This window comes from Dermacentor silvarum, chromosome 6, assembly GCF_013339745.2.
Source record: "Dermacentor silvarum isolate Dsil-2018 chromosome 6, BIME_Dsil_1.4, whole genome shotgun sequence".
NCBI classification, from domain to species: Eukaryota; Metazoa; Arthropoda; class Arachnida; order Ixodida; family Ixodidae; genus Dermacentor; species Dermacentor silvarum.
Genome location: NC_051159.1, coordinates 26,030,536 through 26,102,624, shown reverse-complemented (window position 1 = coordinate 26,102,624; position 72,089 = coordinate 26,030,536). Strand labels below are relative to the sequence as shown.

Genomic DNA, 72,089 nt, shown 5'->3' with positions numbered 1-72,089 from the left:
AGCAAGTCGCGAACACGCTTGCCCCGCGCTGAAAGCATTAATTACATTGATTTAGGTAAGGAATACAATGGGATCCTTTGGTTTGAGGCGACTATGGTATTTCTGGACTTTTACATTCTGTTCAAACAGCGCAAAATACGACAGAAGAAGAGAAGGGAAGTACGCAGGAGTAGCACTGCTAGCTTCCAGCTGCGCCGGGGCAACAGGTTTTTCAGAGTCTAGACGCGCGAGGAAAACTCGCTGCACGTTACATGCACACCACTAGAAAGTCCGAGCCCCGTCCGGGCCCGCGCCAAATACCCGAGCCCGGCCCGGGTCAAAAAGCGCATGCCGTGCCTGAGCCTAAAACCCCTATATATAAAAAGTAGCGTCACGCTTTGAAAAATGCCGCCGCCTCCTCGCACACCCTGTCCGAGGCCGACGCCGCGTCGGTATTGGCCTAATGTTATCGCGTGGACCGTCGCGCCGCCAGGCGCTGGCTGCGTTTGTTTACGATCACGCTCCATCGCCATTTTCGCCCGAGAAGCGTCTACCGACTGCGAGGAGCACAACGATAGCGGCGAACACAGTCGGCGATCGTCGAATCTGATCAGCGGCGAAAGATAAGCAAGTTCACGTGTTTCAAGCGGTATAGGCGGCGCAACGGTCGAAAAAGGAGCGCGGAAGAGAGGAGAAACCAGGAGGAGGGAAGGCGGAGGAGGAGATTGTCGCTACTTTTTATATATAGGGGCTTTACCTGAGCCCGGCCCGAGCCCGTGAAAAAACTGCCCTACCCAAACCGGCACGGCCCGCAGGCCGTGCCGGGCCCGGGCTTTCGGGTAAGCCCGAGCCCGAGCCCGTGCAGTGCACTACCCAGTTATACTATGGGTGTGTTCCAATACTCGCCTTAGACGGCTAAATAGACAGCTAACTGGACGGCGGCCATCTTAAGTCTCGTTCCAATTCTCACGAAGATGTCAAAGTAGACAGCATCGCGAAGACAACATCGAAGTCAAGAACGATGCAGGCTACTTTCCTGTCTAAACAAGATGGCGACTGAGCAGGGCGCTTAGACACTCGACAGGAAGGTTGTCTGCGCACACAAAAACGTAGACACGCTTTTCTATACCCTTAATGTAAGTCACATCATGTTTTTCATAGGTTAGCAGGCGAAAATACTTAAAATACAGAACTAATGTGTGCTTTTCTCAATGTTGTTTTTGTCGCCGCGAGGTGGCGTCACGTCGCAGAAGCGTCTTCCAGACGGCTCTAAACGCGTTCCATTACTTGTTCTCGAAGCTGTCTTGGCTGTCCTCGTAGACGTCAAAGTAGACTGTCTAAGATGATGGAAAGAATTGGAACACAGCCAATGTTTCACTGGGAACCGTCTCGCTTAACATACACTTGTGGCGCTGGTTGTAATTAATTCAGGTTGTATCAAGTTATCCGCACAACCTTATCTGCACAGTTTGACTATGACCAGGACGGGTATGACGGCAATCGGAGGACGATGGTAAAATGACTAGAATGGCATGACGACACCAGACAAAATTGTGTACACCTGTCAGATTCCAGACTCAGTCGCTCACATAATTACATTTGTCCCTTGTACGCGCCAGAATGACAGAAACTTGTCCTTTCCGTCACACACGCCGATAAGAGGCCGCTATCAGTCGAATTTTCCTTGGGTTCACTATGTAAACAGTGCCGCCGTGATTACAACTGCACCTATAGTAGTCTTTGTACAAGCCAGTGGGCTGGACGCATGATGTTAGAGATGCTGGGACGTTGTTGTTATTGTCGTTGCTCTCAGACATGGCTCGTACCCACGAGGGGGATTGGCCACACTGGATGGATTGACACGTACACCTAACAACATTCCAAAGGGGTAAAGGCAAACATTCAGAACTAAGCATTCGGCAACTATATGATAGCACAAATTTTCAGGGGACTATAAACAAACATAGGAAAAAAATAAAATAAAATAGTGTCCCACGGTCGGTACCCTAGCGGCGTTACCTTCTGGACGCTTCAATGTACTTGTGCAGATAAGTAATCATCGAGCCATGGCTTGATCCTAATTGAAAGGCACGAAAGGACAAAATGTTTGGTGTTGCGAGATATAAACCCATATTACCAGTTTGAAATATGAGGAACATTGTGTGGAGGGAGGAGAAGCGCCGGCAAGAAAGAAAGAAATGTCCAATAGTTTCTTGTTAATTACAAAAAGAACAGAGGTTAGTTATCGACGGGATGTATGAAGCTAAAATTTTAGGCGAGCAATTCCACTGCGGAAGCTTGATAACGTCACCTCGCATTGGCGAGAAAGGCATTTGCTTGTGTCCCACCGAAGATTTGGATGTCGAAAATCATCCTCGGAAAGTAGGGATGATTGTTTACAATTTAGCCATAAATACACTTAAATCAATCCCCTGTTATAAAAAAGAAATGAGGAAGAACGTGCGGACTTGAATTATGCGCTACTTCTTTTTCTATCATCATTCAATAGAAATTTATTTACACCTACCTTTTCGCCAGTGTACAGTACTAAGCCCGAGCAAGCTATAGTTTAAGCCGATATATTTCTGCCATGATGAAAATAATTTTTTGCTTGCTCTCTCTTCAATATCCTTCTGCCTAAAAATATCAATCGACAGTCAACACTGTGACGTGACTGATTAAACTTCTGACGGTGTGCATCCGCATAAACTGTTTGCATTGCGAACGCGGTGTACTGCATAGATATATACATTAGATGGCGCAAAATTTGTGACCTGTGCGGTGTACAAAAACATTTATTCTTGTCACCACTTCAATAGGATGAAAATCAAGCCAGCTGTACGCATCTCATTTTGCTCTCTAGTGTTCATTTATCCGTTTCATGATAGCTTCGTTCCTATTCGATCATAACAGGTGTGCTGGATCTTCATATTTTTTAAATGTTTGAAATAGGTTTTTCGCTAGCGATCATGATGATAAAATGTATTTATTGAAGGAGAGAAAAGCAGGCTAGTGCCAGCTAAAAAAAAAAAACGGATTGAGCTCATCTTGGTGCACGTGACGTAACACCACGCGCAGGTTGTGAGAAGACGAAGCAGAAGAAGAGCATCAACCGCCGGCGTTGGAACTAATATTGGAGATCCCCATCAGTTGGCAAGTAAACCGCCATTTATGTCCTTTTTGGTATAGTTTCTGATCGCATTTAGTGTGTTTTATCACAGCAGACGACCACGGTCGTTTAGGAGAACGTAAACGAGGTCAAGCCCTCGCATGCTACGGTAATTCACCAGGAGCAGAATTCTTGCGCCATGAACCATCCAGACATGTAAACATTGCTGGAGCTAGTTTAGTGGTACGATTACAGATTCCAACTCACAAAGCGGTGCACTCACTTTAGCGAGCTGTTTCAAACACTGCTTTTATATGAGTGGGCCGTAATGAACTTCACTACCTTTAGCCATTGAACGTGCAGTCTGCTTCATAAAAATGATATGCATCGCTTCCTGACTATGATGCACAGAACTAAAAAAAGGTGGTTTATTCTTCGCGAATGAGACCAAGGATATAATGGATAGAGTCTTGTTGAGAAAGCGCGACAAACTTTTTTAGCCAACGACAATTTCCAGTAAATAAAAGCAATGAGCTAACTTTTTACTTGTTCATTTATTTTTCAAGATGCCAATTAGAGGATTGGAGATAATCGCAATAGACGTAAAAATGAGATGTTTGCCGCCACGTAAGCATTGCACGTTTACGTTCTGCGGCAAATACGGAAAGCTCGTTTAACGTTCGCAAATCTCATTCGGAAAGCACTGTGTTCATTCGTTACTGGGCCAAACCGCGGCGATTGTACCACGCGTGTTCGTTCCACGACGCGCGAACAGTTCCCGGCCATTACAGAGCATCACAATATTAAGGAAATGTGGTGCCTAGAACGGCGAGCGCAATGTGAACAGGTCGCTTTCTCATTGAGACTATTTGACGGAGCGGCCAATCCGCCGTGATGGCGTGGTGGCTTCGGTGTTGCACTGCTAAACTCGAGGGCACGGATCAAATCCCAGAGAAGACTGGCCCCGTTTCGATGAGGGCACAATGCAAACGCGCCCGTGTACCATGCATTGGGTGCACGTTAAATAATCCCAGGCGGTGAAAATTAACCTGGCGTCCCGCACAATGGCATGCTTCATAATCACATCGTGGTTTTCAGATGTAAAACCGCATAATTTATATTCATTTTGATGGCTCTGCTATTTTGTTTGGGTGAGTGTGCAATTACACAGTATATTTCATATTTCGCGGGCTTTCTCTGTGTGCCGGAATTTTATTTTTATTTTTAATTATGGGGTTTTACGTCCCCAAACCACGATCTGATTGTGAGGCACGCCGTAGTGGTGGACCCTGGAATAGTTTCGGCCACCTGGGATTCTTTAACGTGCTCCAAAATCTAAGTACAAAGGTGTTCTCGCACTTCGCCCCCAGCAAAAAAATTACACAGCTGACGTGTACTTTGCTGGCAAGCCCTCCGTCTGGCGTGTCTTACACGATTCTCTAAAACCGCCTAATTGACATCTTGACAATTGTAAACGGAATTCAAGATAGAAGGTAATTACTTTAAATAAATCATTGTAAGTCAAGGAGTCAAAAGATTACTCGCGATTTCCGAATAATGCTCTAGACAAAATGTATTTGGTATTATTCGCGCAGTATAATCCAGGCTTTTTAAAAATCGGTGTATGATAGCTGGGACACTGCAGAGTTCTTTGTTTAAATGCACTTAAGTTATAGATGTGCATTAGTTCAGTACTCCATTGTTCTTCACAGCAGAAAGTACTAACTTATGAGGCTGCACTGATGGCGCCAGCGCTGGGGCGAAAGCTCATGTCAAATATTTTGTGGCAGGTCTCTGTTTGAAAGAGAGTTGCTTCCTATTTCCAGACGATACACTGTTTCACAAGTCTATCATGATAAATTTCCACTTATTGTATGCATACCACTCGTTTAGACATTGCAAGTCTCAAGTAGTTAGGTAAGCTAGCGCTTTGGCTAAACTGGCGACACTAGTAACTCATTTTACCGCAACCCCCCCCCCCCCCCCCTTGACTTTACCGCATAGGACAAGTGAACTATCGAAGTATGCTTTACACACAATGGAGCAGAAATCCTAAAATCCCTGTTGCCTTCAACACAAAATAAACTGCCATTAAAATACTTCAGAATTTCACTCAAGAGCATCCGCAATGAACTTGAATTATTATTCAAGTTTATATATTCAATTGATGATCAAACTTGTCGTTATTTTTATGCTGCCTATACATATAACTTATGTTCGTGATTACAACGTGCGATAACTTTTTTTATGTACGCAAGTTCAGTTTTACTATTCCTTGCGTCTTGTCCGCGCTGTAACTTGTATCGTTGTTGTACACAGCCTGTTATGATCACTGTATGCAACGCAATGGACATGAACATGTCTAGAGAATTCTCGCTCAAGAGCTCCACTCCTGTCGTGTTTCGCGCCGGCAAAATGAAGATAGGTGTTACCAGCTCGCCGCTGCTTGCCTCTGGAGGCGCCGACATGAGCAAGCCGTTGCTGGAAGCTGTTGCTGAAGCCGTAGCTGGAAGGGCACAGGGCAGAAGAATTGATCGCCGACTTCTGCGAATGTGCATTATTGTGCTAGAATGCTAAATCATTACAGGAAATTCGACATTGATATTGCAAACATCATTTTCACACAACTAGCCTTGTTATCAAACGCGAAGCATTTCTTGGCGAACATTTGCAACTTAGACAGTATATATCTAGCCGCCTACGTCTTGGTGCTCTCATGGTCGTTTCGTTAACTTGGTATTTCGCAAAATTGGCATAGTACGACAAGAGCGTATGACGAACATAAACGATAGGTCATGACATGAATATCATGACATGTGTGTCATGTAGGTCACGAAAAAGCTGCGTATACGTGTTGGTGCTCTCATGGCCGTCTCGTTAACTTGATAGGTACCAAAATTGGCATAGTATGGCAACAGTGCATGACAAACATAAATGATAGGTCATGACAGACATAAATGTCATGACTCGAGTGTCATGTAGGTCATGAAACAGCTGCCTACGTCTTGGTGCTCTCATGGCCTGTTTCATAAACTTGGTAGGTACCAAAATTGGCATTGTAGGACAACAGTGCATGACGAACATAAATCATAGGTCATGACATGAGTCTCATGTAGGTCATGAAACAGCCACCTAAAATGATAATGACCCAGCGAAAAAACATTAACACTCAAAAACCACTGAAATGGATTCTGACGAGGGTATTAAGTGAAGGTAAAGGCTAAAGGTTGATGGTCGAAGTCATAGTCATGAGCACTACTAAGACTTTTGCCTTACGGTCTCTTCATCATCATCATCATCATCATATCAGCCTATATTTTATGTCCACTGCAGGACGAAGGCCTCTCCCTGCGATCTCCAATTACCCCTGTCTTGCGCTAGCGTATTCCAACTTGCGCCTGCAAATTTCCTAACTTCATCATCCCATCTGGTTTTCTGCCGACCTCGACTGCGCTTCCCTTCTCTTGCTATCCATTATGTAACCCTAATAGTCCACCGGTTATCCATCCTACGCATTACATGGCCTGCCCAGCTCCATTTCTTCCGCTTAATGTCAACTAGAATATCGGCTATCCCCGTTTGTTCTCTGATCCACACCGCTCTCTTCCTGTCTCTTAACGTTAGTCCTAAGATTTTTCGTTCTATCGCTCTTTGTGTGGTCCTTAACTTGTTCTCGAACTTCTTTGTTAACCTCCAAGTTTCTGCCCCATATATTATCACCGGTAGAATGCAATGATTGTACACTTTTCTTTTCAACGACAGTGGTAAGCTCCCAGTCAGGATTTGGTAATGCCTGCCGTATGCACTCCAACCCAATTTTATTCTTCTGTAAATTTCTTTCTCGTGATCAGGGTCCCCTGTGAGTAATTGACCTAGATAAACGTACTCCTTTACAGACTCTAGAGGCTGACTGGCGATCCTTAATTCTTGTTCCCTTGCCAGGCTATTGAACATTATCTTTGTCTTCTGCATATTCATCCTCAACCCAATTCTTACACTTTCTCGATTAAGGTCCTCAATCATTCGTTGTAATTCGTCTCCATTGTTGCTGAATAGGACAATGGCATCTTCAAACCGAAGGTCGCTGAGATATTCGCCGTTGATCCTCACTCCTAAGCCTTCCCAGTCTAAGAGCTTCAATACTTCTAAGCATGCAGTGAATAGCATTGGAGAGATTGTGTCTCCTTGCCTGACCCCTTTCTTGATAGGTACATTTCTACTTTTCTTGTGGAGAACCAAGATAGCTGTGGAATCCATGTAGATGTTTGCTAAGATATTCACGTATGGTCTCTTAGGCCTAGCTAGAGGGACTCCTAAGGAACTCAAGACATAAATGCCATGAAATTCGTGTCACGTAGGTCATGAAACAGCCACCTACGTCTTGGTGCTCTAATGGTCGTTTCGTTAGCATTGTTAGGCTCCCCGCACACTGCTTCGCATAACACCGATTCCCACAGGGCGTGGGATCTGCCGGCTTTTTTACTTATTTAATAAAACAAGTAGCACGAGTGAAATGTATGTTATCATTGGTATTCCCAATATACGAAATATTCTCGCCGATGTTGTTTCCTCATGAGCTTGTATCCTAGGTTCGCGGTTGTTAATTTTTAACAAGGAAGCTGTTTAACCTATGCGTTCGCCGTCAGGTGTAACGCCGAAATGTGGGTCGATCCTGGTGGTAGTGCAGAAAGGGTCCAAGCGCAGTCCCACATACCCTTGCGAACTAGTGAAGCTCGAAGATGATCTTCGAGTGTACGCCGCAAAACCTCCGCCTGGTGATGACGTAACCATGTGCCGACTAGCAACGCTTCGCCCCAGCAGCGCCGACCGCGCCGAGGCTCGCCACAGCTGCGTGAGCCGTGATATCACCGCTTTGCCTTAGCATTGCCGAGCCATGACGTCACCGCGCCGTGCCGAGTGGTTGCCGTGGCTGCGCAGACGCGGAGCAAAGCTGTAAGGCCACTGAGCCGACCCACGGGATACATATCTCCTCGTCGCCGCCGCGGCGACACAAAAGCCCCGCCGTCGCCGCGCCGAGCATATCGCCGCGATGATGGAGCGGCCGAAGAAGAGCGTCACTCCCGAAGAAGAGGAAGCGCGGCGCGAAAGCCGCCGCGCCGCTACTCGAGAGTGAGTGAGACGACTTCGGTCCGATCCAGAGTATCGCGTCACCGAAGTGGTCGCGAAACATCGGCGATTCGCAGAAGATCCGGAGTTACCAGCCCGCGAAACTGAGCAAAAGCGTTTGAGCATCCAGAAGCGTCCAGGTACTTCAATGACCGAGTGTTAATTATTCCTTGGGCAATCGATGATTCCGGGGTGATCTTGCGCAAAACGTGGCCGAGTCTCGAAGCAAATCCTCGCAAATACTTGGCCGAACCGAGATAAAGATTGGTGGGGCACCAGCTTCGCTGTTTGCCTAGTCTTCGCACCACTAGTGTGAAGCTAGAGCACTGCACGGGCCGAGTTTTTCAGCCCGGGCCCGGCCCGGGCCCGATTTTACATCGGGCTGCCCGCCCGAGCCCGACCAAAAGTTTTATGGCGAGACCCGGGCCCGGCGTGGGCCCGGAAATATTCTACGTTACCCGCGCGGCCCGGCCCGGCCCGCCACCCCTTCACCTTAGGCCCGAGCCCGGCCCGAGCCCGGCTCGAAACCGGCCCGAACCCGGCCCGAGACGGAAAAAGATCAGCGAGTGGCATTTAAAAAAATAAAATAAAGATGAGAATGAAAGCGATTTATTCTTAAGGCATAAATACATGTCATAGGCAATTATGAACACCATTTGAGCGGTGTGAACGCAAATACCAGCGTGGGAAGTAGTACGAATGACCCTGCCGAGCAGTATTGCCCGCAGTTTCCAACGGCGCGACTTTGATGCGGCCCAAACCACTTCTATCGCCACGCCGCCACATTATTTTTCCACGTCGGGAGCCTCAATGCAAAGCATGCGCCGTCCACAGCTGCTCGTCCCACTCGACCGTATTTCAGTACACTATAGCCGAAGCACCGCCACGACAGGTCGTGAGCGCAGCGCATGGGTTGAGTAAATGGGGAAAGAAAGCTTCTCGTTCCTCCATGGTGCCACGTAATGCGCTGCTGTTAGGTGGCCGGTTAAAAACATGCGTGCAATCATGGACGGACGCAGTCCCATATTTCAGCCGCATGACGAATTGTCATCTTACCAGTCATCGTTTTACCAATTCGCCTTTGAAGAATCAGCAAGTCGCGAACGCCCTTACACCGCGCTGAAAGCATTAATTACATTGATTTAGGTAAGGAATACAATAGCATCCTTTGGTTTGAGGCGACTTCGGTCTTTCTGGACTTTTACATTTTGTTGAAACAGCGCAAAATACGACGGAAGAAGAAATGGGAAATACACAGGAGTAGCACTGCTAGCTTCCAGCTGCGCCGGAGAAATAGGTTTTTCAGAGTCAAGACGCGCGAGGATAACTCGCTGCACTTTACATGCACACCGCCAGAAAGTCCGAGCTCGGCCCGGGCCCGCGTCGAACTACCCGAGCCCAGCCCGGGCCCGGGTCAAAAAGCCCAGTGCCATGCCCGAGCCCGGCCCGAGCCCATGAAAAAACTGCCCGACCCGGCCCACGGACCGGGCCGGGCCCGGGCTTTCGGGTAAGCCCGAGCCCATGTAGTGCTCTATGTGAAGCTGTCCCCTAATTTTTTCTCTTTTTTTTTGCATCTTGCCTTAGTGTATAGCGTATGCCGGAAGGGTGTGTATCTGTTTTGATTTCATTTATTGGCGACATTGCTGCTGTGGCTGCCAAAGGAGAACAAAAAAGCGGGCCCAACGATTTCTTGAAGTCATCAAGTAGCGGCTTTTTCTCCTTGGCTGCTTTCACAGTATATAGTTGTGAAGAGCAAATAAAATTTCTGAATGAATGAATGAATGAATGACTTTTCTCTTGTAATATGTATAAATTGGTAGGTGGTGCTTTTAACTGTGAAACTGTTTTCTTATCCTTTTAAGAGAATAAAATTTAGAAAATGGTGGTTGCACGCAACGCGCTTTGACCTCTTCAGCTGGTTTACCTTAGCGGTGGACAATTCATACAATGAAATATTTAGGCTCATTTAGGCATTAAAGGAGGCTTTATTATACGCCTGTTTTAGTAATGCAAAACCAACAAGGGGGCTGTCAGATCGAGCAGCACACTGTGTTTAAAGATTATCAACACAGATAAGGTGCCTCAGAAAGGCTGACCAACCTTTCGGTATAGCTTCTTTCTGAGGCAACTTATCCCCGTTGCTAACCTTTATATAGAACTTGCTTTAGTAACCACTTTAGCAATATTTTGATAATGCAGATATGTAGCAGCGTAATAACGAAGTCATAATCGCTCAGCAAAGATCTGGAGAGTCACCATGAAATATCGCGCGGTGGCCGTGTAGCGGAGAGGCGAAATCCTGAAGCGAACAGTGCAGCCCGTATCATTTGAACTAGAAATCACTGTGCCTCCAGGCGCGTACTGTCGCCGATTCCGCCACCACTCGCCGCTACAAGGTCGCATACACGCCGTGCGGTCCTAGACTCGCCCGATATTATTGCGATAGCGATTGTAGTGACACTATTGGCGAATTTCTGCCGTCGTCGTCGTTGTCGCCGCCGTCATCGCCGTCGCCGTGAGGTTCCATATAAAGTCCACGGGCGATAAAACCATCGCCGCGTGCCGTATGCTGTATGTGCGAGTGACAGCATGCGGCGGTCAGCCGGCAATCGCGGCTCGCGCACATGAGGGCGGGAAGTGCGAAGGAAGCGCGTAGTCTTCCAGTCGCGCACAACGCTCCGTGGGGAGGGTAGGGAGGTGGAGGGCCCGCGCTTTACTGCGGCTGCGCACTCCCGCCGGGCCGGGAGGCTCCGGGGGAGGGGGGGGGAGGCGCGTTCGCGCCCGCCCACGCGTCTTTATCTTCAATTCAATTCAATTCATTTTTATTGATAAGTAAATTATACATAGACAGTTTTATACAGGAAGGGGTCCCAAAGTAAAACCTGCAGGCGGGACCCCTTACGATGAATAAATATCGAGTAATGCAACGAAACTAAACACTGCATAGGTAAAAATAATAAGCACATGAAAGACGAAATAATTACAGTAATATCATGCATAATCATATACTAAAGAGCTAAGTTACAAAAAAATAAAAACTGTACAAAAAATACAAAAGAACAGAAAACCGAGACCACATAACAACTAAAAAATAATACCATGGCATAACATGTCAGCACAATAAATTTGAAAGAGTGACGAATTAATTCATAGACAATAGCAAGTCAATTAGAACAGTTAGTTTTTTATTCAAATAGGTAGTTCTTTAAGTCAGATTTTAAAATGCAAAGGAAGTTACATTGTTTTAAGTCGGTAGGCAGGGAGTTTCATAGTGATATAGCAGAAAAAAGAATAGTTTGTTTTCCATAGTTAGTGCATACCTTAGGCAAAACTAGATTGCCCTTAACAGAAAAACGGATGCAGTTAGCATTAACGAATACGTACGATGGAATTATATCGAGGTAGAGATAGTGGTAAAAAACTTTGAAAAATACTAGACTAAGATTATAGTAATAGGATAGGGATAAAGGTAATACGCGATTATTAAGAAAGAACGAGAGTGAGTGAGATTATCGAGGCGCAAAAGAAATAATACGACTCACTTGTTTTTGAAGGGTTAGGAGAGGTGATAGATGGATATTACAAGTGCTGCCCCAGGACTCAATAAAATAATTGATGTGACTGTGAATACATGCATAATATAAAGTGACAAGTGTTAAATTAAAATTAAATTATGGGGTTTTACGTGCCAAAACCTGTTCTGATTATGAGGCACGCCGTAGTGGGGGACTCCGGAAATTTGACCACCTGGAGATCTTTAACGTGCACCTAAATCTAAGTACACGGGTGTTTTCGCATTTCGCCCCCATCGAAATGCGGCCGCCGTGGCCGGGATTCGATCCCGCGACCTCGTGCTCAGCAGCCCAACACCATAGCCACTGAGCAACCACGGCGGGTCGTGAGTGACAAGTGTTGTGATATGAAAAAAAAAAGCTCGAGCGCGAATTAGTGCCCGAAGTCCTGGTGCGGTTTTCCTAATAAGAGACAAGATATGGTCACGGAATTATAGGTTAGAGTCCATAACAACACCTAAAAAGGTAGTGTTACTGTTAGTTTTGATTTCTTGTGATTGAATATATAGATAACGAGGAATGGAATTTTTTTCTGATGACAAGTAAAAAGCATAAAGCACGTTTTCTTTACGTTAATTGTTAGTTTATTTCATCATCATCATCATAAGCCTATATTTATGTCCACTGCAGGATGAAGGCCTCTCCCTGTGATCTCCAATTACCCCTGTCTTGCGCTAGCGTATTCCAGCTTGCGCCTGCGAATTTCCTAACTTCATCCCACCTGGTTTTCTGCCGTCCTCGACTGCGCTTCCCTTCTCTTGGTATTCATTCTGTAACCCTAATGGTCCACCGGTTATCCATCCTACGCATTACATGGCCTGCCCAGCTCCATTTCTTCCGCTTAATGTCAACTAGAATATCGTCTATCCCCGTTTGTTCTCTGATCCACACCGCTCTCTTCCTGTCTCTTAACGTTACTCCTAAGATTTTTCGTTCCATCGCTCTTTGTGCAGTCCTTAACTTGTTCTCGAGCTTCTTTGTTAACCTCCAAGTTTCTGCAACATATTTTAGCACCGGTAGAATGCAATGATTGTACACTTTTCTTTTCGACGACAGTGGTAAGCTCCCAGTCAGGATTTGGCAATGCCTGCCGTATGCACCCCAACCCAATTTTATTCTTCTGTAAATTTCTTTCTCATGATCAGGGTCCCCTGTGAGTAATTGACCTAGATAAATGTACTCTTTTACAGACTCTAGAGGCTGACTGGCGATCATGAATTCTTGTTCCCTTGCCAGGCGATTGAACATTATCTTTGTCTTCTGCATATTCATCTTCAACCCAATTCTTACGCTTTCTCGATTAAGGTCCTCAATCATTTGTTGTAATTCGTCTCCATTGCTGCTGAATAGGACAATGTCCATCCGCAAACTGAAGGTTGCTGAGTTAGTTTATTTATAGAGGACCAATTATGAAGAGAGTTAAATCTGTTTTAAGGTCGGATATTAGGTTGTCGAGTTTAGTATGGGAAGAAGTAATGGTGGTGTCATTCGCATATAATATGCACTGTGAAGAAGATAGACACTGGGGGAGATCATTAATGAAGATTAAGAAGAGAATCGGTCCCAAAATAGAGCCTTGAGGAACGCCACATTTAATGGCAGTTGGGTCGGAGTTAGCACCATTAATAGAAATGCATTATTTCCTATTGTTTACAAAACTCCGTAAAAGGTTGAAGGCTGGTCCAGTTATGCCATAATGCTCCAGTTTTATAAGAAGTATGTTGTGGTCAATGAAGTCAAAAGCCCTTGTAAAATCAACGAAAATAGTTCCAGCATAAATTCCATTATCAATACATCTTTTAATTGTGTCAGTGAAGTTAACAATAGCTATATTAGTATAAAGCCCCTCCCGAAAACCAAACTGAGAATCAGAGAGAATATGAAACTTTGTGAGATATTTACTCAGGGGGATTTCAATTACTTTTTCTAAAACCTTGTCTAGGAAAGGAAGCACGGAAATTGGCCTGTAATTTTCGACAAGCTTACAGTCCCCTTTTTTAAAGACAGGCAATACCTTTGCTTCCTTGAACTGCTGCGGAAACACTCCAGTCTTAAATACCAAGTTAAACATGTGAGAGAGCACAGGAGCCATTAAAGGACTAATTAATTTTACGACATCACCATTAATGTTATCTAAACCCGGGATTGTGGCGCGCAGATTGGTAATAACCGATTGCACTTCTTCAGGAAATGTAGGATGTTGAAAGCCATTTGAGGCGCGGGCAGAGTTCGTCCTCCCTGTGTTTTCGCGGCTAAGATCGCATTGACGTGAACGCCGGCACGAAGCTGAATTCGCTCTCTGCTGTGCTGACTCACTCTAGCGTTTTGACAAGTAGTTTCCGCGGTCATCGAGTTAGATGCGTTCATGTTTGCTTGTGCGCGCGTGAAACGATGCTTGTTAATTTAGTTAGTGTGCGTATGTTTACAAGTTTATACGGTTGATAAACTACTATCCTTACTTTGTATAGCTGTCCTTTAATTTTCTATCGCAATCGATGCTTCGCCTATCGGGCAAAACTGACTTTTTATTTAAAAAATTTCAATGCTGTACTCCAGAATGCACTGGCCGTACGATTATAATTCGGAAATCACATTTGGCGCATTCCTAGGACTAAGTAAAGTTAATGTTTTTATTGCATATGCAAAATCTAGTGAATTAGGCCTGCCTGACTGCGCATCGTTATTGGCATTAGCTTTCATAACTGCAATACGCGTCTGGCTTTATAAACTTGCAGATTTGCCAGTACACTGAATTTATTTAGAAACTAGCCATTGCGGTTTGATGTGCAGGTATGTATGCGTCTCCAAACTTGGAGAGGTGGAAATGCGCTGTCACTGGAGATAATTGAAATGCCTACTGAATAAAAAAAAAAAACAGAAATCCGTCTCCATTTCACCTTATGAAAGTGAATGTACAGCAAAGCTGGTGCGGACATTAGACAAGTACCACCACCCCAACTGACGTTAGACAACGTTACACAAGCACCACAACTAGAAGCGACATACGTCACGCGCGCACTCACCTCTGCGGAAGTGCAGCATACATCCTCACTCTTCTAGGCCGTCCGCCCGGCTCAAGTGCCTTATGGAATTAATTAATCCTTTAAATGTAAATTGCGTTCGACTTATACACAAGCTACAGACTTGATAGTTTCGTAATGGTATTTGAATAAACGGGAAAGTGATAGACGATGCCTTTTTCCAGCTGCTGTTTGAAGTCTGTCTGCGTGGCCGCGGCTGCTAGGTGGCGGTACCGTTAGCAAAGCATACATTCTCATTCTTGTAGGCAGGCCCTCTGCCTACCGCAAGTGTTATCGAAGTCATTGAATTTCTCAAAATAAAATGCGTCAGAAAATTCATAAAGTACGACTTACACACAAACTACAAACATGACAGCATCGGATTGTAATTCGAATATGCTAGAAAACATATTTCTGTTACGCGGGAATTAAATACAAACTTCATTTCCAGCTGCCGTTTATTGGGTGAGCACGCCACAAAAAATCCCGACCACTTAGAGGCTAACAGCTTCACTGTTAAACAAGCTTTATATAGTAATCAAGCTTGGCGTATTCTGCGTGGGTTTCCCTGTAATGCGGTGCTTTTAACAATTTGTTCACGGAACAGGCCGAAATGGGCACGCTGAGTCAGCTGGTGACGGTCGTGTGGAAGGAGCTGTGCCTGCGCACCATGCTTCGCCAAGGCTGGCTATCGCTCTCCGAGTGCCTGCTCGGACCGCTGCTCTGCCTCGTGCTCCTTTTGACCACGGGCCCGCCATTCGTGGACCGGCTGCGCGACGTGCCGCTGAGCGGTGTCCAGCTGCTCGACTGGCCGTGCGCCGTGGTCGAGAAGCAGCTGGTGTTCCGACGCGTGGCGTACGCGCCACACGCACCCTACTCGATGCGTCTCATGGAGGCCACGTTCCGCGACTTCAGCCCGGTGGAGGGACTCGTGGGTTTCCAGGACCCTCAGGCCGTGACCGAATTCACACGCACCAAGGCCAACGACTCGGACGCCTTTGACCTGATCATCGTTTTCGACAACCTGCGCAGAACCGTAAGGATCGTCTTTTATTGCGGCTTAGCATTTAAATAACTGACACATCTCCATGCTAGTGATGACAAGTTTATAACTGCGGTCACGCAAGCCAGCTGGGCGATTTGGTGATGTTGCAGAGTTTGCAACGTCACCATTTTGCATTTGAGATCACAGTGGTGAAAGAAGAACGATAAACGAGGGATTAGACATACAAGATCAAAACGTTTGAACAGCTATGAGGAGCACGGCCCGTGCAGCTATGATCAGTATTATAGAATCAGCCATGATCAGTGTCTGTAACAGGGAGCCAAGGCCCAGTCCGGCCTTCCGCCTTTTGCCTTGGCTTCCTTTCGTTGAAAGAAATAAACACCAATATCAAATCTAAATCGCAGAAGCGCCCCTGACTTGCACGTTCAATCGCCTGACGTGCAGACGCGCTGTGGTCACACTTTGTCACGTTGGAACGGAGGGCAGAGACTGAAAGCCCCAGGCTTTCGAAATGATAAAATCGGTTAAACAGAGAGTAAGCGCACATATACATACACCAGTGAGACTTCTAGCAAACAATCGCGCGGTATTAGACATTCTCCGACGTTCGCTGCTCACGGGGCTGTCCCTACGCTTCTTCCATGGCTTTCTATAATGTGATGCAACCAAAGTGAGCCATGAAAATCTGTAACAATCTTGGTCGCACAGATCGGGTTGCTTTCCCGTAAGCACTAAAATTTTGAATTGTCATCATACCACCTCGTCCTCTTAGGCACTTCGTTCCCTTTCTTTGGCAGCCACTGTGTTAATCATAGTGACCACCGCTTATCTGCATTGCGCACTACATGATCTGCCAGATTCTACTACTTCTCTTAATCTCAGCTTAGCATCAGCTACAACGGTATCTCTTGTAATGACGTCTTTTTTTCTAACGCAATACCGTTAAAGGCCCCCTGTCGCAGAAAATCGGAGTAGGTGTTGGCGCCGCCGTCCGCGGCCGAGAAAGTCATCCCGAACCAACCCAACCAGGCAGGCCCTCCGCGTGGCACAGAGGCGTTTGTGAACTTATTAAATTTCGCAAAGCGAAATGCGTCAAAAAATCCTAAAGTATGACTTAACCACAACCTACAGACGTGATAGCGCGGATTGTAATTTGAATATACGAGAAAACATAATTGTCGTACGCGGAAGCTCAAACACAAACCCCTTTTCCAGCATTTCTACCATTCATACAGCGGCGCGTGCCGGTTTGTTCCTTGCAAAAACACCAGCAAGATGGCGCTAGAATCCTCGGTAGCCGCGCACCGAGGCGAAGTTGAGAAAAAAGAAAGCTGCAGTGGCCGGGAAGCCTGCGAAACAGGCAGGGATCCTTAAATGGTATCTCCGTTCCACTCCTAAAGACGAAGCTTAAGCGCCCTACAATTCTATTTCCTAAAGAACGCGTTCCGATTTTCTTTACGTCGCTGACTGCGTGGTTCATAACTTTCTCTCACAGATATTCTGATTTAAAGGGCCCTTCACTAGGATTTCGTGGAATTTGTTTTGTTCTATTGACTGAATGTTCTACGACGGCGCCTTAGCAAAAATGGATGTTCTTCGCGTCTTAGTTCGTTGTACTATTGACTGGATGTTCTATGACGGCGCCTTAGCAAAAATGGATGTTCTTCGCGTTAGTTCGTCGAACTGGATGTTCCTCGCGTCTTAGCAAAAAAGAAAAAAACTTTCAAATTGGTTCAATAATAGTGATAGCAGAAATCCAATGCTCATGTTGCCACACTGCCAGAAAGCGAGCTTTACTGCCATTAAATTAAATTATGTGGTTTTTCGTGCCAAAACCACGATCTGATTATGAGACGTACACGCCGTAGTGGGGGACTCTGGAATAATTTGCACCACCTGGGGTTCTTTAACGTGCACCTAAATCTAAGTAAGCGGGTGTTTTCGCATTTCGCCCCCATAGAAATGCGGCCGCCGTAGCCGGGATTCGATCCCGCGACCTCGTGCTCAGCAGCCGAACACCATAGCCATTGAGCAACCACGGCGGGTTTTACTGCCATCAGACGATGTCTCACCCTTTGCCTCAGCCAGCGTCCACAAGCGACATTCCTTCGCTGCCTTCTCCTACAGACCGTTTTTCATGGGCGCCACCATATTATGTACGCAGTGGTGCTACTTATGGGCAGTCAGCATGCGGGCTTGGGCAAGCGCTCCGTGTTGTATGCTAAGTATTGATGGGACTGCCGTTGGCTGCAGGATCCATCCCATCGCTGTCAACCACCAGTTGTTTCGACTCAAGCCCGAGCAGTCATTACGGCTTATGGGGCGGGTGATGCGCCAAGTGCCGGGTGATCAAGAGGTTCGGGGAGACGTCCAAGAGATGCCAAAAAGGGTTTATTTACAAATTTACATGCTGATGGTTTTTTTATGTACGAGCCCGCACGAGCACTGAAGGCCTGCTTTTTAAGCACTTCATTTTCCCCCTTTCTTTCCTGGGGGGAATTCACAGTTGTTCTTTTAGGCCAGTCACAATCGTCAAACTATTCGCAAAATTCTGCCCCTGATGACGCACTACACCGCATGTCTCCGCATCTGGTGACCAAGCTTCGACCCGCCCTCTTTGCAATGCAAATGCAATTTGATGGGAAGCTGGGGACGGCGCTGTTCCCACGAAGTCGCCTGCGTAGGCTCTTTGCAGAAATTTACCGGTGGTACAAGGCCGAAGACCCCTTCACAGTTTGGGGTCCTTCACAGAACCCTACTCATTCATAAGCTCACACGAACACGCGACGCAGAATAACTTCTCCATCATCTTGACGTGACGCAGATTTCGTCGCCAGAGCTTTCGCGCTGAAAAGACGATGCAGCGTGAATGGCCTTTCATGGCTGCACGCTCGCCGGTATGCATACTTGGTCACTCCGGGTTTGCCGATGAGGCATTCTGTGTCGAGAAGGCAGCCGGGCACAACAATGCTAAGCGCCAATCGTAACAGTATATAAGCTCAGCAGCAGTTTCTGGTGGCTGCTTTTGCGTCGCGTTGTCTATTTATTATGACGTGGCATCGTCTACGTGAGAAACGGTTCTGTGAAACGTACTAAAGTTATTTAAGTCAGCATGGCTAGAGTTTCTGTGGCTTTGAGGTGGACGGAGCGGCCAGTGCAATGTGTGCGCGCGCGTTGGACCCTAGACTCAGCCTCGGAGATTAGTTTTTTTTTTGTGCTTTCTGAAAATTGGTTTCACTAACGTGACCTTACTGCTGCATTCTCACCGTAGTTCTGAGCTGTGGTTTAGCAGCAATTAGTAGTTCCGAAAGATATGACGATTCCAACAGCATTGGTACTGTTCTGGTACCAAATAAGTAGTGCTGGCTACTTTGACAGGCATTCCAATTGTTATATGATACAATGCGCGACTACCTCGTTTGTTGGACGAGGTTTCCACCCGCGAATATAATAGTTTGGTTAGCAATAACAAGATACCGTACAGTGAATTTAACTTGTCCAGTCGCCGAGTTACCGTTTGCTGACTGCGCGAGCGTTCGATCCAATTGTGTCGATGCTGGATTATATAGCTGTTTTTTCAATATAGCGCATTGTCCAAGCATGTAGAACGACGGTGCGAGGTCTTATTGCGGCGTTAGCACGTTTTCTTTTATTCTTACAAAAAAGAGCATAGGAACTGATTTTTGTATCGGTCTTGTTCGTCACGTCCTCTATGACGCACTCACCCGTCTTACGGAAATTGTGCGCCCACAAGCAACCGCTGGATGTTTTGATGCGATTTCTATCGAATGTTACTACTTCACAGGGCAAAAAGGCAATACCTTAGCACCAAGCTTGCATCTAACACACTGGCTCACCAACCGCAGTGATCGCTGTGTTCAGTAATGTCATAAGCCTCATGCAGGAGTCTAGCGACGACGTAGCTTAGTGATTTCAAGTCTGGTAAACTTCAAATGCGTGAGGGTGATGACGGCGGCTGGCGCAAATATGTTACAACCCGAATAAAAGGTATATACTGGAGCACTGGACCGGCTTCACATTTACTTCACTAGCCTCACCTCCCATTTTTTTGCCTGTTTCATTTTTTGTTATGCGGTGCACTTGAAGTGGCACCTTTGAGCGTTCCGCATTGGACGATTCACCGAAGTGCCTACCTTGAGTGGTTACGTTGCGGGCAGTGCCTCTTACATAGAGGCGTTCGTGCGTGTAACCTTGACTCTCCAGCTGGAAGTATTGTCTCCCCGGACCGAGTGCGCCGGTTGTTCTCTCAATTTTCAGCTGTTTTTGTGCAATGCTTTGCTTGGATACCTTGCAGACAGGATTGCCAGCACGTGATCTACAAAGTGCGCTTGTCTGTTTGCGATGTCCAAAGCTGTTGAGGGGCGGTGTAAGAATGTAGGCCTCGTAAATCTTTCCTGGGGTAACGTATTCTTCATATATCAGTTCAGCGTCCTCGGGTTTACTTTCACAAACTTCAGCGTACTTATGAGGGTTCTAATTCAATGCTGAAATCCCGTTTTAGTGCGATTATCATTTTTAGGATGCTTCATGCGCTTCTCTGTGTCTATATGTGTATCTCCAACCATTTTCCGCCAATTGGGGTCACTGCGTAGTCCGTGGTCTAACGGGTAGAAGCATCGGGCTGCTTTGCTGAAGGAACTTGGGGCCCTATAACAGAAAAAAAGAAAAGAAAACTATTACAGTCTGTTTTTCTTCCAATCTACTTACGTCAAATTTGCGTAACCGGCGACGGAAGTATTCGGCGATGACTCGCAGAGTTGTTTGAACAGGCCAGTGAAACGCTCTCCTCGTTTATGGCAGGTCACTTATGTTTGCTTTCTAAGGGAATAGCATTGCCCCAATGACAGGTTTTTCTCACCTATTTGGCTTGACCAAAGGCGAGGAGCATACAGAAAAAGAGTTTTTGGTGGAGCCGGGCTAGCCTAGTGAAATTAGATAACTCGATGAGGAGGGTGTTGCCAGAGTCTGCAATTCGCCCGCTTCATCTTGCATAGCTTTTGGTGTTCGGTGAAAAATCGCGGCGGCCTGCAACGGTAGCGTAAACATGCAGCTAAAACAGATCCTTAGCGAAGAAAACTTGACAGAGCATGCAGACAGGGCTCGACAACGTTATACTACTTCGCAAAAATGTTTATTAGACGCAAATGAATACATTCTATCCGGCGCTTAAGAGTAGTCAGTGCCATAGCGATCAGCGGCCAGCTATGTACTTACTATTCGTTTCGGAACGGGGAAGCCTCCGGCCTTTCAGAAAAATTCAGTTTCGTTCAGCATATAATGCATCTTTATTGCGCACACATCATTTACACGGTGAGCTTTCGTGGTTTTCTGACGTCGCAGGACAGACAGGTGAAGTGGGCGCAGCGCGAAAACATTTGACCAATTACGGAGGGCTTGCGGTAAATAAGGCGTAAAATGAGAAATAATTTTTTTTTCACTAGTTTGGTCTAATCATGCCTAACCAGTGTGCACACGTCATATCAGATGAGGGGCTTTCGCAGTTTTTCTGACGTCGCGTGACCGACAAGCGAAGCGTGGGTGGCCTGAAAATGCCTTGACCCATTGTGGAGGGCTGATTGCAGAAATGGAATAGAAAAGTTTCGAACAGCCTTACGTCATGACTCCCCAGGTTCGCAACTATCCGCCGAGCCAACTTCGGTCACTAGGTATATTCCACTCGGCATGTGCCGCACTGTAATTAAAAAAATAATCTCTAATTTATCCGGTGTTGGGCGGAATTCAACCCACGTCATATATATTGAGACACGTGACAGCCCCGTCTGCATACACGTTCCCCACACGATGCGTTTCGGCATTAAATATACGCCGTGACTCTGCATTGCTTCGTTGCTAATCGCATTAACGTTCACTTGAGTCGCTAGATGGTTTCCGCCACAATTATTTTGTGTGAATATTTGACCAACTAATTTAGTTGCCGTACTGCATTGCTGCTCATCCTGCGGTTCAACCATGTGGTTGTGTCCAATGCACAGAATAACACATCTTTGTTTAGTATCAGTCTTGAGGATGATGATTTATTGGCATCCCCTTAGAAACGGGGCGGCGACAAATAGTCATCTAGCCTGGTTGATTTAATCAGGTATACTATACATGTTCTTTATCTAGCATTTTAGTATATCTCTCATTATTATTTTTCTTTTTCAAACATTTACCTTGTACCGCTACCTATGATTTTAAGAGATCGGGTCGTATCCATCTCTTCCCTGCTTTTTTTCCACCAGTGCTCTGATCGTCTCTTCCTTATTTTTACGACTGACCTGTTGATGTTTCCTTCCACTTTAAACCCAAGCGCTTCTGGAAGTTGCACGTCACCTATAGTTCTCGCTGGGTGGATCCCGTCGCATTCCATTAGGATGTGCTAAATGGTCTCTGGATCTTTATTGCAGCACACACATGCCTCCTCTAGTTCCGAATGTTTGCTTCGGTATATTTTCGTCCTTAGACAACTGGCTCGATCCTCAAATAGCAAGGCACTGCCCCTTGTGTTATCGTACAGATTTTCCCTTCTAATTTCTTTCTTCTCATTCTTGTAAATCTCCATTGTACTTTTTGTTTCCATTCTTTGCATCCAATTCACGGTCTCTATTTCTCTCACTTTCTTTCTGATGACTCCTGGTTGTCTATTTACAGTTTCGATTATCCTGTACTTGGTTGTCAACTTTCTTGCCCTCTTCCTCCATTCTGTGTCCACGCTTTTCATGTAGAGATACTTGCGCACTTTAGCTGCCCATTTATTTTCATCCATGTTCCTGAGCCTTTCTTCAAAACTAATTTTGCTCTGTGCTTCTCTGACTTCAAAAGAGGCCCAACCCATGTCACCCTGCACTGCCTCATTTGTGGTATTACCGTGTGCTCCCAAAGCCAACCGGCCTACTGATCTTTGGTTAACTTCCAAACCCGACAAGTTATCCGATTTTAAGCATAGAATGGCATTTGCGAATGTTAGCGCTGGCACCATTACTGCTTTCCAGATTCCACACACCACCTCATACTTATTGTGGCCCCACAGTGCTCTGTGTTTCATTATTGCTGCATTCCGCTTCCCCTTTGTCTTCAGATTATCTTGGTGGTTGCTTGAGTAATTGGTTCCTTCGTTTATGTGTACGCCGAGGTACTTATATTGCTTCACTATGGGTATTACTTGCTGTTGAATTGACACCACGAAGTTACTCGTCTCTTCATCAAAGATCATAATTCTTGATTTCTCTGTAAGCTAAACTTAAGGCCTAGATTTGTCGCTGCATTCCCACAGATATTCGCAAGTTTCTGTAAATATTTTTTTATTGTCCGCTAGTAGCGCAATGTCGTCTGCGTACATCAGTCCCGGGACCTTCTGTTGCACCATTTGTCCATTACGCATGTAGGATAAATCAAAACCTAATTCGCTGTTTTCCCCGTCGTCTTTCTATACCCTTAATGTAAAGCGTGAACAACACTAGTGACAGAGGGCATCCCTGCTTCAATCCTTGGTGAATTACCACCTTTTCATTACCTTTTCAACCTTCCCATACCACTTGTACTTGGTTGTCTCTATATGTCTCTGTATAGTGTCTAGCAAGCTCACAGTGCCATACGGCGGTGGGACTATGCGGCAACTGAGAGAATGCTATTAATAGTAAAACGCTATTATAATGAGGCTTGTTTACAGCATCATACGGGTGGAGGGGGCCAAACAAATATACCGAAATTTTACAAGATAGGCCAAATCGTGTTACGATCACTGAAATTGTTCACTTCATCCGCCGCAGTAGCCGCAGTGCGAACGCTACATTTGCAAGTGCTTCCGCGGCTCATCTGCGTATCTCTCCCCAGCAACACATTTCGTTTTTGTTGCAGCGGCTGGACAAATGTACACAAAATAACTATGATTACTTGGTTGGCAAGAGTGAAAAGCGTCAACATGAAAAGTCGGGGCTCCTTGCATCCAAGCGCAAATACATGCTCACAGCAGGCTGCCATTCAGCATCTCAGATCTAATAATAATAATAATAATAATAATAATAATAATAATAATAATAATAATAATAATAATAATAATAATAATAATAATAATAATAATAATAATAATAATAATAATAATAATAATAATAACCTTTTATTTTTTTCCATCTGTGATGTCACTAACCATTTTACGGTTAAAACTCAATGCCGGAAAAATAAATTAGGAACAAAAAATTGACACACTACTTTTTTTTGGAGAACACGGAACCGTAGCCAACCCCAGTATGTATTAATCAAATATTTATTTACTTGCCTAATTATTTCACGTATTTATTCATTTATATATTTATCTATATATTCTCAGTAGCCTAAAGGGCCATGAGTTGAAGGTATTACGCAAGTAAAAACATACAAGTGAGTACAAACCAGTAGTCGCAATAACAACAAGACAAAACAGAAAAACAAGAGCATTCTACCAGAGTGCAGCTACTGCGAAACAATAAGGGTAATAAAAAGTAGTTAATGCACAGAGCACCATCATATGGCGATAATGCACAAGCTCATGCAGACTACGGTAATAATCGAAGTATTTATTGGCAATTCACAACGATCAAACACACAATAAAAATTATGCAATACGGCTAAGTAACAGTGCATGGCATGTCGTGAAATTTTATTGGGTCAAGTTCAGTGGCAGTCATCGTATGTATTTGAGCGTCCTGCTTAAGCACCCACCCTTCCTGGCAGGACGACAAGCCGCCGGAGGATCTGCGCTACACGCTGCGCTACAACACGAGCCGGCTGTACCTGCTGGACGACCGCGACGACCGGCGCGGCTACTACCCTTTGCGTCGCGACTACGTGGTGCCGCTCGTGTGCCTGCTGGGCGACAGCCACCTGCGGCTCATGGCGCGGGCCCTGGGTCGGCCCGACCCGAGCTACCTCTGGCGCACGCGTTCCTTCAACGACAACAAAGGCCCGAGAACGGTGGTGCACCGGGACTACAGCGCCCTCGCGTTCGAGCTGGGCTTGGTGTGGCTGCTGCTAAACTACGCTGCCGACACGGTTCGCGACAAGCGGGTGCGGCACCGCGAGTTCCGGCGCATCATGGGCCAGACTTCGTTCGTCTACTGGTTCGAGGTTAGATCACTGGCACGCGCGGCGGCCGCATTTCGATGGAGGCGAAATGCAAAAACGCCCGTGTGCTTGCGTTGTAGTGCAGGTTAAAGAACCCCAGGTGGGCAAAATTATTAATCCGGAGCCCTCCGCTACGGCGTGCCTCATAATCAGAACTCGTTTTGGCACGTAAAACCCCAGAAAGAAGAAGATCACTGGCACGCGCGTACACATTGCGAAGAGTGTCCAAACACGTTCACATTACCGTATCGAAAATATAAACGTCTGTTTCTACTCTAATTTGTAACAGCTAGCCCACGTCAACACGCAATAGAGGACCCCTTAACAGGCCCCATAGGGTTAGACAAGTTTGAAATCACCGTCTATGAAACGTACTTTTTTAACTTCCTTGAATATTGTGAGGATAGAAGAAACCGAAATATCTCAACGGTATATCCTTAAAAGCCAATTTAAAACTTCTAGAGAAAAAAAAACGCAATGTCAAGCTCGTGCTTTCCCCCTCCAGCTGTTCACAAGATTTATTGTTATACTCCAAAGGGTTCTCGGGTTTTCTGCCTGTCGCTCCGTGTATTGTCGGATTGCATGAGTGTGTCGAACGCGTGGAAAGTCTAGCTACTGGGATGTAACTTTGTTTCTTTTTTACTCTATATGTTGCACGTACCAATGTGTCGATCCCATCACCTTCACATAAAAACGAAAATCGCAGCCATTCCACTCTGTGAATGTGGGCTACCTGCGGAGCTGTTCTTCGGTAGTACGCACTACACGCGGCCTCGCCATACCAGCGCACGCAACATACTAACTGCCTATTCAGTTCTTCGCGCAGGCGCCGAAATGCAGCAGGTGGCTTGTTAGCGACTACCTGCCACACCAAATGATCGATGGGCGCTACGGCCATTAACACCCCCTCGGCGCAGCCAAACCGAGCAGCTGGCTAAGTTAGGAGCTGGGGTAGCTGTCAAAACCACATCACGTTCACGCTTCGCGACATCTCGAACGTTACCAATCACCACCAAATCATTCCCGAAGCACAGTCTGTCACACACCGCGCTACTGAATCCGAAATGTCTGTACGGAAAGTCCCTCTGAAATTTCGCATCGCACTCTTGTGCTCGTCTAATTTACTGGCGTGGTACCTGCGTCGCTTCGCCGCATTCTCCGCTTCGCGGCACCCATCTTCCTGTCGAGCCCGCCCCTTACGGGCAGCCTCTCAGGCACGATCTTCGCTGCTACCTGCCGCCCGTTTCACAGCTTTACTCATGCTACGCCAGGTGTCAGCACATGTTTTACTGGTTTGCTTTGTCTCCTCGTTGAGGGCGCGGGAGTTTTGAGGTACGGATATTGAAAAAAAAATGTATGGGAGGGTCACATATACAGCTCCGATGTAAAATTATAGTCTGTTGCCTACTGTGAACACTGCCATAGTACTCGAAATTACTGCATTTAGGTGCGCTGCTTTTGCTTATGGTGGCTTACCTTGATTGTGCAAAAAGTGTGCTGCTGCTGTGCACCAAATTCTGAATCAATGAGGGAGCCGGGTTCACTGATCAGATTAAGCCACACGCTCACTTCTCTAGTTTACGACGAAATTACTGGAAAATTTGTTGTCCAGAAGTGACAGTGTAAAAATTCGTTACACCCTTTTGGGCTTCTGTTGTTCCTAAATAATGTATGTTTTCCATTTATTACCTTGCAGCTGTATTAGTTTTCTAAACTTCTGTTTGTGTAACCCCACCTGCCCAAGGCCTGGATGCGAGCGGACACTGGCTGTACCGTTGACAAAAAAGTTAAAATAATCTATCTTACGTGTTCTTTCAATCGTTAACAATGCACAATATATTTTGCTATCAGGAGCGCTGTGTCACGCTCATACGCGCATGCGTTTCGTGCCCTGAAAGTATCGGCGACGCCGCGTTCAAGAGTGCATGCAAGACACGTTTCAATTATTGTTTGGGAACAAGGTGAACCCGAAATAGAGTTATTTAGTGTGTATCGCAAGCACGCCCCAGCATATGGCTACGGCAGAAGAAAACCGCCATCTTTTTTCTTTCTTTTTTTTATTGAAATAGAAATCATATTGATACACCGGGTGAATTTTTGACCTAGGCGTCGCCGAAAGGTCCATATAAAGTTCACGTGCGATAAGATCTATCACGCCCCGCGCGCGAGTAAGAGTTTGAGGGTGAGCAAAGACGATTGGTTTGTGTCTGGGCTGGAGTCCAGGGCGCGTTTTCGTCTCAAGCCCGACCACGGCTGTGGAAGGCTATCCGCGCTACTAAGGGCGTACGCGGTCTGCGCGCCCTATCTTGGATGTAATCTGGGGCGTTTGCCAATTTGGTAGAGCCGAGATAGCTGATCGCTTCGCGTGTTTTAGAATTCCGCTCGTCTATAGTTTGGAAGTCGGATAATCTCAAATTACGGTAGCGCGACAAAGTGTTCGCCTCCCCGAGACCTTCGTCGTGCCAGCATCTCACAGCCGATGCTCGTGGTCATCGAGAGATCTGTGTCTGTTTGCCTCCGCGCACGAGATACTACGTTTGGTAATTTAATTATTAAGCAAGAAGGTTACTGCAATTTACAAGACCGAGAAAACTGCGAACCTTGCTTTGCGCCATTGTTATCGCGCCTTTCGGTCGAAAGGATCACTTTTTTTTAATATGGCGTCGTTCTACTTTACTTTCTTTTCTTGTATTAAAAGAAACTGTGCCATTGTATGTCTACAAGTATGTTAAATTGTTCTGCGTTCTGTTTTATAAGTGATGGGTCTTTCAACCATGACAGACAGCACCAACGTTTCCTAATAAGATAAAGTCTTATTTAGTACTATCTGCAGCTGCTGACGACGCGTACATCACGTAATTTGGATGAAACGGTGACGTACTTTGTCGAAACGTAGTACCGACCATAACCGAAAGGCACACATCGAACTTGTGAGAAAGATAGAAGGCAAATGGCGAGCGGTTTAACCTAAACTGCTATTTATACCGGTCCCACTCATCGGCGCAACACATTTAACCTCCTAAGCCTTACCATGGATCGAAACACGAGCAGCATCACAAGGCACCACGTCTACTACGGCCAAGTATACTGGGGCTAGACTTCATGGGAACATAATTTCTGTATTTTGGCTCTTTAGAAACAAACGGCACTAACCTAATAACTGGAAAGGAAGAATATCGATGTGATCGCTATTGCCACAATTTTAGCGTTTATTGTCCGTGTTGTATCTCGCATGATTCGTGCCATATCTGACGAAAGATGCTCAACGATGAACACCCCGTTTCGATTCAGTATACCTTGTAGCCCCTCGTGCAACGTAAAATAGCAGAGCCAACTACTTTTAAGAGACCGTAATGACGAAGCAGCATGTCCGCAAAAAAGTGTTCAATAGAAGTGAGTGTTCGACGACTAATCTGCTTGTTGTCTATAGTATTAGCACGTTACAAACGAATAAACACATCACATATGAACGCTGCTTGAAATGCTTTCGGTGTTTTATCTCGTAATGCACCTTGTACGAGTAACAGCCACGACAGGACACACGAGAGAAAGACAACACGACACAATGCAATGCTGCATCGGCTCCTCGAAATATAAACATGAATTGCGGGATTTTTTGCCAGAACCTACGATAATGATTAGGAGGCACGCCGTAGTGGGGTACTCCGGATTATGTGTGACTATCTGAGCTTCTTAGAAGTGCACCCAAATTTAAGTAAACGGAAGTTCTTTCATTTCGTCCCCTCCGAAATGCGGCCGCCGCATTTCGCTGCGCCCTCATATTCCACAGCGGAACGTCAGAGCCACTGGGCTACCGCAGAGGGTGGTAGTTATATCAAGCTCTATAGTTGCCTGATACGTATGCGGACCTCAAGTGCTCAGAAATTTCGCAAGTTTGGCTGTTTTTTTTTTTCGGAAAGCTTCTTTAAAGCATGGTACTTGCGCCCTCTCGTTATTGTCAAGTGCGTCTTATCATGGTAGTCAGTTGTAACCACCACATTACAAGACGAACGGAAAACAACTAGCCCATTTTCTTGCGATGCTCAACGTGCATTCGGTGTACCCTGTCATATGGCCCGCCACTGTACACACTGCGGTGCTACTGCATCCCAGGTGCTGCTGCGTGGCCTCGGACCCATGCTGGCCTCGTGCTGCGGGCTCCTGTTCGTGGTGACCAGCGTGCCGGACCGTTTCGGCTTCTCCTACCTGCAGTACACGGACCCGACTGTGTTACTCACGCTGATGTACATATACGCACTGCACATGCTCACGTTCGTCACACTCGTCACCACCTTCTTTACGTCGGAGACGCTGGTCGTCCTGGCCACCTGCTTCGCGGTACTCGTCTCCTTCCTGCCGTACCTCCTGTTCGTCGAGATGACGTTTCCTTTTCGCCTCCTCTGCTGCGTGCTGCCAAACACGGCGCTTCAGCTCGCCATGGACATCATCGTCACCTTCGAACGAGACAGTAAGACCTGTCGCACAGGTTTGTTCTCGAGTAATCTCCGCGCACTTCCGTCACGTCCCAGAGAGAATCGACAGCGCACGCTACCGGTGTTACTGGTGGTCTCGTACGGTACAGCATGGCGGCACGGTGTTAAGGGGAGCAGTTCTCGCTTTCTACTCTCTTGACAGCTAACGTTTTGAGGTACTGCCGTTCAACCGCTGAGATTATGGTCGGAAACGCCGACGCTGTTACTTGAGACAGGAGGCAATCAGAGGCAGTTCGGCAGACGCTGCCTGGGGTTCCGAAATGCTTCTTGAGGAAGTGGCGCTCGAACTCCTGCGTGCGGCTAAGGCACGCTGGTAAACTGGAGCGCCACACATAATAGATATCGAAACATTGTGTCTGAAGTAACCACCTTCCAAAGAATGCTAAACCAATTCTTGGATAACAACCAGGGTTGGTTCTTCATAAATGTTTATTCATGCGCTAGCAATGGGAGTTGCAAAGTGAAAAAAGTGTATCTATGCGAAGTGCGGGAAGCCGGTCAAGTGGTATAAAGAGCTTAGAAGAGCGTGGATGCGTGGAATGAACGCGGTTTTAGCCCAACGCCAACGTGGTCAAGTACGAGTTAATGCAGTATGCCAGCTGGCTTCTGTCCCCTGCTGAGCGCAATTATTCAATTACCGAGCGCGAGTGCCTCGCACTTGTTTCAACAGTCAGCATATTCCGCCTGTATTTATGAGCGGCCTTTCGCAGTTACTACTGACCACCATGCTCTGTGCTGGATTTCGACCCTCACAGACCCCACTGGGCTTCTGGGTCGCTGGGTTCTACGTCTGCAGGAACTCACGTAAACTGTGGCGTACAAGTCCAGCCTGAGTAGACTAGGACGCCTAATACTTGTCTCGGCACCACGAAAACGTCCCAGACGCTCCCGCGCCTGGACAGACCGATTAATATTTTCTCGTTCTCCGCTTTAGGCTCATTTTGTGACGATCAACGTCGAGAAACATTTCTAAAAGATCTCACCAACCTCTTGCATTCTGTCTCATCGGACTTCGTACGTTCGTCATCGTATATGACACCTTATATCGCCGGACAGCACCCCGAGGGGCTGGAACTACTCCTCGTCGTTCCCTCTCACCATCGCGGTACCGTACTGCAGCAACTGCACGATGTCACTGCAGCCGGTCATCTTGGTGTTTCAAGGACGTACGACGGTGTATGGCGACGCTTTTTCTGGACCGGTCTTTACCGCTCTGTTCCTCGTTATGTCGCTGCCTACAAGTCGGGCCAACGCCAAAAAAGGCCACCACTGCTTAAAGCTAGGCTCTTCCTGCCTAATGAAATACGAGCCGAGCCGCTTTTCATGTTGGTTTTGACCTTCTCAGCCCGTCACCTCTCTCCACCACTGAAAATAAATCGATTGACATTGCTATGGATTAAGCGACCCTTGAAGCTACGGTTGCGCTACGCAAGTCGTCGACTTGTTGAAGCAAGACGTCATTTTACATAACGGCACTCCCCATCAGCTTCTTACCGCCTGGGGTCGATACTTCTTATCTGAAGTCATCGCACGCTAACTTCGTTCTTGTGCCAGCAAACACAAGCTTACTAGTGCGTACCATCCTCGAACGAATGGTCTTGTCGAACACCTGAATCTCACGATTACTGATATCATATTTATGTATGTTTCATCTGATAATCACAACTGAGACATTTCGCTATCGTTTGTCGCCTTTTCGTATAACCCCTCACGCCATGACACTACCGTCTACTCTCCGTTCTATCTACTGTATGGACGAGAGCCAATGCTTCCTTCTGACACGCTCCTTCCGACCCCCGCCGAACTGTCGACTGAATACGCTCTCGACACCATTGCTTACATCAGAAAGGTCAAGTCACAGTGCCCCGCTTTGCCTCTCTGCGTTGCATACAAGGCATAAGTTGTTGTACGACCCCACCACAGGGACGGCCACTTCATGGCGGGTCACCTTTCCTTCTCTGGTCCCAGTCTCGGCACGTTGACGTTCCTGAAAAACTACTTTCGATATATGCTGGCCCTTATCGTTTCCTGCGACATGTGACACACGATGCCTACGAAAGAGACCCATTCGAACCTATCACGTCTTTTATTTTCTCAGACGTCGTGCACGTAGACGGCCTCAACGTTTCGTCCATACCCTTATAGGCGCTCCTTCGGCACTTTTCGGCCCGGAAGTCAGTGTCACGAGTCTGCGAGCAATGTGACACAGGCGACAATGGTCACTGTGTGGAAGAGCATGACGAGTCTAAAGATTGTATTTGCGCCACCTTGGCTCTTCTGCAGATCTCCCCGTGGCGAGATATACATACGGGTGTCCCAACTATCATGCACCAAGATTTAAAAATATGCAAATGCCACGTAGCTGGACAGAACTAAGGTGATGCTGTTTGCCGTCGCTTGGAGATACTCAGATAATTTTTGCACTCCGCCTAGTCACCTAATTAGTCTTAATTAATTATTAAACTTCTTTTCAACATTGCCGCGCGGCTCGCCACTCGATGAACTTTTCGTGTGTTCGCGGGCTTCTTTCACGCTCGGAAATACACTTTAATGAAGCACGTATTGAGCAACATAAATCTGTATCGGGAGTTCTTTTATGTTGTTCTACAATTTACTCACAGTCACTTTTCATCTAATTATAACTATTCGAAGTGTTGATAATTAATCCCTGCGTCTATATATTGTGTTACGCGAAGGACGAGTCAATTGAACGAGAAACTATTTACAGATTATATTTACAGGCAGCGGTTCCAGCACCGACCGATTGGATTCCCAGCGAGAGCCCAGTTCGTACTTCCTCCTCTTCGCTCGAGTGATGGCGCGCGCGCGCCTCGTCCAAACGACCAAATACAACACGCGTGTAGCATAATTCCCCCGGCGGCAGAAGCGACGTTTCGGAGCGTCTAAATGTCATCGCTGGGAGGGTGATACGTCTTCAGTCGTGTAACGTGCACGATGTCAGTGGACTGGGGAGCGGATTGGGCGTCAGGGGCGATTTCATAGGTGACGGGAGTCGTGGTACGGACCACTCGGTATGGGCCTGTGTAGCGAGACAGCTGTGTTTTCGACAGGCCAACTTGACGTGGCGGAGACCACAGAAGCACCAAAGAACCAGGCGGGAAGTGCACGTCTCGGTGTCGGTGGTTGTACAAACGCCTTTGATTCTCTTGGGAGTTTAGAAGGCGGTCAAGAGCCTTGCGTGGGCAGCGCGGGCGATGACGTCCAGTGCATATTCACTGGTCGAGGCCGCGTGAACAGGGAGGGTTGTGTCGAGGGGCAGTGTTGATTCTCGGCCGAACAGAAGAAAAAATGGGGCATAACCAGCTGGTACGTGGCGCGAGGAATTATACGCAAACATGACAAATGGTTGACCGAGGTGCCAGTCAGTGTGGTCAGAAGAGACATACTTCGCGAGCATGTATGTGAGAGTGCGATTCAGACGCTCCGTGAGGCCAATTGTTTGTGGATAGTGTGACGTGGATAGCTTTTGCCTCATTGCGCAGGACTGCCGCATGTCTGCGATAACTTTTGATAGAAATGTCCGGCCACGGTCTGTGAGGAGTTGTCGTGGAATTCAATGTAATAAAATCACGTCGCGTAGGAAAAAATCGGCGACATCTGTGGCGCAGCTACTTGGAAGCGCTCGGGTGATGGCGTAGCGCGTGGCGTAATCTGTGGCCACAATGATCCACCTGTTCCCAGTGGTAGATAGAGGAAAAGGCCCAAGTAGGTCCAAACCAACCCGAAAGAATCGCTTTGCGAGAATGTCGAGTGGTTGAAGGTACCCGGCAGGGAGCGCCGATGGTGTCTTGCGCCGCTGGCATTTCTCACGCGCTGCTACATATCTTCGAACGAAGCGAGCAATCTCTGGCCAAAAGAAGCGTTGGCGGATACGGTCGTAGGTATGTACGTGACACACCGAGGTGACCGGCTGTGAGAAGGTCGTGAAGTTCGTAGGGAACAGTCGAGCGATGGTGTTTACGGATCACAAGTGGTAATGCTTGCATAGACCGAGCAGCATAACCTTGAATTGGTAGAGGCCATCTGGAGTGACGAAAGCGGTCTTTTTTTTTGCTCTTGCTCATATACGGTAATCTGCCAAGAACCTGATCGAAGGTCTATGAATGAAAAGTATTTGGCAGCGTGACAACGAACAAGAGCGTCGTCGATTCGTGGTAAAGGGTAAATGTCCTTTTTGTGATTCGGTTTAGGCGGCGGTAATCAACCAAGAAAGGCCACGTGCCATCTTTCTTTTTAACGAACATGACCGGCGACGCCCAAGGACTCGATGAGGGCTCAACAATGCCTTTGGCAAGCATCTTGTTTACTTCGTGCTGAATAACTTGCCGCTCTGCCGTGGACACGTGATACGGTCGGTAGTAAATGGGAACTGCATCACCAGTGCTTATCCGATGCTTAAAAAGGGACGTCTGACCCAGTAGTCGATTGTCAGTGTCAAATATGTCGCGGTAGGAAAGCAAAAGGCGATATAGGGCGGCTGCTTGGTCTAGTGTGGGGTCCGGAGTGACCTTGGGGCGTAATGTGCCGTCGAGTTTCATGGCATCCTGCGAATAATCTGAAGGATCTGGAGACGCGTCGGCTGAAAAAGCAGTGGCGTGTTCGTCTGTGACGGAAAAAAATTAAATAACGGGATTTTACGTGCCACAACCGCGATCTGATTATGAGGCACGCCGTAGTGGGGGACACCGGAAATTTGGACCACCTGGGGTTCTTTACGTGTGCCTAAATCTAAGTACACGGGTGTTCTCGCATTTCGCGCCCATCGAAATGCAGCCGCCGTGGCCGGGATTCGATCCCGCGACCGCCTGTCACAGAACAGAGCGTGGTCACCGCTATGCTTTCAGGTAACACTTGCTTCGGTCATGCCAAAATTTATAACGTCGAGGCACATCCGATTAGTGACAAGGGTTACGACGGAGCGTGGCACAGAGGTCGCGCGCCAGGAGGACGTCACGAATAGGTGCAACGACATAGTCGCCATCAGGCACGGTGGCCGTTGAGGCCAATTCGACGAAGGATAGGGCTTTTGGAGGTAAGCGAACAAATACTGTAGTGCAGAGGGTGTTCGGTTGTTCGGGGCGAATATCTGAAAGAAGAGAAAGCTCGAGGCACAGCGTACCAGCGGAAGAGTCAATGACGGCAGAATGCGTCGTCATAAACTCGAGCCCGAAGATTAGAATATTAGGGGAACCGGTCAGCACGGCGAACAGGACTGGAACTTGGTGGCCAGCAATCCCTATTCGAGCAGTGCACATACCACTGACGGCAACAGTGGAGCCATCGGCGATGCGTACGGCTTGAGTGGTGGCAGGCGTAAGAACTTTTCACGATCATTCCGTTAACAGCAATTGGACGCGCTTCAAAAACAAACTAAGTGAACTTACAAATAAATTAATTCCTAAAGTCACCTTTCGTTCTTCTCAGCAAAAACCATGGTTCACAAAAGCCCTAAAACGCCTAGAAACAAAAAAATGTCGCAGTTTCGCCCGAAAGGCGAAGCATCGATTGCGATAGCAAATTAGTAGAGAGCTATTCGGAGTAGGGATAGTAGTTTTATCGGCTGCATGAACTTGGCCACATTGGCTTACTAACTGAATTAACAATCGTGGTGTCAGCGCGCACAAGCAAACGTCAATAGTTCACACTGAATGACCGCAGCGAACGACTGTCAAAACGCTGGCAGTAAGTGCACGTTCGCGCGGTCTATCGCTTCAACGGAAACTGAGCGGCGAATGCACAGCGCATACAAAGGTCAGAGCCGTGTGGAGATAAGAGACGGTGCGGACGACCGGCATCCCCGGGCAAAGCGCAAAGGAGAAGTTGTTGGTAGAGGAGAAGCTACTCCCCCCCCCTCCCCCTCTTCCCGTTTTTTGCTTTCGCGTGGGAGATTGAGTGGCAAGATACGCCTTTGGTGCCGGAGCACAGCGCCGCCCCGCCTCCCTCCCTCCCATACCCCCACGGCCTTTCGGGCGACGGTCGCGTTTCCTTTCCCCCGTGCGTTCGCTCTCCGTGTTAGCGCGCGGGGGAGTTCGCCCTCCGTGATAGTGCGCGTCCCCCGCGCTCTTTCGCTAGCGCATACGGCGCGCGGCGACGATTTTATCGCCCTTGGAATCTATACGGAACCTCACGGCGACGGCGACGCCGATGGCAGAAATCCGGTTGAAGTGTCCATATAATTCTATCGCAATAAAAAGCGTCTGTATCGCGCCGCCAAACAGAGTGGACGCCCATGCGCATGGGATAAATATTTTGAAGCCGAACAGAGCTACGTTGACGCACTGCGTCACGCCAAACGCTCCTTTTATCACAATGATCTACCAAACCTATTAATAATCCGAGGCAATTTTGGAGAGTCATAAACAATAGCGAAACGCGCACTATTAAGATAACTAATGAATCGAACGAAGTTATTAATGATTCCGATTGCGCCGACGTGTTTAATACCGCCTTTGCTTCTGTGTTCACTAACGAATCTAATGCGCCTACCGTTTCATCATCGCTTAGTATAAACTCGTCAGTGCCAACCATTGCCTTCAATGTAGACGGTATTTGTGCGGTCATCGATAAAATGAAGTGTTTGTCACCTTCCGGCATGGAAGAAATTAACTCAAAAATTTAAAAAACCCTAAGCTTATTTCTGCAGTCTATTTGTCTTTGATATTTGCCCAGTCTCTTTCTTCAGGTTTTATTCCAGGTGACTGGAAAATCGGGAAGGTCGTTCCAGTCCACAAATCAGGTAACAGAAACTCGCCTCTTAACTACCGCTCCATTTCCCTAACAAGCGTCCCTTGCAAATCACGGAACATGTCATCTACTCTCTTATCATGAATTTTCTTGACTTGAATTACTTTTTCCATCCCGCCCAGCACGGATTCCGCAATAGTTTCTCCTGCGAAACACAGCTGGCCATCTTCCTGCATGATGTTCGCACTAACCTTGACAGTAACATACAGACTGACATAATTTTCCTGGATTTCTCTAAGGCCTTCGATAAAGTCCCTCATCAACGTCTAATATTGAAACTAACAAGACTTAATTTGCATCCTGATGTTTTGAATTGGATTATTGAATTTCTTAGTAACCGCTCCCAACCTGTCATTATAAATAATCACCTATCTAACCCTGTGCCAATAACATCAGGCGTCCCTCAAGGATCGGTTCTTGGCCCTCTATTATTTCTAATATATATTCATGACTTACCTTCACATCTGTCCTGCAATATCCGAATGTTAGCCGATGATTGTGTCATTTATCGCAGTGTACGTAACACCTACAATCAAACAGCCCTGCAGAAAGACCTCTCCAGTATACTAACATGGTTTGACGATTGGTTAATGTCACTTAATGTAAACAAATGTAAAGTTATGTCTTCCACTCGTAGCCGTAATCCCCTGGTATTTCCTTACCAAATCGGAAGCATGCCTCTAGAACTAGTAGAGTCCTATAACTACCTAGTTATCATCGTATGCAATGATCTGTGCTGGCATGAACATATTTCTAACATCATACCATCTGCTAATAAAACACTAGGTTTTTTAAAGCGTAATCTCCGTCGGGCCCTCAAAACGTAAAAGCGCTTGCTACAAATCCCTTGTTCGAGCAAAACTAGAATATGCATCCGCCATATGGAGCCCGCACCAAACATAACTTATCAACTCACTTGAATCTGTTCAGAACCGCGCTAATAGGTTCATTAACTCACAATATTCATATGGCGTCAGTATTTCTGCACTTAAAACACAATCCGGATTAACACTACTATCTAATCGCCGACGCATCGCTAGTCTTGAGCTCTATCACAAGTTCTTTTTCAGTGCCCATCATGCGCCATACATCATTCCTGCGGCACACATCTCTCATCGCACCAGTCATCCGCTGCAAGTCGCACGCCCGCGTGCCCGAATCGCTCATTTTTCCGCCTCGTTCATTCCTCGAACAGCTAAAGACTGGAACGGCCTTCCTGCTGACATTGTTAACATCACTTGCCCGTCTTTGTTCAAACAACGTGTGATTGATCACTTTGCATATAATTATAGATGTGTACCAAATGTGGGACCTATGTTAAACCCACCCCTTATGTAATACCCCCTCCAGGGGTCTTTAAGGACAATAAACTGAACTGAACTTTTTTGAGGCGACGACATAGGTTAGCGCTAAATATGGACACTGGGGCTCCAGTTTTAATCAATGTCTCAACGGAACACCGCCTGCGTTTGCTTCAATTAGATTCTTATTCGCGAGGAGCGTCAATGGAGGATTTGGACATGACGAATGCGATGCAGCCCTGCCTCCAGGAGCTGCATGGCCTAGTTTTCCGCCCGGCGGGTTGGCGAGGAAAAGCGGCGTGGTTGGGGTGACGGGGAGCGACGGCATTAAAGCGACGGCGATCGCATGGAGGAGCGGCTGTCAGGTGCATCAGAAGTAGGCTACAGATAGCGACGTAAATAATCGCGAGCGCCGGTGTCTGGTCGAGGAGCAGGGATTGAGCTCCAATATGGCGGCATCCGGGGGGTGCGCCCGTGGCAGACAGACAGACAGACAGACAAAGAACTTTTATTCAGGTCCTGAGGAACTGCGTTTGGACGCCCCCTTTCAGGGGGAGTCGGTAGCAGTCGCGGGCTGCTCCCACGCAGGGACCGGAAGACCGTGGCCCTCCGCCCTCTCGCAAGGCCCTCTGGACAGCCCGAAGTTGAACCGACAAGTCGCCGCTTTTAAGGGCTTCCTCACAGACCTCTTCGTTCTTGAACTCTGTGTCGCGTAACGCAGGACATTGCCAGAGCACGTGACCTAATGAGCAGTACGCCTCTCCGCAGTCCGGACATTGCGGTTCGATGTTGGGCGAGAAGCGACTAAATCTGCCCCTCGAAGGGAAAGACCCCGTTTGGAGCATCCTAAAGGCCGTCGATTGCGATCGAGTGAGTCTAGGGTGAGGAAGTGGAAAAGCCCTCCGCGAAAGATGATAATGAGGCACGATCTCGTGGAAAGTGAGGAGCGAGTCCCTGTACCTACCGGCGTCCTCGCCTTAGAATCTGCCGGCACCGCCGCGGTGAGCGAAACCTCGCGCACGGTCATGGGCAAATTCATTGGCGTTGGGAACAACGGGATGTACGTTGGCCCCCATGTGTGCCGGGAACCATTTTATAGTGTGAAACCCGGCAGCCCCCTCGCTGCCGAGGATGGCCGCTGCTTCCCGCGAGATCGAGCCCGAAGCGAAAGCCCTAGCTGCGGACCGCGAGTCCGTGAATATATTTGGACGGGACGGGTCCTCCATTGCTATAGCGATGGCCATTTGCTCAGCCACCGTTGCCGAAACATTTCGAACCGAGGCAGAACATAGGAGCTTGCCAGTATGGTCGACAGAAACCACTGCGAAGCAATCGGAACGCTCGTACTGGGCTGCATCGACAAAGGCTGCGAGATCCCGACTATCTGCAACCGATTTTAATAAAGAACGGGTCCGAGCTATGCGGTACCCTACATTGTATTGCGGGTGGACATTTCTTGGAAGTGGAGCTACGTAAACGTACCTCTGATTGAGGACGGTAGAGTCACTTTACGCTCGTTAGTCTCCGTAAGACCACAGCCTATGGATTCCAGGATGCACCTACCAGCCCGCGAGGACGATAGACGCACAACCTGAGCCATCTGCTGGGCCTCGATCACCTCCGCGAGTGAGTTATGCATGCCTAATTGTATGAGCTTCTCGGTGCTGGTGGTGATAGGCAAGCCTAGAACTCGCTTTATACTTTTGCGCATTAGTGCATCGATTTTTGCCTCTTCCCTTTTGGACCAGTGCAGCGCCGAAGCGACGTAATTAATGTGGCTCATGAGAAACGCATGGTAGAGCCGTAGGAGATTGCTCTCGCTCAGCCCTCCCCTGGGGTTCGAGACCCTGAGTATGAGCCTAAGCATGTTCTCCGTCTTGGAGGTGATGCGGGCTATTGTCTGTGAGTTGCCCCCCTTGGACTCCAGTAGGAGTACGAGGATCCTGATGGAGTCTACCTTGGGGATAATCAGCCCATCCCGTGTGTATAGAGCTATGGGAATCTGCTCTAAAGGAGTGAAGTTCCTCACTCCTTGTCGAGTGGGTCTGTACAGTAATACCTCGGACTTAGCCGGTGACAGGCTCAGGCCCGAACCGACTAGAAAGTTCTCCGTGATGTCTAGTGCCTGTTGAAGCACCTGCTCTACCCCGGCGTCGGACCCTCCCATGCAGCACACGGTAATATCGTCCGCGTAGAGAGCATGGTTAGACCCGCGCACCATGGCGAGTCGTTCCGAGAGGCCCTTCATGGCAATATTGAAGAGTAGAGGAGATATGACTGCCCCATCAGGGGTGACTCTCGCTCCCAAGGTAAGTTCCTCGGATTTGACTTGACCGATCTTGATGGTAGCCCTGCGATCCCTCAGAAAGGAGCTAACGTACGCGTGGAAACGTTGTCCAAGCCCCATATCCGAGACCGCCTCAAGCACAAACTTTTGCGAGATATTGTCAAAAGCTTTGGCCAGGTCTAGAGCTAGTATGCCCCTAGTATCCCTGGCGTAGTTGTCAATAATCTGTCTCTTGATAAGGAGCATGACATCCTGTGTGGATAGTGCAGGTATAATTCCCACCATATTGTGTGGAAATAGCTCTTTGCACTCTATGTACCGGGATACCCGATTGTGAATCGCATGTTAGGCCACCTTGCCCACGCAGGACGTAAGCGAGATGGGCCGCATGATCTCCGGCGCTAAAGGTTTACGTGGCTTTGGGATGAGCACAACCGAGGCCGTCTTCCAGGATTCGGGGACCAGCCCCGTCTCCCAGATTTTATTGACTTCCTCAGTGAGCTTTTCGATGGATTTACCGTCCAAGTTGCGTAAGAGCTTATTTGAGATCCCATCCGGACCCGGTGCAGAGCGCCCGTTGAGCTCATGGAGGACCTCCAGAATTTCGGGTTCCGTAAAAGGTGCGTCCAGCTCCTCAACCAGTCCCCCCCGGTAACGAGGATAGTCCGCATCCCCGGAAGGGCCCAGCGGAAGATATCTGTCCGCTAACCCCTGCAGGAGGGCCTTTTCGGACACCCCCTTCGCCTTTTGGCTATGAACGATTCTGTCAATAGCCAATCTCTGATTTCCCTTGCACTGCGACTCATCAATTTTTGAGGAGGTTCCACTTGCCTCCCACTCTCATCTGTCCGTCAACCGAAGAACATACTTCGTTCCACTGCTGTTTCGACAGTTCAATAGAGTAGGCTTCAATCTCGCGATTCAGCTGCGCAATTGTCTTTCGAAGCCTGCGATTTAATCTTTGCGTCCTCCATCGGGCTAGGATGGAATTCTTGGCCTCTAAGAGGTGTGCGAGACGCGCATCCATCCGATCAACCCTCAGGTCCGTTTTGACAACCTTGGTCGCAGCATTAGCATCCTGCTTGAGCCTTGCAAAGAGGCTGTCTAAGCTTTCATATTCATCCTTGTCCTCCTTTCGCAATTTCCGAAAGGCATCCCAGTCCGTCACTTTAAATTCTCTGAGGGGAGCTGCATTGACTGCTAGGGTAATAGCCAATATGAAGTGGTCGCTACCTAGGTTCTCTTGTAAATTTTGCCACCCTGCCCCTGGGACGTTCTTGACGAACGCCAAGTCCGGAGTTGTGTCTCCGGCCACCGACGTGCCAGTTCTCGTCGGGTATTGCGGATCCATAATAAGTTCCAGCGAACAGTCCGATACCGCCTTTAGGAGATTGTTACCCTTGGGGGATTGCCTATGGTAGCCCCCAAGCGTCGTGCGGAGCATTAAAGTCTCCCGCTACCACGATGGGGGCTCCCTAGGCTAGAGCCACCGCTTTTGCCATGATAGAAGCGAACGCCTGCCGGTTGTCCGACGGCGAGCTGTAGACATTCAGGATGAAAACGCTGTTTTTGTGCCAGCTGTTGGGGATGATTTCGACCATAATCACCTCTGCCCTGGTTTTGCCCGGTTGTAATATGTGTTCCTGAAAGGAGCATTTTCATGCGACCAAGGTTGCCAAACCACGCTTCCCCTCCTCGCGCACCGAGACTACTCGATAGCCCGGGAAGGTTAGCGCATCACCTAGCGTTTCCTGTAATATAATTACGTGCGGTTTGACCGCCTGAGAAGCAACAAACTGCTGCAGCGGAGCCCTGCGCCTTTTGAAACTAGCGCAGTTCCACTGCCACACGACCAGCTGATTAGTGTTGCCCGCCATGATTACTGTTCTCAATTAGCCACTTCCTTATGGGGTTCACTGCTACAGCGCCTGAAGGTGACTGTGCAATGCTCGGGCCTTTCGGAGGCGAGCGTGCCGTAGCTAGCGCTGCCTGCGTACTTTCAAGAGACGACACTCTTTTAAGTAGGGTAGTCATGCTATCAGCAAGTTGTTTAATCGATTGCTGCATGCTTTCCAGTGCCTTGGTGTTGGACTCGGTCTCCATAGAGTCCCACTCCCCTTGCGGGGGCGAGGCCCTACGTTTACGCGAGCGCACCTATGCCTCCCCTGGCGGAGGCATCTGCTGTCTCTCGCCCTGCGAGGAGTAAGATTTGCGGAACGACTCAAAGTCAGCCCTCATCTGTTGAAGCTCGGCCTTCAGGCGAGCATTCTCTTGGATCAACGTAGCTACCCTGGGGTCTTCCCTATGCTCATGCAATGCTACCTGCGTTACCTTTCGTGGCGGCGCCGCTGGCTTCGGCTTGGCACGATCCGCCCAGGTAGGCTCTTTCTGGATCCGCACCCGGGAGTGAGAGCGCCCTCTGGAGCGAGAGCGAGAGCTGCGCCGGCGGCCAGCTGGCGTGACGGAGCGCCCCCGCCTGGGAGAACTTGCCACGCTGGAATCCCGTGGCCGGCCCTCCTGGGCCAGCTGTTGCTGAGTCTTTTTGGCGCGCTTTCGGCGCCGTCTTCTCCGTCGCACGACGTAAGGGACTTGAAAGCGTTCTTTACACGTTCTGTCCGCCATGGGATGTGGCCCGCCGCAAAGAGCACATTTCGGTGAGCACTGGTGATCTTCGGGTGGGGAGGCGAGTCCACAGCCTCTGCACACCCTCTTGTTTGGGTTGGGGCAAACATCGGCCCTGTGGCCTAGGCCTCCACACGCGTAACACACGTCGGTTTGCCGCTTGTAGAGTGTGCAGCGTAGCAAGCTGACGCCGCACATGACGTAGTTTGGCACCTACATGCCGTGGAACAGCGCTACCACCGTCGTGGTGTTCTTGATCCTCTTGGCTTCTAGGGCCTTTGGATTTCGGTGGTTGACAATCATCGTTTGGAGCTGGGCTCGCTGATGTCGGTGTCCACGCCTCGTATGACTCCTTTACATGTGTTATCGGGGGCCGCCATATATGCCGCCACCTTGTATGATCCTTCGCTTAGTCGAATCTGTTGGATCCCTGCGTAGGCGTTTGCATTCTTCTTCGCCGGAGTGGAAACGACGAGAATGTTCTGGGCAACGTTAGGGCAAACGATGTCACCCTCGGTCTCTGCCGGGGCTAGAGCAGCCGCCATGGCAAGAGCTTGTGCGAGCCTAATTTGGCTTGTTTTCCTGATGTCAAGTCCGTCCCTCGACCTGACGATAATTCGTATGTGGTCCCTCGGTAGCCGGGGGAGCCTCGATGCGGCTGCGAGGCGCTTCATCGCGCCTTGCGGGGCTGCCGTGCGGCGGCCTCCCTTCGAGCCCACGTGCGATGCGTTGCCTGCCGAAACTGGTGTTTCTACGCGAGCTTTCTTGTTCCTGCCCAGCGCTGTCGTCCAACCAGGGCTATTCGCTTCTTCGCGAGAGATATCCTCTCCCTCCACCATCTCTACTTCGGGCATGTTGCCCCTCTTCGTCGAGGTAGGCCTAAGCCTACCCGCGCCTCGCCGGCGTGGTCCACACGAAAAGTTCCAATAATTTGGCGAAACGACCACTCACCGAAAAAGATCCGGTATCGACGTGATCCCCAGAAGTTACTGCGTCGAATGATGCACAGCTTGGCCACGGGAACCACAAAAATCCGACCGGAAACATTTAAATGAGCCGGAGCCGATCTGTCCACATCCGCACTGGTCGGCGCCTTCTTCCTCCTGGCGGAAGACATGACCAACTCGATGGCAGCAGATGCATATTGGTTTGTCGTCTGGGGTTCGCCATTCAGCAGGATTGCTTGGTCTGGGAGCATAATGCTGGTCATTGCAGGTTGAGGCCACGGGAATGGGTCTCAAATCAGGTCGGCAGACAGAACAGGCGGTAGGCATGCAAAGTTTTGCAATTTTTGCGGCACAACTGCTTAAATTACGGATATGGTTGGGAGCGCTTGATCAGAGGTACCACGAAGTGGTCGTGGGTAAAGTGGGGCCGGAGTCGCCGCTTCAAGCTCTCGGAGAACAATACGTGTGACGTTCTCTCGAAGTGGTCGTGTGGCGGTAAGATCGAAGCAAGAGGACGTGACAGCTGTGTTTGGGAGCCGGGAAAACTGGGACGACGCGGCGGCTTTGGCTACCTCGAAGCGGCGGCATTGTTTGATGATTGCTTCGACAGTAGAAACGTCTTTATAGACGAGCAAATGGAAGGCGTCGTCCCCGATTCCTTTTAGTATATGGCCCATCTTGTCAACCTCGGTCATGTGCTCGTCGACTTTCCAGCAAAGCGCGAGCATTTCCTGCATGTAGGAGACATACGATCCAGTCTACGACTCAACACGGGTGGCAAGCTCTTTTCGCTTAGCCTGGTGGCGACCTGAGGGGTTGTCAAATTGGTCGCGAAGCCTCTCTTTGAAAATGTCCCAGCTGAAGAGCTCGGCCTCATGGGTGTGAAACCAGACACGCGGTGTCCGGCCCAGATAAAAGATGACATTGTCAAGCATGATAGGGTCCCAGTGGTGGCTTTGGCTAACACGCTCATACATGTGGAGCCAGTCGTCGACGTCAACGCCATTTTGGGCGGAGAATGTCCCAGGATCACGGAGACTGCGAACCGTAACGTACGTTGTGGTTGGCGCCATATGTGTAGGTGGCGACGGGGTGTTTCCATTGGAAGCCATTGCTGAGAAAATGACGTTGCGGCCGCTTCGCAGCTCCGCGGCGAGGACGGGGAACGTTCCATCTCCACAATGTTACGCGAACGACGATCGAGTCAATTAAACCAGAAACTATTTACAGATTATATTTACAGCAGCGGTTGTAGCGCTGGCCGATTGGATTCACAGCGCGGGCCCAGGTCGTCCTTCCTCCTCTTTGCTCGAGTGCTGGCGCCCGCGCGCCTTGTCCAGATGACCAAATACAACACGCGTGTAGCAATATATATATATAGTGCAACGGACGGTGATGTGCTCCGGACCAACGTCAGTGAGCTCCAGAACGCTTTGCTGGAATGTAGTGAACGTGGTTTAAATCGTGGAGCCGGGACATCAAGGAGGCGCGACGCAATGCTGACGCATCTCTCTCGAATGTATCGCTGAATTGCCACTTAACAGTTTTTGAATTCACAGTCTCATGGGCCCACGTTACATCCACTTTTAGGTGAGCTCCTGTTAGTGCTCTGAAGCCTGACTAAAAATAGACTAAAGTAATTACAAATACGCAGCATTAATATCACTGAAGGCATCCAAACAATACTGCACGGATGAGTTTTATGGTTTTTTGATTACCTAACTGTCATTAAAGCGAAACCAAGCAGATAACGCGTGTACCGGTGGTAGCGGACCTGAAAAAAATCGCAGCACACCGCCTGCGGACATGCCGCCAAACGCCATGCACGCCGTTTGGCGGCATGTTTTCTTTTTTAGTTTGGTGAAGAAACTGACAACTTTCCCGGTCATTTATTGACAGATGCACTCAAATTTTAAGCGTAAAATTTTTCATGGTGGCAGCTTTACGTATATCTGTGCCATCAGAACCAAGGCTTCTTTTGCGTGGTACAAAAGTTGGTCGTAGTTGGACTATGAGAGAAGGCTCAGTTTATTGCGCGCTGCTATGCGCCATTCAAATCGCGTGAAATGCAGAAATGTCGTAATTGACAAACACTGAAGCGGTTTCAATTATATTTGCGGCCTGTGCCGCAAAGCTGCCGAAAATCATCGGATAAAGAGAAACATTTGGTGCACCAACTCCGCTCCAAAAGGAAATGTCAGGAGTTTTGCAAACTGTATTTGTCAGGTAGTTCAAACTGGTAAAATGAGTCTTTTTTTCAGCTTATGCGATTTGAATACGCTATGCGTCTACGGGAGTTTCGCTAGAGTCCTATTAAAAGTTATTCGTGTAATTCTGAGCCTTGTATATTCTACCAATGTTGTCCACTTTAGATGGCCTGACATTTGCATAGCACGATGTCATTTTGATAGCTGTGATGGGTTGTTATGGGGTGCACAAATTTTTCTAATACATTTCTAATTATTCAACACGCAATATGAAAGCTGGTGGGCAAAAAATAGTTGCAATACACGATATACGGTTGAATTCTCTTTGGTAACTTTCACAAAAATGTGCATAGTAACACATTGTTCAGGTTCCCGTTGGAAACACCGTGTCGGTGATGCTTGTGGTGCGTGTGCGAAACGTTTATATTTATACCAGGTCTGTCCTTAAAGTTCGAGAACATTTTAAATTACTGATAACACATGTCGAACTTTGAATGCAACTTCTGCTGCTCTCTTGTGCCACATTTAGTGTACCAGCTGGCAAGAACAGCTCACTACTCCGTGTATTTTTTTTTACGCATTTGGTGTGTGAACTAAAGCCAACAACTTCCGCCGATATTTTGCGGAGATATCAGATTCTACAAGTTAAGGACCGCACAAAGAGCGATGGTGTTAAGCCTAACAAAAAATGTTAGGCCTAATGCTAGGAGACAGGAAGAGAGCGGTGTGGATCAGAGAGAAAACGGGGATAGCCGATAGTGTAATTGACATTAGGATAAAAAAATGGAGCTGGGCAGGCCGTGCAATGCATAGGGTGGATAACCGGTTGACCGTTAGAGTTACAGAATGGAAACCAAGAGAAGGGAAGCGCAGTCGAGCACGGCAGAAAAGTAGGTGGGGTGATGAAGGTAGAAAATTTGCAGGCCCCAGTTGGAATCAGCCACCGCAAGACAGGGGTAAATGGAGATCGCAGTGGACATAATTATAGGCTGATGATGACCAGATGCTACAAACAGCTTTGGAGGCTTAGGAAGCCTTAGGGAAGACTGCAACACACAATTCATGTCGAACAATATGAAACAATGTTCTATTTCCATTGAAGATGACGACCGCTCCGAAATACCGTCGACTTCAAAAGCAATTTCACTGTGAATTAGGTGATTGACGTGATTTCTTCCAACCATCGCTGATAGTTGGCGCCGTGGGTGAAGAAGTTTGAGTCACGAGAACTGCAGTTTTGGGATGCAATGACTGAGAGTTTATGAGTACCAAGATTCTCCCCAACGAGTTGGGAATGGGCCACCCCGCAAAAGATAAAATTAAGTACAACAGCGCCTTTTGTCACATGAACAAAGCAGACACTAATGAAAGTGACCTTCGGGAGGAGCTACATTTGATAAAAAATGCACTAAAAACCACCATCGCTTGGAATGAAACATGGGTGTATGGTTACTATGTTGAAACTAAGGGTCATTCATAACACGGATGCGGCAATTTTCGCCGCGGCGCAGGAAGGCGTGACTATACTTCGTTCGCATGTCACGTTTTTTTTTTTTTTGGTTACAAAATCGTCTTTCAACAGTAATTTCTTCCACAAGGGAAGATGGTCAATTAGCAATAGTATTTGGACGTGCGTGTCGCGCAGTATCGCGATCACTGAACTGTGGCATCCGTTTTTCATTATTGTTTGTTCCGTTTTGTACAGTGCCGATTATTACGCGCAGTCTCACGTTCATATAGCACATGACCCTCGCGGGGTCGAGCGGGGCTATTTCGTAGGCATCGTGTGTCAGTTGTCGCAGGAAACGATCAGGGCCAGTGTACATCGAAATTAGTTTTTCAGGAAGGCCAACGTGTCGAGACTGGGACCCGAGAACAAAAGGTCACCCGCCATGAAGCAGCTGTCCCTGTGGTGGGGTCGTACGACAACTTCTGCCTTGTCTGCGACGCAGAGAGACAAAGCGGGGTACTGTGGCGTGCCTTTTCTGGTGTAGCCATGCCGTCGAGAGCGTATTCAGTCGACAGTTCGGCGGGGGTCGGAAAGAGCGTGTCAGAAGGAAGCATTGGCTCTCGTCAATACAGTGGATAGAACGGAGAGTAGATGGTAGTGTCATGGCGTGAGGGGTTATACGAAAAGGCGACAAACAATAGCAAAGTGTCCTAGTCGTGATGATCAGATGAAACACACATAAATAGGATATCAGTGATCGTGCGATTCAGGTGTTCGGTACGACCATTCGTTTGAGGGTGGTACGCACTCGTAAGCTAGTGTTTGCTGGCACAATAACGGAGTTCACATGCTATGACTTCAGATAAGAAATAGCGACCCCAGGCGGTAAGAAGCTGACGGGGCGTGCCGCTATGTAAAATGACGTCTTGCATCAAGAAGTCGACGACTTCCGTAGTGCAACTGGTCGCGAGAGGTATTGTGATGGCGTCACGTGTCGCTTAATCCTTAGCATTGGAGATTGTTGTGGAAAGGGGTGAAAAGTTGGGTTAAGTGCAACGCGATAACTGTCTCTCAATATAATCCATAGCAATGGCAATCGATTTATTGCCAGTGGTGGAGAGAGGGAACGGGCTGAGAAGCATCACTTTAAAACAGACCTCACTGGACATTCAAATGATTGAGCAAGGTGTATATAAGTAACATTTCCCTTCTTTATTTGTTGATGATACTCTCAAGAGGCCTGAGACATGAAAAAAGGGAGTGGGACAAAATGACAAAGAATTTTCATTTAGTCACAATTATAAGCTATCTGCTACTTATGCAATATGTTAGCTAAATTATTTTGCAAAGGGTAGCTTTCATTATTGTGTCAAATGGTAACAATTGTCACAATACCAGTTTCATTAGTACGGCGGCCAGCTGTGCTAGACGTACACACGAATTTCTTTGTGGAGCTACTCCTTGTCTCATGCGTCGTTACCACCCACGGTTGCCAGGATCACGGTAAACTTAGTGGTAAACGATTGGTACTTTTTAGTTAGTAACCGGCACGACATTTTTAAAGGTTGTACGTGTGGCGTTTGTATATGTGTGTTTGCACGCCCCAGATTTTGTCTTGCAGAGCATCGCATAAGGCATGAATTATCTTCTCGACCACGAATCAGCACTCCTGAATCTGAGATAACAACACGGATTTTTGGTATTCACAGTGACTGGCATGCAGTGGGACCAGCTGAACCTGATGTTGTCCGCCGACGTGCCCAGTCTAGCGTCGCTACTGCTGGTCATGCTGCTGGCAGTGTCGTTTAACCTGGCACTGGCCCTGGCAATGGACGACTTGCTCCCGCTTTCAACAAACGCCGGGGGACCCCGAATCTTTCGCGCCTGCACGGTGAGCAGTGCTGTTTCCTGCGTGCACTTCCGGCGATGTACGCATAATGTACATTGCAGTATTTATGACCGCGTGCATATAAATGGCAGAGGTAAAGGGGAAATACAGCGAGTCGCAATGGTGTAATTTTGCAAAATTATAGCACGTGGGGCACACTTCGAAAGGTCACGCTAAAAAACACTGATTTTGGAGCCATGTGTGCCAATGCACTCTTGGAACAGATGAAGTCACGCGCTAGAACACGGACCCGGGGAAGTGTGCAAATTACGAGTCCAACGGCGCTGATATTTGCTTCTTTGGCCCTAGTTTGAAGCGAAAGTAATGCCTCCGACGAAGCGAAGGTCTACTGCACACAACTACGCATCGACAGTCATTAGTGATCAACTCACTGCCTATGCTTATAGAAGAGTGAGTCATGCAGGATCACGTGCATGAAATAACCTATCACATGATTGAGGGCCTGGTGCTCAGTATTGATTTTCGTTTCGCTACGCGAAGTATATTATCAGGATGCCCCGTAATCCTGAATTCATACATTTATAAATCCACGGGTGCATGGGGGCTAACGAGGACCCATCACCAGTTACCTCAGCAGCTCTGCAGTTTCAGTTCTTTGGACAGTATGGAAGACACAGGAAACATCCAATGCTGCACGCCTGCGCATAAATGCACTGGAATTGTACGAAAAATGAAAAGAATGCACCGGTAAGAAGTCAGAGGTATGGGTGGGTTTTTATTTTGATTTCTTTACTTCATCGGTAGCATAGCTACACGTTCAACTGCTCTAAATGCACAGCTAGGAGACATTGGACTAGAATTATTGAAAAGCGTTTTCTCGACAACGTTCTAGGGGCGCTGTAGAAAACTAATTTAAACAAACAAATTTCTCACTCCATCATTTCTATTATTTATGTTGCCTTTGCGACATTATGTCCAATTTAGCTTACATTTTAAATTAAGAAGCGGGACATGACGTGGAGCACAAAGACCTAAATCGTTGGTTCCCCCTGCCACTAGCCACTCTAAAAATCCGCTCGGCCCTCCGCCAGAGTCCTTATCAAGTGTCTACGCGAGAACGAGGAGCTATAAGGCAAAACAAGTCGTCAAAATGCTGCGCGACGACATCATACAGCCGTCGAAAAGCTCCTGGGCGTCTCCTGTGGTCTTAGTGAAGAAGAAGGATGAAACTCTGCGCTTCTGCGTCGAGTTTCACCGCTTGAACAAAATAACGAAGAAGGACGTGTACCCCCTCCCACAGATAGACGATGCATTAGCCCGACTCTACTTTTCGTCGATGGATCTCAAGACTGGTTATCGGCAAATTGAAGTCGGAAACAGGGGTCCAGAGAAAACCGCGTTGATGGCGCCAGACGACCTCTTCGAGTTCAAGGTGATGCCACTCGGACTTTGCTATGTGTCTGCAACGTTCGAGCGCGTGGTGGACACAGTCTTGGCTGGACTGAAGTGGCAGACTTGTCTCGTCTACTTGGATGACGTTGTAGTCTTTGCCACGAATTTCGACGATCACCTGAGGTGGCTTGAGACAGTATTAGAGGCTATCGAGTCATCTGAGCTTACCCTGAAGCCGGAAAAGTTCCGTTTCGCTTACGAAGAACGTCTTTTCCGAGGCCACGTCCTCAAGTCTGTAGTCCGGCTCGACCCACAGAAGGCAGCTGGCATAGCTGAGTTCCCGCGGCGCGTCGATGAAAAGGCAGTGCGCAGATTCATTGGCCTGTGTGCCTTTACAGGCGCTTTGTGAGACTTTTCAAGCATTGCGGAACCATTAACTCATCTCACGAAAGCCCACGTCGGCTTTAAATGGGAAACACGGCAAGATTAGGCGTTTGAGGAGGTGAAACAACGGCTGCATTCACCGCCGGTGCTTTCACACTACGACGAAGAGGCCGAGATGGAAATCCACACTGACGCACGTAGCGTAGGCCTCGGTGCCGCGCTATAGTTCAAAGGAAGGACTGAGTTGAAAGCGGAATAGCTTGCGCTAGCCGGTCACTGTCTAAAGCGGAAGCGAATTATTCTGCGACAGAGAAAAAGTGTGTTGCGATCATTTGGGCTACGGCGAATTTTCGTTCTTACATACACGGCAGGCACTTCAAATTGGCAAGCGACCACCACGCCTTGTGTTGGCTGGCAAACTTCGGTCGCCTAGCAAAGGTCGCCTAGCACGATGGAGTCTCAAACTCCAGGAATTCGACGTCATCGTAGTGTATATTTCCGGGAGGAAGCATTCTGACACCAACTGCCTGTCGCGGAGCCCTATTGACCCGCCACCGCAAGGCGAACTGGACGACGATGCCTTCCTAGGAACAATAACTGCGGATGATTTCGCCGAACGGCAACGAGCAGACGCGGACCGACATTGTCCCTATAATATTTCAAAGTGGATTGTCTTCGTTTTGCTTTCGCGACATCGTCCTCGTAAAATAGAACTTCTCCCTAGTCTGCACGAGCTACCTTTTCATTGTGGCAGCAGCACTCCGGCCAGGAGTCTTGCACGCCCTGCACGACAATCCGACAGCCGGACACTTTGGGTTTTCCCGTACACTCGCAAGAATACAAGAGGAGTACTATTGGCCCCGCCTGACAGGCAACGTCGCCCGCTACGTGAAGACATGCTGTGGCAGCCAGCGACACATAACACCACCGACAAGGCCAGCGCGATTACTACAGCCGATTGAGTCTCCTTGCCGACCATTTCAGCAGATCGGGATGGATTTGTTGGGACCCTTTCCGACGTCAACATGTGGAAATAATTGGATCGTCGTGGCTACCGACTACCCTACCCGTTACGCCGGAACGAAAGCCCTGCCTAAAGGTAGTGCGGCCGAAGTTGCTAAATTCTTCGTCGAGAACATCCTGCTGCAACATTGCGACCCAGAAGTTCTTATCACCGACAGAGGAACGGCTTTTACAGCTTATCTTACTCAAGCCATCCTGCAGTATAGCCAGAAAAGTCACCGGAGGACCACTGCCTACCACCCGAAGACCAATGGCCTAACAGAACGTCTGGACAAGACGCTCGCCACATGTTAGCGATGTTCCTCGACGTCGAACTCAAGAAGTGGGATGTCGCCCTTCCGTACGTAACATTTGCTTAGAACACGGCAGTGGAAGAAACAACACAGATCACGCCGTTAAAGCTGGTTTACGGAAGGAACCCGACGACGACTCTCGACGCCATCTCAACCGACGAAGAAAATGTCCATGTCGCCGCCTATCTCCAGTGCGCCCAGAAGCCCGACAGCACGCCCGCCTGAGCATCAAGAACCAGCAGAGGACCGGCAGCCGGCACTACAATCTTCGACCACGCTACGTGCAATACCAGCCCGGCAACCGTGTTTGGGTCTGGACTCCGATACGCCGACGAGGACTTAGGAGAAACTGTTACGTCGCTATTTTGGACCTCGCAGGATTATCCGACATATTGGCGCACTGGACAATGAGGTCGTGCCAAACGGCATTTCGCAATCACAGCGGTGCCCCGCACGACCTGAAGTCATCCACGTGGTGCGTCTTGAGCGTTTCTAGGCCCACTCACAAATTGAGGGACTTTTAGTTGCTTTGTTGTAGTTCCTTCTTTGTTTTGGATGGTTTTGTTTTCGCTTGCATGTCTAGAGCATTGGCGCGATGCTTTTTTGAGAGGGCGGCCGTGTACTTGTTTACCTTTCTCGAGTGACCGCTTTTTAACGGCAAACAAATGTTAAGCGCTATCCGTCAGCGCAGGATCGGAAGTTTCTCTAATGTTATCGATGGTTCTATCTGTTGTCACCGAAGCTTGTGTAATGATTGTATGCGCGACGCGACTTGTGTAGTACTTTCTGGGAGACACGCCGGCATCAGTGATTAGTCTAGAACCTTCGATGGCATATTTATAAAAGCCGACGCGCTTTGCCCACAGATAAGATTTCGCCAATCGCCGACTGTGTTCGCCGCTATCGTTGTGCTTCAAGTGTCGCTTGCTTTTGTGGGCAGAGGTTCCCCCAATAAAACGTTAGTTTCGTCATTCGCAGCTTTGCGATTGTTTTCTTCACCGCCAATACTACGTGAAAATGTAGCATCATGAGCCCTCGTAAGAAGCGCTCGCTAGATGTCTGTTTGTTTTTTTTGTCCATGTACTTGGCACAAATCCATACCTCCTATCCCAGCGGTTATCATTCAGCCGCTCATCGCTCACCCGTAAAGATAGCGGAGAGAGCGGAGGTACCGGTGGGGCGTCTTTCGCGACAAACCACCGATATGAGCGCGTGTTTAATATCTTTCTGTACAACCACAAAACTGCATTCCATTATGTTAAAAGATTGGGTTCACTTTTTTAGTAAATAGGCAGTTTTAGAATAGCGTTTGTCGCCTTGCGTACGTTAAACGTTACCACCATTGTGGGATGTTACGGTGCGCGTCCCTTCATGACTTAGTTTAACTTATGGCAGCGCAAACGTAAGGAAGACTAGAAGACAGGTGGCCTCGTGCCAAACGTATCGAAGGCAAGACATTCTATTAGCAACCATCTCGTTAGGCCTACGGACGCCGGAATTACCGAACGATCTCAGAAAACGGATGTGCTAAGCGCTCACAGCGAACCTTTCAGACGAGTTTAGAGGAGGCGAAAGTTCATTTCAATAGTTAGTGACGATCAGCGAGAGCGTCGCCATCACGACGACTCCCACTGAAGCAGGAGCCATTGGTGTAGCCACGTTCGACAACGCTATTTCTTAGCGTGCGTAAGCTTTACGAACGTTAAACTCGCGAGATGATGTGCGTTATCATAGCGCTCGTAAACCAAGTTTTGTTCGGAACATGCGCAATGAGGGAAACGCTTTTCCTTTAAAGTACGCAATGCGTTTAGGTGCGGTTGAAAACGCTATTCTAGACCTCTCTGCTGAGAGCTTGTTAGAACCCGTAAAAGAATATCCTTCACAATAAAGACACATTGCCTACGGTGATCTCTTACTTCATAAAGACCAATGTACGGTCGCCAAAAAGCGAAACAAGCAAACGAATAACGAGCAAAAGAACAGTGACTGATTAAAGCGGCGCTCGAACTCATGGGCGGCCAAAATTCATTTTAGTGTGGTATTCGCCCAGCATTGTAAGTGAACAATGGGCCATCATCACCGTTATCGCAAGGCGTGTAATATGCGTACTTACGGCACTGACGGCATAGCTTCGCGCAATAAAACAAATATGCGTTTCCCAATAACTAGTGTCTCAAAGAGGTCGGGAGCCACCGCCGCTATAGCTCAGTGGCAGAGCGCTGGTCTTGTAAACCAGCGGTCGTGAGTTCGATCCTCACTGGCGGCTGTTTTCTTTTTTTTTCTTTTCTGGCGGGCTGTCTTCTTGTTAGTCATTCGAATTTTTTCGCTTGCTCTTGTTTTGTTCTGTTTTGTTTATGCGCTCGCTGCGTTTCGCTGTTTGGAGATTCAACTATATATGCTTATAGAAGTTTTTTTTTTTTTTTCAGACAACGCTTTATCGGCACCTCCTAGAAATGCGTGTCGCATATGGGCTACGCAGCTTGCAAGGAGAATTTGCATTTAAATAACCACAAATGCGTTCAGCGATGTCGCGCTATAAATCAGTGTGGCTCAATTTTAAATAGTTTGTTAAATAATTTGTTATCCCGTCTCTCTAATGAAGTAAATTTTCTACGCAACGAGACATTCTGCCCCCGTGGCAAAAAAAGAAGTAACACTGGTGCATTCAGTTGTTTGCAGGGAACAACTCTGTATTATTATTATTATTATTATTATTATTATTATTATTATTATTATTATTATTATTATTATTATTATTATTATTACTACTACTATTACGCAAGTAAATCACGTTGGCAAAGCGCAAAGCATGCGCTTGGCCTACGATGCGAACTGCTCCTCTCTTCATTTTCTTTAGTTCGTATTCCATATCTAGTGTTTAAGGGGCCGCCGGTCAGTATGCGAGTCAGTTTTTTGTACGTACGCGTATTTCTGCTAAATACATTTTCATTGGTTGTGGTTCCTTTCGTCGCTTCACTAAAAATCACCAAACATTGCCGCTGCTCGCATTGGCGCCGCTATAGCTCAGTGGCAGAGCGCTGGTCTCGTAAACCAGCGGTCGTGAGTTCAATCCTCACTGGCGGCATGTTTTTTATCAACAGCAGTATACTTTTTTTTTTCTTGGTCGACCATGTCAATTACTTTTTGATGACGGATGTACCAATAAAAAAAGAGCCGGTTCCCTTCTTCGGGACCTTCTCCATATGCACTTTCCCGCTGCTTATACTTAAGCTTTAAAAATCGCCTGTGACACGTAGCACAATTCTTATCGTGGAGCTGGCTTATTGGAAGAGGCTGACGTTAGTAGCACTAGAAATGGAAACACACATTCAACTAATTACCAAAAATTGACTAATGAACTTTTTATTTAATAACTTTACGACACATATTGCAATTTACGTACTGTAGCCGGGGAGCTTGCCAGACGTATCCACTTGAAATGAATTTCCAGGATGACACCAGTTTTGAGGTGGATATTTCCCATGGTGTGGGCCAAAATACATGGGCGTTCCAGTTAATTTTGTACTTCAATGTATAAAGCAGCATTTTGGTAAAAGCGTTAGTGGAACAATGCACTTTTACGGCAAGTTCGATGGCGCATATCTCCAAACTGGTGTCATTCTGGAAATTCATTCCAAGCTCACCGGCTACAACCCGTAAATTGTAATGTGTTGTAGAGTAATTGTCTGAGAAGTTAATTAGGGAATTTTTGCTAATTAGTGGAATATGTGTTTCGATTTTTCGTGCAACTACTGTCTACCTCATTGAATACCTCAGTTCAATAATAAGAATTATGCGGCTTGCCACAGGGGATTTCTAAAAATTCCGTAAATATTAAAAATGATTACCCTGTATAATGACGTAAGGTGACGCAGAAGGTAAGGGCGCGGTACATATTTAAGGATGAACGTACTTTATTTCCTGTTTATGAGACTTCTATACCTACTGCCGTCCACATCAGAGTGACGTCAGAAGGTAGACCCAAAGCTCTTCCTGAAGTGCCACTTCAGGGAGTCGGTATACCTGCGGTGTTTTGCCACTGAACGCGAGGTGACTGCAAGATTGATTAGAGCCGTATATGTTGGCTTTTGATAAGAGTGGAATGAAAACACAGCGGCATGGCGGAATTTTCGGGCGCGTTGAACGCACCATGCGCGAGGAGAAAAGCCGCATTCTGGGGCTCCAAACTTATTCAGAACTTCTTGAATATGCGTGGCAATCATTGTACATGAGCTTTTTGGTTATTCCGCCAACATCTATATGCGGCACGCATGGCAGGGATTCGAACATGGGACCTTGTGCTAACATTGGAACGCGATAGCCACGCAGGGCTTTTAATTATAGCTTGATCCAGTCCCTGAACGTATAGTAGTATACGTAAACCGAACGCCAGAGACTGAGTTGTGTACCGCAGCGCTGTTACTGCCGTCTTGTGACACTTCAACCACTGCAAATACTACTCAAACGACAGCGGTGTTGCATGTTCGAACAACAAGCTGATGCAAAGACTGCGCAGCAAAGATGATGGGGCTCCGACGTGCTGGTATTGGCGTATTACGTCTACGAACGGGAAAGTGCTGCATATTATTATTATTATTATTATTATTATTATTATTATTATTATTATTATTATTATTATTATTATTATTATTATTATTATTATTATTATTATTATTATTATTATTTTTATTATTATTATTATTATTATTATTACTTCTACAACTCATAGTCGTCGTTGGTCTACTTTTTTACTTTCCTTTTGCGTTTCTTTTTTATGTGCGCCAGCACCCAAACCACGAAGTTGTTCCTGGGCATACTAAATTAATGATTGACTCATTGATTGACTATCGTTGCTGTTGTCATCGTGGTATTCTCAAAAGTTTCTTTTTTGCTGCCCGCACTATAGTTGTCTAGCGCATCGCTGGCACATGAAATCCGTTTTCGAGAGCAGAAAGTAAAAATAAATAAGAAGAGATAGCAGAACACAAATTATCTGTTTTGTAGCTGAGTTTGGGGTTATTGCGGGAGGTTGTAGAAAGTCCAACAGATAAATACAGAAAGCTATATGTCCCAAATTGGAAAGTCTAGCTCGAATTTACACTGCAGGGACTCAATCGACTATCGGCATGCATTGGAAGTTTCATGCTTACCGACCAAATGCTTACGTAGTTTTTGCACGCTGTACTGCGCGGGAAAATAATTATTTGAGCGCTAGGCATCATAGACTGAGCGAATAATTAGCGAAGTCGTTGAACTCAATCAGTGGCGCACAGACGGAGGGGTTCGGGTGTTGTAACCTCCCCCCCACGCGTCCAGCCCCACAAGGTCAACGTGTACCTTCAGTGCTCTGTTCACATTGCGATTACAATGCAAGAGGTGGCTTGAGGTCGAATTTTCTTGATTAACAAAGACGCTCTATCATTGTCTTGTACTTATTCATTCACTCTTAAATTACTTTGAGTAAAAGGCTGAAGAAATAAACATCGTCATCATCGTTGGTATCATTATTAGTATAATTATAGGGCATTTTATTTGCTGTTGGATTCCTCTGGCTAGTTAAAGCAAGGCAATTGCATTATATCCAATGTGCTTGCCTCCCCCCCCCCCCCCCCCCACCACCACAAAAATTCAACCCCCCCCCCCCCCCCCCCCTCCTGGCAGATATCCTGGGTGCGCTACTCAACTCAGCATATTGATGCAGGCTTACACGTAAGTGATCTGTGAATTTAGCTCAAAAATGTGTGAAAGGCCAGGCTTTGTTGACCTGATGTTTTCAGTGTGTCACTCTAGTCATTGGAATGTTTGCAATTAAACGCACTTTCAACCCGCAAGGGTTACGTTACGGAAAGGCGCTTTCGTTTTATATTGTGTCTGCCATATGTACCGATCATTGTCCCGACACTTTCTTTTATTTGTCAATATTTCTCTTATGTATTATATCATTTATGGCAAGCAACCAAGTCACGTGAGCAGGCGCAGACAGATAAACCGTGGTCAGCAGTGGAAGTTGGTGCAGAAAAATTAGAACAGTCCAAGCCGTCCCAGAATGCGCACGCATGACGGACTCAAAAAGAAAGTGCAAAACAAATGTTGTGACTATTACATTAAAATACGGAATGTCAACTGTAGTTTTATGATAAAACTCACGAATGAATGGAGCAAGACACCTTCTTCCTACTAAATATTAGCAATATCATCTCGTACAAATGGGATAATGTCTGATTCTGTGAATATAGTAGTACGTTATGTCAGGATTATGAGATGACTTAATAAAGCTACAGTTCTCTCCTTCATAGGAGAGAACACTGTCTAGTGTTCCGCAATGTTGAGCACGTTGTTACAGGTACCCTACCTGCAGTGTAGGCAATAATTGCGCGTTGGAGCGCGTTTTCTAATAATCTATAACCTAACGCACAAGGACGCGAAGGACCTTGTCGACGTCGCATGTGAGCACGGGGATAGCAAGCAGCTGGCGTTGTTGCCTACTACTACTTGCATTAACGCTGCCTCGTGAAGTGATGTTGTGCTGAGGAAACATTCTACATAACAGTGCGCGCGTGTTTGCAGTCATCTAAACGCCGGACACCGTGGCAAGTTCCCGATCCCGAGCACGAGCTGTTCGAGCCCAGCGAGCACCGAGTCTCCGAGCCACCAGGAATATACGTCGACAACGTGACAAAGGTAGTTCATCCTAAAAAATCACTCGTGATAAAGGCGAAGCTTGTGACGGGTCAAATGTAGCAGTCAAATTGAAGCTCCCATGTATACAAATAACAGGTGAATGCTTTCTGTAAGGAGAGTATCCCGCAGCCATTTTCCAATATTTGCTCGAACTTTTTGAACCATAACCGGTAAGCGATTGATTAGTTCCCGTCATCATCATCATAATCAGCCTATATTTATGTACACTGCATTACGGTATCTAAAAAAAATAGGTCAGCAAAACGAGAGGTGTTTCAGTGTGTTCACTTTGGTGGGGCTTTAAGCGCTTCTATGAATAAGGGTGTGTTAGAGACAACTGAGTATTTACTTGCTGTTTCTCTAAGAGGAAATGTAGATTTCGCTTGGTATTCAAAGCCAAGCCACTGCTCCTCACACAGTCCGCAATGGGGTGTTGTGAATGTGACAAGAATTTGAGAACGCACTAGCGTAGGCTTGACGTATCAAGCTACCCGTTCTTCTGTTTGGTTAACTAACAACTGAGAGCTTCAGGTACGGAAATCCGGCAAGCCCGTGCAGCTCGAACAGAGCGTGGAGTTGTAATGTGGCGTTGCGCTGAATGTACTCGCAGTGAAAAATAAAGCACTGGCAGCGCGCCCTTTCAACTTATTTGATTATTCGCAGAAAGAGTACGTTTCCCCTCCATTTGGTTGGACTTATATTTCTGCATTCCGTACCAGATCAAGTTCACGGAACAAAACGCTCGTCTATTGATAGCTTGGCGAGGCCCATGTAACCAGGCAGATGCTTGCAGACAGTTCCCAATAAGCTTAAATTGAACAGATGAATTACAAAGACATAAGCGTAAACCAAATAAATACAAAGCTGATTGACAGTGACCACAACAGCAGGACTAAAAAAACAACTAGAGATTAGAATAAACAACTGCAACGTCACGCCGCAACCCAAATGGTAACATATCTTCAGGTAGAATTAGGGAATAATTCAAGGTTTATTTTCGTGTTAAAGGATGTATCTATCAATGTGGATGTCCGCTCATTTAATAATATACTTATTTGAAGATCAATACTATCATAGTATACATTAAGCGGAAAAAGTCGAGCTGGGCAGGCCATGTAATGCGTAGGATGGATAACCGGTGGACCATTAGGGTTACAATATGGATACCAAGAGAACAGAAGCGCAGTCGAGGATGGCAGAAAAGTAGCTGGAGTGATGAAGTTAAGAAAGGTCGCAGGCGGCAAGTTGGAATCATCTAGCGCAAGACAGGGGTAATAGGAGATCGCAGGGAGATGCCTTCGTCCTGCAGTGGACATAAATATATGCTGCTGCTGCTGCTGATGATGATGATGATGATGGCGATGATGATGACTATCATAGTTATGGTTTGTTCTCCAAAAAGAATCAACCATCTGGTCTTGTAACCTAAGTAGTATAGGTATACTGGGGCATTCCTTAGGTTGCAAAGTAAAGAAATAACACTATATTGAGTGTACCAGAAAGACCCAGAAATGAAAGACGTGCATACGCAAAGTAATTGTCTAATAAGATTGCCGCAAATTAGAGATTATGCCACCTAGTATCAAAGCAAGTTTCTATGTTAACATTTATTGGTGCGGACAATCGATGGTGCACTTGTACACATATTGTCACATCATGCCATTTTGATTGTCTCGGGTATTTGCCTTGTTATGTCAAAGTTACTGCCTGCAATTACACGGCCAACTAAATTAGGTGTTGTGTATCTACAGTAGTATGCTAAGATAAAGGAGCGACAAGTGTTAGATGTGGGTAAATCGGGACATTCTTATGAGTGGTTTTTTCCCTATCTTACGTGTACCTTGGCTGAAACAGGCTCGAGGTGGCAGAATAAACTCGAGTGCATCTTTAGCTTTATTTGACTCTTGACTTGACACCATGTGTACTTGCTGCTATGACAGCAAATTTAGAATAAAGTACAGCCCCCGGCACGCTTGCTTAAGGCATCACAATAGTGCACTCAGAACTGCTTTTGTGCCGTCTCCTGTACGCCGGTTGCTGTAGACAAGGTTGCATTGAGCATGCCTTTTCAGATAGGCTCGCCGCCATTCCTTGAGCATTCAGTAATAACATTGGTCATCGCGGCTGCCTTTTGAGAACATTGCCATGGTAGCAACCTACGCAAGGCGAGCCTCTGCCACCGTTCAAATACAAAGCGAAGGCTTTTCGCATCGTCCAGCGTGACCTTTCGTTCCTCATGGCAGTTATCTTTGCTGCAAAGTCCAGGGTGTCTCACACTGCCCTGCCGCTCAGCAACAGCTCCTTGAGGAGAAAACTAGCTTGACCTGGCGACCTCAAGCAAGCGGCGCTGACGCAGCCTGCATCTTTGGGCGCCTTAGCTGGCCTCCTTCAATAAACACCACCAACGGTGCACAGGCGTCTTGCCTCGCTCAGGGGCAACCGCCGCGATTATAAGGGTGATGATGATGATATGAGCAGTGCCTTTGAAAGGGATTGCTGGCACAAGCGACTAAGTTTGTTATTTGAAGTTTCTCTCATTCGTACAAAGCGCCGATGACAGTGCTGAAGAACTGTCCCACTCCGTTGGTGGCCACTAAGTAACCTACCGACGACATTGGGAGGGACTTCAGTCCAGAATAACGTGCAATGATCTTAAAGAGATTGGTACTTTACTAGCTATTCGTTCGTCTAATCATTATTTCAGTTCTATAACAAAACAAGGAAGTGATGTACTCGCCTCCTACAAAAGTAAATGTCACATATTACAACCATTGGTAAACGGTGCTAATCTGTGGCCGCAGGTCCTCGGGCGCCGTGTCGTTCTGAATCGAGTCCGGTTGCGCGTCTACATGGGCGAAGCTGTGGCGCTGCTGGGCCCCAACGGCAGCGGCAAGTCGACTCTGGCCAATATCGTCGTCGGCTATGAGGCGCCATCTGGAGGCGACGTTTTCGTGGGCCAGCACAGCATGCGCCGATCACCACGCACGGCTAGGCGCCACCTCGGCTTCCTACCACAGACCTGCATGCTCTTTCCCTACATGACCGTCAACGAGAACTTGCACTACTTCTCCAAGGTGACGCCTTTTAAATGCGAAGCATTTCTAGGCGAGCTTTTTTCACTTGGAGAGTATCGGAGAGTATCTATCTATCTATCCGCCTACGTCTATGTGCTCTCATAGTCGTTTCGTTAACTTGGTAGGCTCCCCGGGCGCTTCTTCGCATAACATCGTTTCTCCCAGGGCACGGGATCTGCCGGTTTTAAATGCGAAGCATTTCTTGGCGAACATTTGCTACTTTGACAGTATCTATCTATCTATCTATCTATCTATCTATCTATCTATCTATCTATCTATCTATCTATCTATCTATCTATCTATCTATCTATCTATCTATCTATCTAGCCGCCTACGTCTTTGTGCTCTCACGGTCGTTTCGTTAACTTGGTAGGTACCAAAATTGGCATACTGCAACAAGAGTATATGACGAACATATTTATGTCATGACATGAATGCCATGACATGCGTGTCATGTAGGTCATGAAACAGCCACCTACGTCTTGGTGCTCTCATGGTCGTTTCAGGTACCAAAATTGGCATAGTATGAGAGGAGTGTATGACGAACATAAGAGATCGGTCATTACATCAATGTCATGGCATGCATGTCATGTAGGTCATGAGAATGACCCAACGAAAAAGATTAACACTCAAAAACTACTGAAATGGAAGAGCGTAAGATTAGGCGAGTTGGTATTCCATGTCTTGTACTTAATAGCGCATAAAAAGGGGACGAGGCACAGATGGACGACGCGGACACAGCGCTAACTTCCAACAATCGTTTATTCTACGAAGCACTTCACATATATATAGTTAACAGATAGCAGCGCACGCAAGCGCATAAGTACTGGTTTTTTAACACATGACGGTAACGTGGCATGTGTAATGGAAAAGATGAGATCGAAGATGAAAAAGGTGAAAAAACGATTAAAAAAGATTTTAAAAAATTTTTTCTTGTAGCGACAGATTAGGATGCTATCTTCATCACGCCACCCTCTGTACCTTGTTTAAAAAATCTAATTCTTTTTTCGAAAGATCAATTGAAGGCGCGCTAACACAAGCATCCCCCAAACTAGCGATCTTCGCCGCTTCAATGATCTCACGTGTTGTTTGCATTGGGCTTCTTCCTATCGCTGTACACTGCTTATAAATGGGACTGCACCCATGCTTTCTACAGTGGAAAGCCAGATGGCCCACTCCTCCAGTTCGCACGTTATTTGCGTGTTCACGCAGCCTATCATTTATACACCTTCCTGTTTGGCCTATGTATTTTTTGCCACACGACAAGGGTAGTTCATACACGATATTGTTCTCACAATGAACATGGCTTTCCTTGTGCTTTGTCTGGCAACGGGGTTTTCCAGAACCACAATAGCTGGCCTTGCACAAGTTGGACAGCTTGTTTGGCGCTGAAAAGATGACGCTTACATTTGCGTTGTTGCCAATCTTTTTCAGCCTGTGTGAGATATCGTGGATGTACGGTATTATTGAGCGTTTCTGCTTCCTTTGAACGATGTCCGGAGAAGCGAACTGCTCATTTTGCCCGCGCTTCACGGTCTTAAGGAGGCCTTCGGCCACCGCTGTGATAATATACTGTGGAAAACCAGCCTGTTTGAGGCGTTCCTCTTGCGCAAGGAAACTGGAAAACACTTATGAGGGCATGAGCGGCGAAGCGCATTCATTAGGGTAGACTTTGCGATGCCTCTTTTAACCAACTTAGCGTGGCCTGACGAAAATGGCAGTAGTGGCTTGTTCGCCCTTGGTTCATATGCCCAGCACACTTGGTCTCCCTCAAAAAACATTCTTATGTCGAGGAATCGTAAAGTACCGTTTTGAGGCATTTCATGCGTGATAGTGAGCGGGTGCAAACACTTATTAAAAAGGTCTACCACTTGCGTAACATCAGGAAGAACCCTCCCGCTTGAACTTGAATCGAGAAGTACAAGGTAGTCGTCAACATACCTATATACCTTCTTTACATTTGGGTTATCTAATCTGGCATCCAGTGTCCTGTTTACACGAGCAAGATAAAGGTCACTTAAAATTGGCGCAATACAGGAACCAATGCAATTTCCTTGTTTTTGGAGATAAACATTTCTATCCCACTTACTTCAACGTAAGTTGAAATTGCTTGCAGTTAATGACCCTTTTCTGACCAAGAACTCGGAAGAAGTGATAAGTTACCTGAAGACACATGCAGGTAGTAATTTGAACGCGTTCTCTATAGATGTAAAAGATCTATATTATTCACTGCCACATGATGAGTTGTTAATATGTGTTCAAGAGGCTATTGATGCTTACGATGAACTCAAGTTTGTTAACACCATCTGCATATCTACACAGGGTTTTCTTGAACTACTGTCTATGTATCTGCGCTCGACGTTCTCCAAGTGGGATGGAAATGTTTATCTCCAAAACAAGGAATTTGCATTGGTTCCTGTATTGCGCCAATTTTAAGTGACCTTTATCTTGCTCGTGTAAACAGGACACTGGATGCCAGATTAGATAACCCAAATGTAAAGAAGGTATATAGGTATGTTGACGACTACCTTGTACTTCTCGATTCAAGTTCAAGCGGGAGGGTTTTTCCTGATGTTACGCAAGTGCTAGACCTTTTTAATAAGTGTTTGCACCCGCTCACTATCACGCATGAAATGCCTCAAAATGGTACTTTACGATTCCTCGACATAAGAATGTTTTTTGAGGGAGACCAAGTGTGCTGGGCATATGAACCAAGGGCGAACAAGCCACTACTGCCATTTTCGTCAGGCCACGCTAAGTTGGTTAAAAGAGGCATCGCAAAGTCTACCGTAATGAATGCGCTTCGCCGCTCATGCCCTCATAAGTGTTTTCCAGTTTCCTTGCGCAAGAGGAACGCCTCAAACAGGCTGGTTTTCCGCAGTATATTATCACAGCGGTGGCCGAAGGCCTCCTTAAGACCGTGAAGCGCGGGCAAAATGAGCAGTTCGCTTCTCCGGACATCGTTCAAAGGAAGCAGAAACGCTTAATAATACCGTACATCCACGATATCTCACACAGGCTGAAAAAGATTGGCAACAACGCAAATGTAAGCGTCATCTTTTCAGCGCCAAACAAGCTGTCCAACTTGTGCAAGGCCAGCTATTGTGGTTCTGGAAAACCCCGTTGCCAGACAAAGCACAAGGAAAGCCATGTTCATTGTGAGAACAATATCGTGTATGAACTACCCTTGTCGTGTGGCAAAAAATACATCGGCCAAACAGGAAGGTGTATAAATGATAGGCTGCGTGAATACGCAAATAACGTGCGAACTGGAGGAGTGGGCCATCTGGCTTTCCACTGTAGAAAGCATGGGTGCAGTCCCATTTATAAGCAGTGTACAGCGATAGGAAGAAGCCCAATGCAAACAACACGTGAGATCATTGAAGCGGCGAAGATCGCTAGTTTGGGGGATGCTTGTGTTAGCGCGCCTTCAATTGATCTTTCGAAAAAAGAATTAGATTTTTATTGCGATAGCAATTATATGGACACTTCAACCGGATTTCTGCCGTCGGCGTCGCCGTCGCCGTCGCCATCGGCGTCGCCGTGAGGTTCCGTATAGATAAAATCTTCGCCGCGCGCCGTATGCCCCAGAGGCAGCGTGCGGGGACGCGCGCTATCACGGAGAGCGAACGCACTCAATCTCCCACGCGCAAGCAAGGAAGCGGAAAGCCAGCGCCGGCACTTCTCTGCCAACAACCGCGCTCGTCGCTCGTCCGCACAGTCTCTTATCTCTCCCACGCGCAAGCAAGGAAGCGGGAAGCCAGCGCCGGAAGGAGCGGGGGGGGGGGGGGGGGGGCGCACTTCTACGCTGCCAACAACCGCGCTCGTCGTTCGTTCGACCGCACCGTCTCTTATCTCCACACGGCTCTGACCTTTATGCGCATTCGCCGCTCAGTTTTCGTTGAAGCGATAGACCGCACGTACCTTCGCCCGCTCCTGCGGCGTATATATCCGCTCGCTGCCAGCGTTTTGACGGTCGTTGTCTGCAGTCATTCAGTGTGATCTATTCATGTTTGTTTGTGCGCGCTCACACCACGCTTCTTCAATCAGTTAGTAATAGTCGGGCCACATTTTCCAACGCACGCTACACATGCAATGCTGCCCGGGTCGGCAGTGCAGCGCTACAGGTGTGTCCCTTCGCACGCGCTGCCCACGGGAAGCGCTTCTCATCAACACCACCGTTTCACACGCGCCTTCTCGTGGTCATCGAGTCTCTCTTCATGTCGGTCTACTTACGCCGCAGCACACCTGCTTACTTAATCAGCTCATGTTTACTACAATTCATATTGCTGCCAAAGCCGCTCACCTTACTTCGTATGACATTGCTGTGTTGCTATCGCATTCAGCGCTTCGCCCTTAGGGCGAAACTGTGACATTTTTTTTTAAACAAGGTACAGAGGGTGGCGTGATGAAGATAGCATCCTAATCTGTCGCTACAAGAAAAAATTTTTTTAAATCTTTTTTTAATCGTTTTTTCACCTTTTTGATCTTCGATCTCATCTTTTCCATTACACATGCCACGTTACCGTCATGTGTTAAAAAACCAGTACTTATGCGCTTGCGTGCGCTGCTATCTGTTAACTATATATATGTGAAGTGCTTCGTAGAATAAAAGATTGTTGGAAATTAGCGCTGTGTCCGCGTCGTCCATCTGTGCCTCGTCCCCTTTTTATGCGCTATTAAGTACAAGATACTGAAATGGGTTCGGACGTGGATACTAAGTGAAGAAAATTACACTAAGGGATGATGGTAGAAGTCATAGTCATGAGAATAACTCAGAAAAAAATGACAATGACTCAGCGAAAAAGATTACCACTCAAAAGCCACTGAGATGGGTTCTGCTGTGGCTACTAAATGAAGGAAACACTAAAGGATGGAAGTAGAAGTCATAGTCATGAACATGACTCAGCAAAAACGTCAATGACTCAACAAAAGATTAACGCTCAAAAAACAAATCGTAGAAGAGTCTGTTGCTGGGCCTGTTGGTACATACTTGTAGAAACGATAGAACCCAGCCTACAGGACGCAAACACCAAGAGAGAAGTAGACAGACACACGGCTGTTACGCCGTCTACTTCTCTCCTGGTGTTTGCGTCCTGTAGGCTGGGTTCCATCGTTTCTGTATCGCGTGATGCAATAAAGCAAGACGACAGCCTCGGGTTGCTTGAGAAGGAACGACTGCTTTTATTCGAGTGCGCTTATATACATGTTGGTGACAAGGGTGACAGCATGCGCGGAACACCGTCTGCGCATAGCGCGTGCTCGGTTAAGATAACACACTCGATACATCCCCCTCTGTTTGGAAGGAGAAAACACGGAAATATAAATTAAAACAAGAAACTGCACTTTGCTTAGATTACGTGGATGGTTCATCTGTACGACAGTCCGGACGTTGTTAACACAGGTTACACATCTGCATCACGGCACTTGCACAAAGTTTCGATTGTAAGTCAGATGGCGAGGGGGTCTACGTTGCCGTAGCGACCTTCTGAGAGCCGGAACAGGTGACGCACAAGTTGGGGCTCCGGACACAGTAGGCGTTGCGGCCCTTGGCACTGGTGACGCTTGTGTTGAACTACAGGATCTCTATGAAAGGCTTCTTGGGTCGGTAAATGTGTTGCCGGTTACGTCGCCGTAGCCTACCTCCCTCTGTGAAGACGTTGTAGGACCGGGGTTGAGCCAACGGCTGTATTACCTTTGCTTTAGTAGTCCACGTCCCGTTCTTCACTCGTACGACGACTCCTTTTCTTAGAGGAGCCAGTGGGCGCCTGTTGGTCTCCATTTGGCAGCGCTTGAGGAGCCAGTGGGCGCCTGTTGGTCTCCATTTGGCGGCGCTTGAAGACCGGGTTTCCGGGCTTCCCTTGGATGCACGGCAACGTCGAGCGCAGGATCCGACCCTGGAGCAGCTCCGCAGGCGATCGGCCGTCGGCTTCCAGCGGTGTACTCCTGTACGAAAGGAGCGCCAGCCAAAAAATTTGTTTAGCTTCCATGGTTTTCTTTAAGATTCTCTTCACTATCTGTACGCCTTTTTCAGCAAGTCCGTTGGACTGCGGGAATCCTGGACTGGAGGTGGTAACATGCCGAAACTCGTATGCTCGTGCAAATGCAGCAAATTCCTTGCTTGTAAATTGTGGGCCATTGTCTGTACACACCTCTATGGGGATACCATATCTGGCAAAGATAGTCCTGATTGATTCGATGACCGCTCTCGCCGACGTATCTGCGAGCATATCTACTTCGGGAAAGTTTGAGTAGGCATCGTAGGCGCAGAGGTAGGATTTTCCGCCGTAGTGAAAGAGGTATATACCAACCCTATACCAGGGTTGGTCTAGCACAGGACGCATCTGCAGTGGCTCTCGCGGCTGGCAGTATGCATACTTCTTGCAAACTGCGCAGGTCTGAACAAATTTGTCAATATCAGAATTCATTCCGGACCAAAACACTGAACGCCACGCTCTTAATTTGCTCTTATTCAAGCCAACGTGTCCTTGGTGGATCTTTTCCAAGATTTCCCTTCGCATGTTTGCTGGTATTATAATCTTGCAGCCTTTAAGAAGGACGCCTTTGACTTCAGATAGCTCGCCAGCGAATGACTTAAGCTGCCCTTCGATAGGCAGGCCGGTAACAACGCTGTTACGAACAGAGCTTAGGTACGGGTCTTTGCTTGTTTCCGCTACAAGCCGGTTCCACGTGTCGTCACTGACAAGTGACAATACTTAACTTACAGCGTGCACGTCTGCATCGTCAGTCGTGATGTCAGCCCCGTCGTATTTGATTGAAGCCCGTGATAACAGGTCGGCGAGCACCAGCTGCTTCCCTGGAACGAAGCACAAGTCGATGTCGTAACGCAATAACCGCAGGAAAAACCGCTGCAGCCTGGGCGGAATATCGCCTATTGCTTTTTTATAGATGGCAATCAAGGAGCGATGATCAGTTTCTACTATGACCTTGCGTCCGTATACAAAGTGGTCAAATCGTTCACAGCCGTACAGAATGGCCATTGTCTCTTTTTCTATTTGAGGATACCGCTGCGCCGTATCTGATAATACCTTCGACGCATATGCCACGGGTTTACAATGGCTGCCATGACGTTGCAGAAGCGCGGCGCCCATTCCATTTTGTGACGCATCGCAGGACACTTTAGTTTCTTTTTTGGGATCGAATATTGCTAGCAATGGGTGTTTGCCTAAAGTATTGCACAGTTGTTTCCACTCGTTCGCGTGGTTTTCTGACCATTCAAAAACCGCGTCGTTCTTGATCAAGCTTCTGAGCAGCGTTGTTTTCTGAGTGAGCGACGGCACGAACTTTGCAAAATAGTTTACAACACCCAGCATTCGTTGGACTGCCAGTTTATCGGCAGGTGGCGGCATTTCTATCATACCCTTTATTAGGGAAGGGCTGGGCCTGATGCCTTCAGCACCGATAACGTCGCCCAGGAAATCGAGCTGTTCCACGCCGATTGTGCACTTTGCTCGATTGAAAGTTAAGCCCGCCCGTTCTGCAGCCTGTAGTGCAAGGCGCAGAAGTTCGTCGTGCTCTCTCCTAGATGTACCCCAGACTAGTATGTCGTCAACATATGCTTTTACACCAGGGACTGCTTCAAAAATTTCATTAAGCGTCTGCTGAAAGACCTCTGGTGCCGACGAAATGCCAAATGGCAACCTCAAAAAACGGTAACGTCCAAACGGCGTTGAGAATGTACAAATCCTCGACGTTTCTTCGTCTAACGGGATTTGATGGAACCCAGAGTTCGCATCCAATCGTGTAAAGACTACGGCGCCTGTGAGTTCTGCTTCGATATCTTCGCGTCTCGGCATTTCGTAGTGTTCCCGCTTTATATTTTCGTTAATCTTTCGGGGATCAATGCAAACACGGAGCTTGCCGTCCTTCTTTCGTACAAGAACAAGTGGGCTCACCCAATCGGTAGGTTCATTGACTTTGAGGGCTATTCCTGCTCGCTCCATGCGCTGTAGTTCTTCCTTGAGTGGTTCCTGCAGGGCCAGGGGCACCCGGCGAGTTGTTTGGACGACTGGTTTTGCTCCCTCGCGAAGCACCATCCTGTAGCGTCGCTGAACGCAGCCTGTGCCAGAAAACAAGTGGGGAAAGTCTTTAAGCACTTTCTCCGAGTTGTTTTCAGATACACTGTGGACTTGTCGGGACAGAAGTCCTGCTTGTTCACATGCTTGCCGGCCAAGTATCGCTTGTTGTCCGTTGCGCACAATGAAGAAGTCCATTATAGTTTTGCGACTGTTAATTTCCACTACTGCCCTGATAACAGCCAAGTGTTTAATCAGACCCCCACCGTACGAACGCCAGACCGCACTGCTCGGTTGCAGTGGTGGCTTCGGGTGCATTTTTTTTTTTTATAAGGTCCGATGGGCAACAAGTTGGCTTCAGATCCCGTGTCCACTTTGAGTTGTACTGACGCATTGCTCACGCGTGCTTCTACAGTCCAGTCGCATTCACTGTTGATCTTGTTAAACGAAATATCGGGGACGTCAAAGTCGTCTTCCGACTCTTCCAGTTCGTCGACATTAGCACTCGCCCTACAGCAAACTGCGAAGTGGTTCTTTTTTTTTTTTGCACTTTCTGCATGCCTGTCCGAACGCAGGGCAATTACGCGGCTCATGTTTTCGTCCCCATTTCCGACACTTGTAGTCTTTGCGCCTTTCAGTACGTGCCACAAGGCTTTGATTGCGCACTGGGTCAACCTGTTTTATATCGTGATCCCAAGCTTCTTGGTGCGAAGCGGATATTTCTGCCACCTTGCAAGCTTTCTCGGCATTTTCCAAGGTGAGCTTGTTGTCTGCTAGCAGCTTCTCTCTTAATTTAGTATCCCTAGTTCCGAAGACAATTTGGTCTCGGACCATTGAATCAATCAATGCACCAAAGTTGCATGCTCGGGCTTGAGTCTTCAAATCCCTCAGGAAATGTTCGAAAGGCTCACCGGGCTCTTGAACCCTTTTCCGGAAGACGTACCGCTCGTAGACTTCGTTTTGTTGGGTGTCGCAGTACTCCTCGAACTTCTTGACCACCGTAGCGTAGTCAAGGTTGCTTTCGCCTTCCGCAAAGGTGAAGGTATTGTAGAGCTCGATGGCTTCTTCGCCTGCGATACTCAGACGAAGGGAACCTTTCGCACACTCCGGGCGAGGCTTCTTGTCGGTGGTTTCGGCCGACGTCAGGAACAGGTTGAATTTCTGTATGAACAACTTCCAGTTCCTACTGATGTCCCCTGTAAAACGTAGCGCGTCCGGTGGCTTTAGAAATTCCATTGCTGCTATTTTCCAGGCACTTCTGACACCATGTATCGCGTGATGCGATAAAGGAAGACAGCCTCGGGTTGCTTGAGAACGAACGACTGCCAAGGTAGATATACCTGGTAGCGAAGCTTCCATAGAAGCCCATACGTTCAGAACATGGTTACTTACCGGCGGTTCATGGGGCTTAGCGCCATCTGTGTGAGGAGGGAACACTTCCGGCGGAAGAAAAAATAATTTGACGTCATATCCGTCAAAAACAGAAGTGACGTCATTTTGTTCTCATAGGCGCGAAATTTGTTTTCGGAGGCCTGCCATTAGAGCTGTATATTCGAATGCCCCGCCATTCGACTTCATGGGCGTTCCGAGTTTTCAGCGCGAAAAGTGATGCCGGAAAAGATCAGCCGTACGGGTTTCGAAATCGCATCGCTGCACAGAACATACTTTCTTAGGAGGCCGACGAACACTTTGGGCGTAGATTGCGTTGAGTGCTCGTCCTTTTGTCGGACGCCAAGCCCGTCGGCCAGCGCTGTTGCGCGAAAACAACTAAGTAAACAAGTATCTGACGGTCGCTACTATTACTTTTGACTGCACAGGTTAAGAAACAATAAAACTACCCGCGTCACCTAATTCAGGCAAACGTCGACATGCAACACAACACATGTGAGGGGGGCGTATTGTAACAGGTGAACTTTACGAGCGCGCCTTTCCACGCACTCCAAGAGTTGCATGGCATTGCAAGTGATAGCGGCGTCAACGCCCACCGCTATCGATGGGCGCTCTCACGGTGGGCCCTGAAAAAAGGTATATATTGATAATGATCTAGTAAAATACAGTTGTATCTTTTCTCGCCATGCATATATAAAATGAATTAGGAATTTTATTTTCGTTGAATGAATCTAACTGCGTCTCGCTTTAATTTAAAAACGCTTTTTTTCTTTCCCAGTGTTTATTCCCCCTAAACATAGTCGCGCTTCAATCGCTGCTCCCATAACCACCCTTGCTGATGTCGGTGACAATTGGTTCTGAACCGCTTTTCGCCCGAAGCTTCGCGACCTATGTGGATCGACCTTGCGACTGCCTTTATTCGAGTGCGCTTATATACATGTTGGTGGCAAGGGTGACAGCATG

At 47.5% G+C, this 72,089-nt stretch overlaps 1 protein-coding gene and 2 non-coding genes across 3 annotated transcripts; all 3 read left to right on the top strand.

Annotated features, from left to right (window-relative positions):
* Positions 1–15,420: 15,420 nt before the first annotated feature.
* LOC119456585 (uncharacterized) lies at positions 15,421–50,655 on the top strand. Its single transcript, XM_037718415.1, has 5 exons — positions 15,421–15,843; positions 24,544–24,936; positions 29,047–29,401; positions 48,715–48,896; positions 50,155–50,655. Exons 1-5 carry the CDS (start codon positions 15,421–15,423, stop codon positions 50,653–50,655), a joined length of 1,854 nt encoding a protein of 617 aa, XP_037574343.1.
* A 3,485-nt stretch (positions 50,656–54,140) lies between these two features.
* Positions 54,141–54,212, top strand: Trnat-ugu (transfer RNA threonine (anticodon UGU)). Its single transcript has one exon. It is a non-coding gene; the product is annotated as a tRNA-Thr (tRNA).
* Positions 54,213–54,959: 747 nt separating this feature from the next.
* Positions 54,960–55,031, top strand: Trnat-cgu (transfer RNA threonine (anticodon CGU)). Its single transcript has one exon. It is a non-coding gene; the product is annotated as a tRNA-Thr (tRNA).
* The last annotated feature ends 17,058 nt before the right edge of the window (positions 55,032–72,089 follow it).

Excerpts from the sequence above, each read along its gene's own strand:
- LOC119456585 (XM_037718415.1), top strand. The coding sequence starts at position 15,421 with ATGGGCACGCTGAGTCAGCTGGTGACGGTCGTGTGGAAGGAGCTGTGC. Across the intron at positions 24,937-29,046 it reads CGTTCGTCTACTGGTTCGAG|GTGCTGCTGCGTGGCCTCGG; the intron begins GTTAGATCACTG and ends ACTGCATCCCAG. Across the intron at positions 29,402-48,714 it reads CGTCACCTTCGAACGAGACA|TGACTGGCATGCAGTGGGAC; the intron begins GTAAGACCTGTC and ends TGGTATTCACAG.